Source organism: Neltuma alba, unplaced genomic scaffold (assembly GCF_004799145.2).
Source record: "Neltuma alba isolate B1F8T4 unplaced genomic scaffold, ASM479914v2 tig00004039_pilon, whole genome shotgun sequence".
NCBI lineage: Eukaryota > Viridiplantae > Streptophyta > Magnoliopsida > Fabales > Fabaceae > Neltuma > Neltuma alba.
This window is the reverse complement of record NW_021633537.1, coordinates 33,824-100,537: the sequence shown is the minus strand read 5'-3', so window position 1 is coordinate 100,537 and position 66,714 is coordinate 33,824. Positions and strand designations below refer to the sequence as shown.

General features: G+C 34.4%; 5 protein-coding genes across 7 annotated transcripts; all 5 read left to right on the top strand.

Moving 5' to 3' along the window:
• Positions 1-211: 211 nt before the first annotated feature.
• Positions 212-1,297, top strand: LOC114743493 (uncharacterized protein At5g01610-like; the record flags this gene model as incomplete). The annotated part of the gene is made up of 2 exons (XM_028931703.1): positions 212-266; positions 674-1,297. Coding segments are annotated over 2 exons (438 nt in total), but the record flags the coding sequence as incomplete, so codon positions are not given.
• A 1,670-nt stretch (positions 1,298-2,967) lies between these two features.
• Positions 2,968-4,659, top strand: LOC114743488 (eukaryotic translation initiation factor 5A-2). The gene is made up of 5 exons (XM_028931699.1): positions 2,968-3,204; positions 3,593-3,715; positions 3,805-3,861; positions 3,953-4,027; positions 4,394-4,659. The coding sequence occupies exons 1-5, from the start codon at positions 3,082-3,084 to the stop codon at positions 4,493-4,495; spliced, it is 480 nt and encodes a 159-aa protein (XP_028787532.1). The 5' UTR covers positions 2,968-3,081; the 3' UTR covers positions 4,496-4,659.
• A 1,323-nt stretch (positions 4,660-5,982) lies between these two features.
• Positions 5,983-9,175, top strand: LOC114743495 (uncharacterized). 2 transcript variants are annotated; one of them, XM_028931705.1, is made up of 4 exons: positions 5,983-6,278; positions 7,358-7,480; positions 8,008-8,070; positions 8,704-8,784. In XM_028931705.1, the coding sequence occupies exons 1-3, from the start codon at positions 6,050-6,052 to the stop codon at positions 8,067-8,069; spliced, it is 414 nt and encodes a 137-aa protein (XP_028787538.1). In that variant the 5' UTR covers positions 5,983-6,049; the 3' UTR covers position 8,070; positions 8,704-8,784. The 2 variants fall into 2 exon arrangements, with proteins under 2 accessions (XP_028787538.1, XP_028787537.1); XM_028931704.1 differs by lacking the exon at positions 8,008-8,070 and having other exon boundaries at positions 5,995-6,278; positions 8,704-9,175.
• Positions 9,176-22,402: 13,227 nt separating this feature from the next.
• On the top strand, positions 22,403-28,672 carry LOC114743496 (protein IMPAIRED IN BABA-INDUCED STERILITY 1-like). 2 transcript variants are annotated; one of them, XM_028931706.1, is made up of 9 exons: positions 22,403-23,222; positions 23,841-24,125; positions 24,361-24,678; positions 25,095-25,322; positions 25,653-25,750; positions 26,385-26,472; positions 26,600-27,127; positions 27,664-27,796; positions 28,155-28,672. In XM_028931706.1, the coding sequence occupies exons 1-9, from the start codon at positions 22,872-22,874 to the stop codon at positions 28,178-28,180; spliced, it is 2,055 nt and encodes a 684-aa protein (XP_028787539.1). In that variant the 5' UTR covers positions 22,403-22,871; the 3' UTR covers positions 28,181-28,672. The 2 variants fall into 2 exon arrangements, with proteins under 2 accessions (XP_028787539.1, XP_028787540.1); XM_028931707.1 differs by lacking the exon at positions 22,403-23,222 and adding an exon at positions 23,244-23,691.
• A 15,042-nt stretch (positions 28,673-43,714) lies between these two features.
• LOC114743492 (proteasome subunit beta type-2-B-like) lies at positions 43,715-52,696 on the top strand. The gene is made up of 5 exons (XM_028931701.1): positions 43,715-43,960; positions 44,047-44,173; positions 45,228-45,545; positions 52,023-52,101; positions 52,383-52,696. Exons 1-5 carry the CDS (start codon positions 43,764-43,766, stop codon positions 52,694-52,696), a joined length of 1,035 nt encoding a protein of 344 aa, XP_028787534.1. The 5' UTR covers positions 43,715-43,763.
• The last annotated feature ends 14,018 nt before the right edge of the window (positions 52,697-66,714 follow it).

The window sequence follows — 66,714 nt, the reverse complement described above, 5'->3', positions numbered from 1 at the left end:
ATCATCCATCATAAATCTGGCTTTCTTGAACCTTCATTTAACTAACATGTATTTCCTCTCCATAGCATGACAAGCATTATCTCTTCTGAACGGGACTTGCTTGTTCTTCTTTCTTGCACTGATCACTGATATGCAGTTTCAACCTTATGGTGATGATTTGTTCCTGTTTCTCTTACTGTCGTTCTGAAATATCATGTGGTTGTAATTTCAGTCTCTCTCAAATTCTGTTGAAGACAAAGCAAAATGTTTACTCAACAAACTCAAAGGTATCTCTCTACCTTTAACTTTCACAACATTTCTAACGTCATAGTTTCAGTAGGAGTATTTTAAAACAACGTTCGGTATGTGTAAAGCTGTTTTTAAAAAGAAACTGGAAAATTGCGTTGCCCTACGAAACATTTTACATATTTGACTGCTGCTTCATGTTCCTGCTGCTTTAATTGATTAAAGAGGTATATTCCGGGCCTCAACGAGACATACAAGGCTAGAAGTGGGAAAGAAAAGAAGACAACATATAGCTAAACTGAAAAGTAATTATGGCAGATATATATGCCAAACCATTCAAATCACTTATCCCAATATATAGGACAAAATTAGCCATATGATTATGAAAGATTCACATGGGATGAAACACTAAACTGAGCCATTTTTTGCGGGGTAAATGAAATGAAAGGCAAATCAAAGAAGGAGATAGGAGATATTCTGAGAGAGAACAATATACCAGGAGGAGTGTTTCCCAGCAACATAAAGTGTTACGAGTACGAGGAATCAAAGGGGAAGCTGACAGTGCATCTTCCCTATCCATGTGAGGTGTGTTTCAAGGACTCATCCCTTCTCAGGTACTCCACACGTGTGAAGGCCACCTTGTCGAGGGGCAAACTCACCGTTCTGGAGGGCATGAAGACGAAGCGTCTGGTTTGGGTGAAGGTGTCAAGTGTGAGCGTTGAAAGCTACAAGTCTGACAAAGTTTGCTTCACAGCTTCTGGTGTGAAGATAAGCAGACCCAGAGACGCCTATGACTTGCCTCGTCCAGCCATTCAAGTCCATGACTTTTGACTCCCTTTCAATAATAGTCTCACTCTAATCTCTCTGTTTCCTTTCAATCTTGTCCCTATTACCATATTAATAACCTGCCTAGCATGATCTCTTCGAACTTAACTTATTAGTATTTGCTGATGCCATATATCGTGGGAGGTTTGAGGTTGGTTTTTACATTTTTATGCACTGTTATGCTTAGACAGGAATTTGGTTAGTCCTTTTCAGCTCTTAACTACAATATGTGAGTCCTATTTGAGGATGTTTCTTTTTCTATTACCTTTGTTATGCATGTATATAAAGCCGAATCCATCCGATTTTTTACACAGAGGGTTGGTAATCCTTAACCTTTAGAGGAATCCTCCATCAGTGACTGTAAATTAAATGACCACTTTTTCTCAATCAGTGGGTGGTTCGAGCATGAATCAAACTCTATTGAAATGTTTTGGTTGGCAATAAAATCAACATCATAATAATGATTTTGTTGTCTTCAGATATGGGCAATGATACCAGCATTAACATTTCATTCATTCTTATCTTTTTATCAGCAAGTCTGTATAATGGGTGTTTCACCTTTGTGCATTTCAGAATGATGAATCCTACAATATTTTTTTCTATATCATTTCTCTTTTTTACTTGAGATATGATGCTAACTACTATTTCTGGTCATAAATATAAGAGTTAAATTAGAGATTTAATTTAGTGTAAAATATAAAATCCCATCTCATTTTGTTTTCTATATTTATTTATTTTGCTCTAAAGTAATCCCTGTGATAAATGCACATATTGAAGGGTTTTCATTCTAATACACTTGATTAATAAAGTTATTTTAATGAAGACAACAATATTTATTATAAATAAATAATTTAATTAATTTTTCTAATGTTTGTAAGTTAATTATCTAGCTCTTATATTAAGAATTATCAATTTCAATTGCCAAGCTCCTACAGCTATTATGAGATTCAAAAATCAACTTGAATAGCTAGTTAATTTCATCATCAATGTTAATTTTGATATATATGTCGAATTCCCATTCTCTAAGCCAAAGGAAGACCATCTCATCTCTAAAACCCCACAGCTTAGTTTTCAGATTAGCTACAGCACAATATATATCCCTACAAGTAAGCCCAATCCTTTTTATGATTAATAGGCACAATAAACATTAAGATAAAATTTTATATGACCTAATTTGAGGGTTGATATTGAATCTATATATAAGATTTATTTCATATATTTATTAATTTTTTAAATTAACTTTATTAATATTCTTCTAATAATAGTCAACCAGGAGAGGAAGGGGGCAATTAAAGAAAATATTTAGAGTATTTTAAAAAAACATATCATATTTACTAATTTAACTAATATTCTTAATTTTTTTTAGTGACAAACTAACATTCTTAATTTACACAAATTAGTTAATTGCATTTTACATTAAGGACCACCAGAAGAGTACAATGAAACACTTACCCTTTTTATAATTAATAGGCACAATAAACATTAACTCAACACAACAAGTGGCTTATATTTAGGAATAAATTTTTTTCTTACAAATAATTTATAAATAGGAATGATATGTAATTTATCATATATTTTAGTACTTCATTACCTTCATTAATCTACTGTTAAACGCAATTAATCAAACGAGCAATTAGATTCCTGAAGATAGGGCCAGAGCCAGCCGCTCAGCCAGGACCACGGAATATTTATGACAGAGGCGTAGTCCTTTTTAGGCCCGAGCAGCGGCGTAATCAAGCGGTAGCTTTGCTTTGACGCTGTATCGTGTAAAAGGAATCCAATGGTCAGCGCACCGGTGAATCCTACGGTCAGGAATGACTCTGGTCCCACTGCGAAGATATTCTCTGCCCAACTGGAAACCCTAGTTGGGTTTAGGATATCTCTCAAAGGCACCCCAATCTTACATGTATATATATCTTTGTCCGCCTCTTCCTCGTCCTCTCCGTCCCTCGGGCTCTGCAATTCTGCTTCCCCTTTGTGAGTCGGTCGAGTCTGATACGGTGCGTTTTGCTTAGGGCAACGAATCCCACCATGTCGGACGAGGAACACCACTTTGAGTCCAAGGCCGATGCCGGAGCCTCCAAGACTTATCCTCAACAAGCCGGCACCATCCGTAAGAACGGCTACATCGTCATCAAGAACCGCCCTTGCAAGGTGTCTCTCTTTTACATCGATTCATTTTCCCTTTTGCCCCCTCGCTTTGTTGCCCGTGAAATCCTTCGTGGAATGATTGAGGCATTGTGGAAATTGAAAGTTGACTTTGCTGGGTTGATTTTGATGCGTGCTTGATTTGACTTATGGTCGTCTAACTACTCACAAATCTAGTCCTGATTAATGGGATGGTTTGTTTAATTGTTTTACCCTTATTCTGTTGTTTCCGGAAGTTGGAGGTGCGACTTTTATGATTTATTGACCTTGGCGCGGTTTACGTATGATTTATGGGTTTTAATTTCTTTAATCACTTCATCTAAATGTTGATTGACTTAACCCTTATAGATGCTGTTTTGAAGTTTTGTTTTACTTATGCGTTTCCTTGTTGCAGGTTGTTGAAGTGTCGACCTCCAAGACCGGTAAGCACGGTCATGCTAAGTGCCACTTTGTTGCAATTGATATCTTCACTGCTAAGAAGCTTGAAGATATTGTGCCCTCTTCCCACAACTGTGATGTACGAGCTTAATTTCAATTTTCAATATTTTGACCTCTTTTTAACAGTCTTCCCTAAAGGTGTCTCTGAACCGCAATTTTTCTTTTCAGGTTCCCCATGTGAATCGTACTGATTATCAACTAATTGATATTTCTGAGGATGGATTTGTGAGTTCCTTTATCTAAGGATACCCTTTGTTCATAAATTCATTTTGCTTCCATATTCTGAATGGATGTTTGCTACTGAATAATGTCATAGGTGAGTCTTCTTACCGAAAATGGAAATACCAAGGATGACTTGAGGCTTCCTACCGATGAAAATCTGCTTAATCAGGTTTGTCTTCGGCTCTGTTGCATGTTAGCATATACTATAAAAGAACTTTGAGCATTTTTTAGATTTATTAATTTAAAAATACATACATTTGATATTATTTTGGACCAAGCAACAAGTAAAATTTAAAGCTTCATTATTTGCTGTAACCGAAGATATTACAATGCCTTTTCTGTAGTCAAGTTGTTGGGAAACCCTTTAGTTTCATCATTGGTTTGTGTTGTTTTCTCTAATTGGTTATCCATTATTTGCTGTAACCGAAGATATTACAATGCCTTTTCTGTAGTCAAGTTGTTGGGAAACCCTTTAGTTTCATCATTGGTTTGTGTTGTTTTCTCTAATTGGTTATCCACTCACTTTCCTCTGCAGATAAAGGAAGGATTTGCTGAGGGAAAGGACCTTGTTGTTTCTGTCATGTCGGCTATGGGGGAGGAGCAGATTTGCGCCTTAAAGGATATTGGGCCAAAGTAGTTTCTTCCATTGTATGCTGGTCGTTTGTTATCATTTATTTAATCTCAGATATTTTTGTAAGCTTTTTTAGTCTTCTCGGCGGATGGTTTCTGATGGTTTTATGAATGTGTTCAGATAAACTATGGGTCACTTTTTATGGTTTGTCCAGAAATTTTCATGAGAAATAGGAGCCCATTATTTTAACTTTCCAATTCATGAGAGAGCAGTAAGATTTTGATAAAATTTATGGCTTGGGTTGCGTCGAGGATAAAATATTGGTTTATCGTTGCCCATCACGGATAAAACATGGATGCATCGTCTTTAGTTGTTGAGTTTTGACTTCCATTGCTTTGGAAGTGCTCTTCGCTTCTGATAAAAGACACAATCCTCATGAGGCGTGGCGGCCTGACTATTAAAGGTTTGATTTTGGGCAAGTAAATCAACCATGGGTCTTTATTCCTTTGGTGATCTACCTACAGTTTTGTTTGAGAAGGTTAATACACAGTTATTATAATTAATTAATTAAACTAATTTTTTTAATATTCTTAAATTAGTTATTTATAGTACTAAAATACTAAATGCCGTGAATAAAGAATTCGTGGTGAAGCTGGAAAATCGCCATGAAGCAAAGAAAGCAGTTCCAGAAGTTTGAGTGGACTCCGCAAGGAACTTTTTGTATCTATTTTGAAGAATTATTTGGAGTGGTGGGATCTCTGCTCAGGAACGATGCAATTAAAGTGAGTTGGGTGGTTGTTTTGTGGAGTAAACAAATGCAATCTTGTGGAATTCAGAGTTCTGAATACAAACGAGCATCTCAAAGCAATGGTAGTTGTGAATATATATGCCTCCCCTTAAAACAAAACATAAGTGAAGTATCTCGAAACAGTTCCAATAGTTTTCAGCTAAATATTCCCATTGAACTTTTTTTTGTCAACATTATTCCAATTAAACACGGGGAAGGCCAACCTTTATCCCTGAGAATTAGCCTAATACTGCTACAATTATAAGTCTTTTAACTTCTGGTGAGAATGGCAATCATTAAAAAAAATAAAAATTTCAAAAATTAATTTTGTTCAAGAATATGGGAACAACTGAAAAAGTATCATCAGGGGTATCTAAAATTATCATATATATTCCTTAAAAAATAGTTGCTAATTAATCTTATATATCAGGTAAAAATTAAATTCTAAAGCTTATCATAACTTCCAGAAAAACTGATTTTAACATCAAGAAAGTAAAACGGTAATATTAAAGTATTCATTACAATTTTTTTAAATTATAAAAATATATTATTTTAAATTTTTTTATTTGTAATTATGACAGATTATAAATTCTGAACCATACTTTTCTCAAATTCATCTTTCCCCACCCTTTTTTTTTTAATCTTTTTTAGTTTTTTATGATTCACCCTTTATTTTTATTTTTTTTTACCAGCCCTCTTCATTCTTTTATCCGTTTTCATTCGTGCCTGGTACCCCTCGAATAAAGAAATGTCAAATTCCTTTGCTTTTCTCTCTCTTTACTTGTTTTCAAAGCAAAGCAATCGGTGAGTCCTTCGAACGAAAGAGAGGAGGGATGAGTTCGTCGCCACATCGCTCTCGCGGAGGAGGCGGCGGCGATGATAGGCCCAGGTTCTTCGACTCAAAGGCCAAGAGCCTCTGCTGGGCAAAGGCTGATATTGTGCCCGGCCGTCATCCCGAGAGGTGGCGCAAAGACGCCGCCGGCAACATTGTTTGCAAGCGCTTCGGCAACTGTCACGGCTGCCTCTGCTTCGAGTACGATCACATCCTTCCCTTTTCCAAAGGTTCCCCCCTTCCCTTTTCAACATTATTATCTACGCCCTCACTTCGAGTTTTAAGCCATTAATTTTTCTCTACTTGCCAGTTCCATTTATTCTGGGTTTTTGTTTTTGGATGTTTTCTAATTTTCAAGTAGAAATGTAGCCTCTTAAAGACCATCTGGTATATAATTTTGATTGGTCTTAGGATTGCGGAAAAGCTGAAGCAGCCGCATTCGCGGGATAAAACCAAGTGCCAGTGAGTAAACAAAGGATATAGTAAAATTTTGAATTGACTGGTAATTAAAAGATGGGTTGGGGAGGCTTATATAAAAATAATGCTTTCGGTCAAGTTGCGCATGGCGTCAGCATTTTTACGTGGCAATGAATGGAAATTTTATTATCTTTCTGTAGATTTTATCCTTTCAAAAGTTGATCTTGGCTGAAAAATGAGTGTCCTTTGTAGCTAAGGAGGTGGACTTATTTGAGCAAGCATATACATGTGGATCTACAAGTGATAATACTCAATACTTTTCTTTGTGGCCAATAGAAACGAACAGATGAGGGATCCTTTTAAAGAAAATAATAACTCATCTGAATAAGATTGTTTAGTTCACAATTGCGACGGATGACTATATGCGTTGGCTCTAATGATGCGAATGATCATACCGTTAAAGTAGCGTTAAGAATGATAATGTGCAGAATATGATGGAATCATCAATTTCGGTGACTTCTGCAGGATGTTACTCCATGTTGTTTCTGCCATTTTGTTTCGGAAGGGAATTAATTGATCAATCACATCCTCTGATTGAGGTTGAGTTGATGAGAAATGTAGTTACAAAATAATGTTCAATGACACAAAATAACATTGATGCTATTTGATTTCATTAAAATTGTTCTTTGGGGTTTTGGTGCCATCTGTGGACAGAATGCTTCTTTTAGTTATTCATTGTGAGATAAGACCTGTTTTTGGTTATTCCCTCTTTACTTTTTGTAGAGAGCGATAGATGAGCAGAGCATACAAGCTTGTGTCTCTACTTGGCAGTTTGGTATTGGTATTGGTATTGTGATAATCATTTTATCTGAGATGTAAGGTGCTGTTGCAGGTGGTGAATCCACAGCAGATAATTGTCAAATACTACAAACTAGAGTGAACAGATTCAAGTCGGACAAGGATCAGGTTGATCCAGCTCAGCTGAAGGGCTACTCATGTGACATTACTTTTTCTGGTATAATTTCTTGATCACTGATCTGTCTTTATCTTGAGGGTCATGTGACTTTATCCCTTCACTCATTATGCATTTTCCTTATCATATTCCTCAAGTTTTTCATCCCTTATTTGGTCCTGCTCTCCAATGGAAGACAAAATTTTATTCAGTGTCATTCGAATCTGAATTCGCTTAGCTTCCTTTTCTTCTACCTTCCTTTGAAGTTCCTCTTAGATGGAGGATCCATAGTTTGAAACTTCATAAATAATAGTCTTGATTTATTTCAACTGCAAATTCTCCCATGTTAGGGATTTCATCTGTCAAGCAATATCTGCTATATACTTAGCTGTTAATCTTCCTTGCTCGTGTTTGATGATAAGTTTGCTAAAGGACAATGGATGAATTTTTTACTTATTTGTTGCTCGGCCTTTCTTTAAACAAACCACATAGGTATTTTTTCTAGCTTTTCCGAATGTCATAATTTAATTGAAGAACCTGACGGCTAATACCTACAGCTATACATCTAAGTTCTTTCGTTTTCTGAACAGGTTTCAAGTTCATGTGCCTCATAAAGAGAGGATTAACTTTAGCGTTTCAGCTGCATGCTTGATGTACTCTTGGAACCATTCCCTTCTCTTTTTTGCCCCTCTTTTCTTTTCTTTCTTTACTTTTGGCAAAATTGAGAAATACAGAGTTCTTGTTAGTACCTTTGCACGAAATAATTTAAACATCTAGCTAGTAGCTAAAATGGTATTCCCTTTTTCTTGCTTTATATGATTTCTTTTGTGAAAGAACTTTGTGCAAATCTCAGGCGCTGATAATTCCGAGATAGGATGAATCAAAGATGAACTGACAATTAACCGCACGTACAAGTTTCGGTCCCACTCCCTCTTGACTTTAAACGTGACAATTCTGAATTCTGACCATGATCATGAATTATTGTATTGTTTGGCCAGAGATGCATATACTCATAAATCCAGGAGAGCTAGACTCAAAGCCAATGTGTGAGAAATACATATTATGACTGCTTATAACGAGAATTTCGGATATCAATGACTGGCAATCTGTTCTAGATGAATATTAGGGTGTGATTAGAATGAGAAAGGTCCGTGTTGACCCATAACTGACTTGCATGCATGAGACATATCACGCATTGTTTTATTGTTTATAAAGAAAAACAAGATGGTGCTCAAATGTTTCCCTTGTTCGTCACATAATTTTAACACTTGTGGAACAATTGACAGATAAGGAGCTCGATATAATAGAGATGGCTGTTTATGGGGACGTGATTAGGCCAGGAAATGAGTGTCGTTGCAGAACAGTAGCTGAAATGCTTGGCGTATACAAATCTAAAGACAATACAGCTGCGTGCAAGCTGCCACAGACAGGGGAATGAATCTCCAATGGACAGAAAATCGTAAGTATCAATATCATATAATCCACTGCATGCAATTGTTGATTCAATCTTCCTTTTATCAGGATTTGAGATCCACGTGTCAGATTGTTAAAATTGAATTCTGACCATTATTTGGCCATACATTATATGGTAGCTGAGATTTTCTTGGAAGAAACAAGTCAGGTTCTTTACTCTCCTTGAGAATTGACATATCCAGGCACGCACTTGGATAAGGGCACTGCTTTAAGCTGTTGTCTTCTGCCGTTATGAACTGGACTTTCGCCTAATTTCGGTGTCACTGATGAACTCTTTGGTTTATCACCACTTATTTCTTCAAAACCATGAAACATCCAAGATTTCGATATTTGATATGACACTAGTTAAGTCCAGAGGCACGAGGTGCCACCCTTTTTAAAGGGAGAATCCCTACCTAATGCCACCAACAAATGATATGTCAAAGTTCTGATTGCATTGACAAAATAAACAAAATCAAATCAAATATTCCCTCCAGTCCTAAATATAAGGTTTATTTGAAGGATTGAGTTTGATTTTAAATATAAAGTCTAGTTCTTTCTTATTTCTCATATTAAATTTTATGTGATGTCACTATTGAGGGAGAACCTTCACAAAAAAAAAAAATAAATAAATAAAATTACTAACTTCTAAATGAGATTTGGTATCAGCATTTTGATAGGTTTTGATAATGCTGAACTGATAAATGACAATTTATTTTTGTAAAAATTTATTTGAGATTTAGTAATTTTAAATTTTTTTCCTTCCTACTATTCATTAAGGCACTTTTATGCCCAAGCATTAAAAAAGAGCCATATTGTTTAAAAATCACAGATAATTTGATTTGAGATTGATATACTATCCTCACTCTTTGGTATGAGATGTATTTAACTAATTTAAATTGATTAAAAAATTAGTTAAATTATTTATTTATTAAAAATATGTGTTGTTTTTTTAATAATATCCACATAAATTATTTATATTGACATTATTTTTTTAATGCAAACTTTTTTAATATATACAATCAATAAAAATACTTAAGGGGGAAAAAATAAGTATGAAAGATAAAATAGTTTTTTTAAGAGATAAAATAAATTAAAATATTATATTTTACGTTAAATTTAACTCTTAATTAACTTTTATGAAGCGTATGTAGTATTTACAAAAGATACACGTACTAAATGGCTCTTGGATGCTCCACAAACCCGAAGGGGAGGGTGTGTGTAAACTGACACAGACAAGGTAGGAATAATACTGGCATAAGGCGGTAATCAAATTGTAAAAAAAGAGAATAGAGCGGAGAGTACCTACAACCTCGTTTTTTTTTTTTTTTTATATAAGAGTTAGTTGATTCATTTAAGTAAATTAAAAAAATTTGTTAAATTAGTTATTAGTAATAAATAAACGTTGTCTTCCTAAAAATATCATTACTAACTATATGTATTAGTTAAAACTATCATTTAATTAAATCTTTAACATGTACAACTATTACAAAGATTATTTTAAAAAAGTAGATAAATATAAAAGATAAAATAAATTGAATAGAAAATCAAACTGGTTTTTATATTAAGAACCAGAGATAGTACTACCTCCAGTCCTAATTATAAGAGCCAGTTGACTAATTTGAGGAGATTAAAGAAGTAAGTTGAGTTAGTTATTTGTCCTAAATAAGTGTTGTCTTTCTTAAAATATCCTTGCTAATCAAATGTATTGACTAGAACTATAATTATTAGAAGAACTATCTTAGAAAAAATTGAGTAAATATGAGAGACAATATGGATTGGGGTCTTATATTTAGAACCAAAATAAAAGTCAAACAAGATCTTATATTAAGAACCGGAGGTAGTATATCATATGGGTTTGATATATTAATATTATCATGTTTGCTGGTATTCAGCGTTAAACCAACTTAAGTTGACTTAGGAAGCTTTGTCGTCTTCGTCTAATATCATATCATGTCATAATCCCAATCATGTGGGATTGCCTGCCTTTGACATTTGCCTTACACTTCGAAGCCTCCCAAACACGCACATTGGAGGAAACTTCATTTTAGCTGACATTCAGGAAAACAACCAGACAAGGCACATGAAATTTACTTGATAAAACCAATAAAGGTAAGCTCTCTTTCTCTCTTATGTCTTTTCCCTCTGTGTCTCAATTGAAGGCCGCATGTTGTCCTGCTCCGTCAGATTTAACCTACTAATTAAAAGATATTTAGATAGAAACTAAATCATAATTTTAAAAATATTTTTACGGTACATGAAGTAAATATATAAAAGAATTTATCTCGTTTTACAAAAAAAAAATTTTTAAAAATATTTTTTTCATGTTACCAAACACCTCCTAAATGGTTTATCCCACTCCCACCACTTTGTTCGTTTGGTTTTTGAAGTCTTCTTTCATAAGAAATGTGAATGGAAATCGATCAAATGCACACTTATGGCCAGGGTAAAGAAATTGACAGGTTCCTACATGTATAGTGAGAGTTCCTTGTTCCGAACAAGGCGCTAGATATTGTCAGATGGAGTCAAATGCCAGCAATATTGGGGCCCATTTCTTCAATATATCTATTTTTAAACATTTATTCACCTCATATTTTATTTCTGACCAAGGGTGAGACTAATATTTGGTTATAAGGGAGGTTAACATGTATACATTTCTTAGAAGGACAAAAAACATGTAATATCTACCCTATACTATACTCTCTCTTGTCCTTAATCAATTTGAATAGGTTGAACAGATGAAATAAATTAGTTAATTATAATAAATATAACTTGATTTCTGTTTTTCTCTAATCTTAGATTATATATTAGTTTATAAATTAGGTAAACTGGCTTGAAAAATAAAATAAATTAAAGTCTTATATATAAGGTATAATTGTGTTTGAACTTTGAATAATAACTATTGGTAGAATGAATAGTATTTTCACTATTGGTAAATAGTACAGTTTATTAGAAAATGGATGCTTGATACGGGTTTTTTTCTTTTTTTGACCTGATTGATACGGGTTAAATTGCCGGAAAGTTTGGGGAAAACTTATTTCCAGCAAATTTTAAATATAATAGGGGGAAAGAGATAATAAAAATATTTAACTGTTTTTTTTTGTTAAAAGAATCTTCAAAGTCTTTGTATTTTGGAGCCCCCTTTAATTTTGGAGGATTTAGGGAAAAAAATCTTGATATTAATCTCTTTCGTCTGATTGTTTTGCTTGATTTTTTTTTTTGGGTCTTACCCCATACTTGGGAACACAAAAACATTGTCAAATCCCAATTAAATAGCATATAATGAGAAGTTTTAAGAAAAAATTCCAAAAAAAAATGATTGTTGAATTTTAAAATTCCAAATCAGTATTAGTTACTACACTTGTAAAGAAAATGACTACATTCGAAAAGCAAATGACAACACATTTTTGTAGTAATTCTTGGTTTGGAATTTTAAAATTCAATAGTCATTTTTTTTTAGGATTTTCCCAAGTTTTAATACAGGAAATAACATAAATTTTATGTTCTTTGCATGTTATTAGAATGTTTTAATTGTTATGTTTTTTAGTTGGGATCTCATAATGATTCTTCCTAAATCATTTCACTCTTAGAATTATACTTTATTGCTCATAATTTACTATCTTCGGTCTTAAAATAAAAGCTAGTTGACAAATTTGAATATATTTAAAAAAATTGTTAAGTTAGTTATTTATAATAAATAAGTATTGTCTTCTTTAGAATATCTTTGCTAGTCATTTGTATTAGCTATAACTACTATTTGATAAAATATTTAACATATACAACTACTATAAAGATTACCTTAAAAAAAAAATATGAGAAACAAGATGGATTAGAATCTTAAATTTGAAACTAAATTGAAAATCAAACAAATTTTTGTATTAAAAACCAAAGATAGTATAAAAAAAAAAGGCAGAAATAGATGCAGATTGCATTGGGTAGCGTTTCAACACACGAAGATTAAATATTAATGAGTAGGTAATGTGTTTGCCAAAGTTGGTGCATAGACCATGTCACGGGTGATATTAAATGGTTTAATTGAGAGTGATGAGCTTTTCAAGAATCTAATGAACATATAAAGTACTATGTTACTAAGTTCTCCGCTTCCAAGGTATTAAGTTTCCTAAAATACTATCCAATTTGACTTAGGCAATTCATCATCACAACTTTGTTGAACCAAAAAAGGCATCTTCTAACATTGACTTCGCGGACTCTTGTAGCTTTTATTGACGCATGGCCAGTTTCACATGCGAAAGGGAAATTAATAAATGATAAATAAATAATTTTATAGATAAATAAAATAGTATCCATAGAAATAAAAATAAAGCCTGGTAATGATAAATATAATTGTAGTCACTAATTTTTTATTTGAGAGAATAAATATATTAACTACTCCCTCCACTCTATAATGTAAGTTACTTTTATAAGAATAGTTTAGTCTAAAATATAAGTCATTTGAAAAGTAGAGTAGTTGATATAATTTTTTTTCATTATTTTTCTCTCTTATTCATAATCCAAATTAACATAGGTAAAGTTGAAAAAAAAATTAATTTACAACAGACTTAACAATTGAAGTATTATCTCTAGTCCTTAATATAAAAATTAATTAAAAATCTAATTTGATTCTAAATATAAGACCTTAATTTATTTTGTCTCGTTAATTTGTAATTTACTCTCTAAAATAGTCATGTTGATTATACATATCTAAATGTTTTCATATAAAAATGGTTATAATTAAAAAGATATCTGAAACAGATAATTAATTTAATTAATTTTTTAATATACTCAACTTAGTTAAGTAGTAGTTCTTATATTAAAGAATAAAAGTAGTACTCATCCTGTCCTTAATATAAGACCTATTTAATTAATTTGATCAGATTAATGAAGTTAGATAAGTTAGTTAATTATAAAAAAAATGACACATTTTTTCTATAACACCATAATCATCTTTCTTAATATCCTATTTTCCTTTTCTACTTAATTATGGTTGAGAGAGTATCTATAAAGGTAATTTAAAGAAAATTGATAAATATGAGAAATATGTTTTATATTTAATATCAAAATAAACTTAATAATTGAGTCATATATTAAAAATAAGAGGAGTATTATTTATTGATTCTGGTGAACTAATTAAAACACCTTATACTATGTAGCGAGAGTACGTGAGATTGTGAAGTGTAAAACGGAGTGGAATTCGCAAGCCCCTCGTCACGCGAACCCATCCAAAACATTGATCTGAAAAAGCAGGGCCTGATAAATGTTGGTTGCCTCGGGTTTGAATTTGGCAAAGGGGGTCTAGCTAGAAGGCTACGAGGGTGAGTAAATAATAGGGCCTACTCCATTATTGGATTAAATAAATAAACTTGTGTTAAGTTGGCCAATTATTGAGGCAAGTACAAATGTGAATGGAGGAGGGGACGCCATAATGGATAATGACTTGGCCACTTGGGGAGGGGTTGGCGAATGAATGTTTTGAATAATATTAGCATGTCACTCACCACCATGGCTACTTAGGCTTAGTCGCCATTAGTCAACACACTAACAAACTTTTTTATTTATTTATTTCTACAATTAAGACTTAATAATACAAAGTAGCTTGAACAAGAAATGTTTAGATGTAAATCTTTTTAAAAGTGATTTTACAATATACGAAGTAAATTTGTAAAAAAAAATTGTTTTGATTTATAAAAAAATATTTTTAGAATGCATTTTTAATGATATCCAAACATCTAAGAATCAAATTAAATTAGCTTTCTTAAAACATCTTATGTTTCTAATTTATTTTAAAAGACTAGAACAGCTTAGTAAAAACTTCCACAATAATTTTCCACCTTAGTCCTAATACATCCAACATGTTTTACAGGTAATTAAAAAATATTAAACCTTATTATCTCTATGTTGACATTTAATGACTTTTTAACCATATTGTTTTACTTAATATATATACATACCTGTAAATAAATTACCACTCCGCAAAAAAAAAAAAAGAAGTAGACTTATATTAATGACAAAATATACTTTCCCTTTTCCTCATCTGACTAGAAGCACTAAACATAAATAAAATATGATTAAAAATGAATATCACAAAAGTATCCAAGGGAGCCAAATATAACAGGAGCTATGAGGTGACGTGTGGTTTTAGTACCCCGAAGGGTACCAATAATTAGCTAAGCTGGCCAACACAATTTGTCTTCGTGATGATTTGTAATTATATTCCTTTGTCAAGAGATCTCACTATAGGCAACAAAATTAAAGTCAACATCACCATGGAATTGTATGCAAATGAGAAGCCGCAACAAAAATTGATTGCCAGTTATTAAAAATGAACATTTATATTTCTGTATATCAAATTTCATTCACTGTTATCTGCGTACAACTTTTTTAACTCGGTAATTTGATTACAATGGGGAGAATTAATTCTAATTTCACCGTATATGATGCAAAATATATAATGTCTATTATGTTCTCGATATATTTTATTTTCATTAATTTGCTATGTTGATGTATAATATTATTTTCAATTCATAAAATTGATATGATCTTTAATATAAGAATTAGTATGTTGATTAAAAAAAAAAAAGAGTTAACATTGAGGGTTAGATTTGGTTATAAGTATAATATCTCAATTTATTTTGTCTCCCAAATTTATAATTTTTTTTTGTAAAATACTTTTATTGATTCTAAGAAGTTTTCATTAGGATGGTAGTTACAATACATAAGATTAAAGTGAGTAATTTAGAAAAAATAACACATACTCATATCGTCTTATTTATAAGTTACTCTCAATATGTTTCGCACAGACTAAGGAAACTTTAGATTTTATCAACTTTAATTTAAAATTCAACAACATTCAGCTCAAAAAAAAATTTTAAAATTTTAAAATTTTATAATTTTATCTCTATTTAATATACATTGTTACCTCATATAAAAAAAGTTAACACAATAATAAATGAAGGGTCAAATTATGCATCTCTATAAAAAATTTCTCTTAATGCCCTATATATAGAACTAAAAAATATCTTATTTCTCTGTTTTATAAATAGGACTAAAGAAGTACTACTTTTAGTCCTAATTATAAGACATATAAAAAAAATGTTATAATTATTATAAATAATTAATTTAACTAATTTTTTTATATTTTCAAATTAGTGATTAAACTCTTCAGGATTTGAGGCAGTAGATTTCATTATTACGCTGTGTGATGCACGCTAAATGAAAACATCATTTATCTCTCACTTTTGGGAAAGCAGAGTTTCTGGTGCCGCATGAATGATCACACGCATCATTATTCCTGGAAAGGGTGCTCCGATCATTTGATAATTGACATTTCCCCTTTTTCGTGGAACATGTCAACAATTTTAATTTTTAATTTTATGTTCCAGACATAATGCGCCATATATATGTCATTACCCTGGGAGCTGACTTTTTTCCTAATATTATTAAATTAGAGTACTTCCTCTTTGTAATTATCTGAGGTAATTTAAATTGTTAAGAAAATAACTAAATAATTTTTTTTTGGAACAAAACTGAATTACACTAAGAAAACAAACGAAGCAAAAAGAAAACAAAACTCTAGTTGCCTTTATCAACCTCCTCTTGTAGCCTGGGAAATAACTTTATTTTGTAATATGATATATTAATATAATACTATGAAATAAGTATCAGGCATCAAATTTTAGCACTATGCGAATGAAAAAAAATAACATCATTAACAGAGCTACATTTTTGCCCATGGCACATGTTGGAAACTCGGCAGGAAACATCACCTCACCAACTTTTGACCCACCTCACCCACCATATTTTCTTCATAATATTATTTCATAAGTTTTAAGAGAGACTGAGAAGGTTGATAAATGCTGGTAAAAAAAAAAAAAGAAGGTTGAAAAATTACCCAAAAGTATTTATATTTATTATTATTTTAAAATTGATTTGTTACTCTTATATATTAATATATAATTTAATGATGTATATAAGTATTTTCAAGGGATTATATAACATAGATACTATAATTAAATAAGTTAGTAACCTTTTCAATCTTATCAAATTAGTCAACTGAACCGTATATAATGATCAGAGGTCATATTTCCTATTGTATGTGGAAAAAAAAAATTATATTCACAGTTTTTAATATACCAATTAACCAAATTTTGAAAGTTATATTGAATCATTACTAATCTGAATTAAGTTATGTTAAACTCTATATATAAGTGTATAACTAAGTCCTATTTTCACATACAGAACTTATTTTAAGATGTTGGTTAAGGAGATGACGTGTGAAACCAAAAAGAGCAAGTGTCGTCGGTTTCGCGCGTAAATTGTCATATAATTATAGAAGACAATTAATAACTAGAAAATTATTTGTTGCGTGTTTGTTTAAATTCCAGTGACATTTAATATTGGCTTTTAAATTATGAGATGAGATGGAGAAGGCCATTAATGGGAATCAAAATAGACCATCGATCGCATTTACTCTCCTGTCCCTCGTGAGATTTATTTCATATCTCAATTCAATTTCAGAAGCATTCCCTTGAAGTTTATAACTAAAAAAAGAAGAAGAAAAAGTTGAAATTATTAGGATCATATAAAATGAATTAGAAATTAATGAGGGTTCAACCGGGAAAAGCAAAAGGTTAAAAGCAGCGAATTTATTATGATGGAGCATTAAATCCAGGAAACACAGGAACGTGCCCAATCTGCTTTTGCTTTATAAAAGGAAGGGAGAAGTCGAGAACAGGCCAGCAGCTTGCTTCACGCTTTTGAACAGTGAGAGCGAAAAAACGGGGGAAAAAAAACACAGAGCTAAGTTGAAAAAAAAAAATTAAGTGAAGAGAGAACCTTTTTTCCCCCGTCTCCAGTCTCCACTGCGTAACGTGACTTGGCACTGTTATTTTCTTTCTTTTTTTTGGGTATGCTCCGTCCACTCCTTAATTTAAATAATTAGTTCATAAATACTAAATAATTAGTTAAAATTAGTCATAAATAATAAATAGATTAAAAATAGACTTCTGTTTCTAAATAATTTTTTATAATAAATGCAAAAAAAAAAGAAAAAATGTGTGAAAAAATATAATAAGAAAGAAATATTCAATAGTGACATTGAAAACATACATTAAATGTTAAAAAAACTCAAATTAAAGCTTATAAAGTTGACCATATCCCTTTCTAAATTTGAAACTTATAAATAAAAATGAAAGAATTATGTGTGTGTGGGCATTTAAGAAAGGGAATATCCCAAAAAAAAATCACTTGAATATGAAAATTTCAAATCAGAAATTCATACTAAAATATATTATTATTTATTTTTCATTGTCAGTAAAATATAGAAAACAAGACTGATATGAAATTCTAAAATTTAAATAATACTTTTTGAAATTTTCGCTTTGAGAAGCATGGTGTAGGATAGTGACAAGTGCCTTACTCATATTTAGAAAATACTTATCATCTTCTGGTTGCATTCGTAAAGAAGGAAAAAAAGAAATTTTTTTTTTTTGGGGTTCTTAACACAGGGGGTCTCAGTAGTAAATTTATGGTATGAAATTAACGAGAGTCCTGAAAAAAAAAAAAAAAAAAAAAGAGAGAGGAGGAAACAGGATGTGGGGTAAGAATAAATATTGAAATGAGAGTGGGAGGAAGCCATAATGGAAGGGGACTGCTCATTAATGATGAGATTGGTTTCCTTTTAGTTGCAGTGGTTAGGTATTGGCCTTGTGGTTGAAGAAGGCCCTATATATCTGCAGCCTATTCCATTTACATTATTACTCTCAAATTATTATCTTATCCCCTCCCATTACTCCTCCTTCCTAAACCATAACTGCATCATAATATTTTCACCTTAATTTTGTTTTACACTAATTATAGTTGAAATATCAAAATCATATCCTCCGCCTGAAAGGTTATGGCTCATCTCATCCCTCGTACATCAGATAAAGTCCCACCTCTCCTCTCGCTATGTTTATTTTCTCTAAATCCAATATTTGTTTGCACTGTGTAGCTATACATTTATTTTATATTGATGACTTGGGAAAAAGTGTTTTATTTCTATAGCTCCAGTTTATATTTTCAACGGTTAAAAGCTTGTTTGGATTGTATTATAGAGATAATATTGGGAAAAAAATAGTTAATGATTCATATTATTTTATTTCATTGATACCTCGTTTTCTTTTCTTTTTATTTATTTATTTCAGTTCATCCTGTCACCATGTATTTTAAGGGGCCTTCAAGGTTCAAATTGTTCATATTAGTTTTTCAATAAATTAAATTAATCTTAAAAAATATATAAACTATTAGGGGGGCGGGTTAGACTTTAGAACTCTTGTTGACTTTTTCGAGTCCGTTCAGTTTAGGTTCCCATAACATCAAACTTAAATGATGAGAACAAATTGGTGAAGCAGCCACGAGTCTAGCCAAATAATTCTGACTTCCATAGTTTTCAGCAATTGCAGCTCCAAATTCACTAAATTAATGTGGAAAAATATAAACCGTTGTTTGATCAAAGGAAGAACAAAAATTGTAAGTACTCTTACTCTTGACATCGCTTTTTTTTTTCCCTGTATAAAAAATATATAGAACATCTCTCAATTTTGAGATCTCGTTTACTATTTTCTTAGAAAGTCTTCTCATTTGTTAAAACTCCAAATTGCCAACAAATCCATACTTCTCGCAGAACACTGATTGATGTATAAAATCAAGGGGAAAAATTTAAAAAAAAAAAAGAGTAAGCACAATGATATAAAATATCAGTAAAAGACGAAGAAAGTTTTTTTTTTTGGTAAAAAAAATTCCCTTCCCCCGACGGAAATAAATATAATTGGATAAGGGGAGATCACTTGCAAGAACAAGGAAGCTCGCTAGACATGTTTAATGACATCTAAAATTCTAATTTCAGAGTACACCAACAAAAAAAATTCTAATTTGAGAAATTACGCTAAATAAAACCATGTATAACCAGAAAATTATGGGCAATAGTAAATTATGAGAGCTTAATAAATTGTAGATAAAACAATTACAAATTACGAAGTCTTGGTAGATTAGACAACAAAAACTTGGTTTTCAAATAATTCATTGTTGAGATTTCATAATTTATAGATACTTTGCATACAATTTATAACTATTTTTTTTATATAGTTTGGTAGTACCATTACGTTAAACACATTGTTCTTGGGTTATAAATGATTTATCATTGAGTTATCAAAACTTATGTACATTGTCCAAATCCAAACCAAATTTCCATTATTTACAAATGCCATGTCTGTGATTGGATAGATTATTTTATAATGTTTTTCTTCTTTGAGAATTACTTTGTTTGACAAAGGAAATTACATAAAGGATGATTGAGGTCCACATCTTAGTATGATGTCGCCCAAGGAAAATGAAGTTTGGAGAGTAAGAAAACTGAGAGATTGGCAATTAGGGTCCAAAAAATGGGAGGAAATTTTGGGTCGAAATAATGGTTATCTTGGTCTAAATAATTTCGTGATCCAGTGACCTACAAGAAAAATTTTATCAATAAAAAACTGCAGACTCGATCCTATTTATAATTTCATGTAATTGGTGCATGCCTTTCAAATTAAAAAAATAATATGGAAAATCATTTTGAAGGAAGAAATGTAATTACCCAAAAATTACACAACAAGTAAACAACATACAACCAACAAACAGTTAGTTTAACAGTATAAGACCTTGCTAGATCTCTTCTGGTCTCGAGTTTAAATCCTAGAGGAGACATTTTTTATAGAAAAGAAAGCCACGGGTCTTGAACTGAATTAGTCAATTGTTCAGATACCTGGTAATAGGATTTAGAAAAAACATCAGATACTAAACGATAATATAAAAAAATACTCCCTCCGTTCCTTATTATAAGAGACATTTGATGCTTATGGCATGTTCTTATATATAAGAGACACTTACAAGTTGTCTCTACTTTTTTGTGTTGATTTACTATTTTACCCATATTTATTATCTCCAACTCACACTCTCTCTCCCTTCCACTTCTCTTTCTTTGAATAATTTAATTTTTCTCTCTCATACTCTCTCTCCTTATTAATGAGGGTATTTTTGGAAAAAAATTATACTTTTTACACATTAATTGTTCTTAACTAATTTTAACTGTTTTTTTGATCAACGTATTTCGGTTATTTGTCTCTTATAATAAGGAACGGAGGGAGTAAATAAAGTATTGGTACATGAAATGACAATCGATCCATGCTAGTAGTATTTATCTATTATGAGATTTTTTAATAATTACATTATTTTCTTGGTACCTCAGTAATTTTAACACAATAATAATGAGTTGGAGATAATGTAATGAAAATTGAGTGATGGGAGAAAAAGAGAAGAAGGAGGGTTGGGTCCGAAATAGAATAAAGCAAATAAGGCATTGTTGCCTTGTTGGTATTTTACTCTGCCCTCTGACGTACATGGTCCCAACATCTTAACCTAATAAGCACGCTTTCCTTTATTAGGCCACTCATTCATTTTTGAACTTCCATCCTCATTTCCATTTCTTTGACCATCCCTCAAGCATTCAAGAATGTTGCCAGTATGCAGAAAGCGGAGTCTCACAATTCAAACTTATAAAATTCATTGCCATTTTAAATATTTGAACATTTATCTTTTTAACTCGGAAACTTTCAATATTTATAAATTTTTTCCCTAAAATCTCTTGATGCTAGTAAAAAAAATAATTCGATCAATTCAAAATGATTCATTTATAATCAAATGGGTATAATTTGAATTTTTAACCCTCATATTGCATAACTTATTGTTTTTTTATATGCATAGATACTTATTTGAATTATGATCTCTCTGTGAATGAAGAAGGATCTTAGATTATTATTACTTTTGATTTAAATTATAAGACCTCATTTACAGACTATAAATAAGATTTTATAATTAGGAGCAGAGATAGTAATATTAAACAATATAGTTTCAAAGCTTTTTTTTGAGTACCGTTAAGGGCTTCCCCCAATTTGGTACATGTTTGGAAGCAGAAATTTCCAAATCATAATCTTAAAAATTTAAGCCTAAATAATTAAAAAAGAATAGGAAACATATTATTTTAAAAAAAAAAAAAAACTCAATACTAGCACGTCATTTCTCTTCTCTTTTTCCTTCTCATTGGATCAAATTTTCCACGAACAGTTGACGCGGATACGGTCCCTTTTATTGATATCTCCGTATCACGCGTTTGAACAGAACCATCTTCGAATTTTAAATTCAAACAAAGTGGAAATATTAAAAACACATTCAGACCCATTAGTCAAGATCACAACAACCCAATGCCAAGTGCGTAACGAATATTTAAACATCTCAACTAAAAAATGAGAGGGAGAGCCGGAAAAATTTTCTTAAAAAAAAGAAAAAAAAACCTCTGACGAGATCACGCGGCACACGCGCTTTTCAATTAGTCGTAATTGCCATTCCATTTCCCCTCCCGGCCAATTCCCCCGCTTGCACTGTTTCCTATTCTACTTGGCTTGGCTTAGCAATGGCACACACAGTCACAAACAAACAAAGCTCATAATTAATGGCTTTCAAAACAAATTAGAAATCCAAAGTCCAAACAAAAACAGAGAATAAAAGGTCAGAAATCCAAAATGCCACTATCTTGATTTTGTGTTAAAATTTTCGTTTCTTCTCAAAAAGCCAGCATATAACAATTACACATTTCCATCTTTCCGTTGATTTCGCTCTTCTGTTTCCGGTTCAAACAAATCCCATTCAGCTTCATCTCCCGCAATTGCCGCTACAGAGGACGAAAACAAGCCAGAAAGCGAAAGAAAGCACTATAGAACATTCCAAATTTCCAATGCTTGCTCAATACGTAGTATAAAAACTCATTTCCTTCTACTGTTGTAATCTTGCTCTGCAATTTTCAAACCAGCTGACTTGAGTCTGGAAGCGGCAGTCCCAGAATCTGAACGGATCTGGGCGGAACTCAGGTTCGTGCCTGGAAGTCGTCGCTGATCATATGCCTCTGCACTGCGGTGGCTGGTGACGCTGATTAATGGGTTGTGTGAATGCGAAGCAGGCGGTGTCGGTGACGCCTGCTATTGACCACTCCGGCGTGTTTCGTGGCAATGCTGGTACGGGTAATTCGGGAAGGAATTTAGGTGAGTCAGACAAGAAGAAGAAGAGCGAGTCAGTGGGGCTGAGTAGAAGCGAGGTGGGTGAGTCGGGAAGGGCGAGTTCAAATGGAGGTTGTGAGTCGTATAGTTTCAGATTGGGGAATCTGCAAAAGTATGTAGAAGGAGAGCAAGTAGCTGCGGGTTGGCCGGGTTGGCTTACCGCCGTCGCCGGTGAAGCCATTCAGGGTTGGGTGCCCCTCCGAGCTGATGCGTTTGAGAAACTTGAGAAGGTTGATTTGTTAATCCTATTCGCAATTCTGAGTTCGCTTCTGTTCTTTTTGTGGGTAGCGTTCTCAGATAAAATTTTATCCATAGAGTTTTTGTCTAGTAGTTGATTCGGAATATCCCCTTGTGGACTGTACGAAATAATTTTCAAGGATTCAATTTCTCAAGCTTGTCTGTATAATACTTCTCTTGTTATTTTCCAATACATCCACTTTTCTGTCCTGGTAAAGTAGAGAAAGAAGCTTCTGTGTTATGTATAAGAGGAATCACATTTACTGGTGTCGGAAAGTTAGGAGATTCGGCGGCGTCGTTATTGCACCTGTTATCGAAAAGGGAAAAATGATCATATGTCTACAAGAAATTGTTGTTTTGTGTAGATTTTTATGGATATAGATATACAATTAGTAAAGATGACTCCTCAGAATCAGTGTTAACTGAAAGAGTTATAGCCGACGGCTGATGAGGCTTTCTATGGTAAACTCCAGCAAAACTAAAGGATTTGCTTCCGTCATCTAAAGTTTGCTTCGATTTCTATTCAGACAATTGCATACTGTGTAACTGCTGGTTCTGCTACTTTTACTCATTTTTCTGACATTCATTGCATTTGCAAATTGCATGAATAGATCGGTCAAGGAACATACAGCAGTGTCTTCCGAGCGCGAGAACTTGAGACGGGGAAGATAGTAGCTCTGAAGAAGGTGCGGTTTGACAACTTTGAGCCGGAAAGCGTTCGGTTCATGGCTCGAGAAATTATGATTCTTAGAAGGCTTGATCATCCAAACATTATAAAATTGGAGGGCTTGATTACTTCAAAATTGTCCTGTAGCATATACCTTGTATTCGAGTATATGGAACATGACATTACGGGGCTCTTATCTTCCCCTGATATCAAGTTTAGTGAACCGCAGGTATGCCAACTTTCCGATATTATTCACCTGGAAATTCTATGGATGTGTCCGGAGACAAAAGGACTTCCTTATGTGTTTCTTTATTTATCATACATCATGTGAAGGATCAAGTGATCGTGACGTATTTACCATAAGCACATGGCCAACAAAATAAAAACGAAAATTATAAATGGAAAATTATGATTCAATCCTTTTGTTGCCTTATCTTATTGAACATGTCGTTTTGTCGGTACAGATTAAGTGCTACATGAAGCAGTTGTTATCTGGACTTGACCATTGTCATTCACGGGGTGTAATGCACCGTGACATCAAGGGATCTAATCTTCTAGTGAATAATGAAGGGATCCTAAAGGTGGCTGATTTTGGACTGGCGAACTTCTCAAATGCTGGGCACAGACAGCCCCTTACTAGCCGTGTAGTTACATTGTGGTACCGTCCTCCTGAACTTTTACTAGGTTCAACTGACTATGGTCCTTCTGTGGATCTCTGGAGCATCGGATGTGTGTTTGCTGAACTACTTGTTGGGAAGCCTATCCTTCAGGGGAGAACAGAGGTAGTGACATTTTCAATATGTCTGGGTTATTTACTCTCTTTTATTACTATATGTGATGATTCTGATCAGACTCCCCCTTCCACCCAACGACGAATCTTAGTGTTATTGTCCGGGAAGTTGTTGCAGTTCATACTTAACCCATCGCATATCAATACTCTTGCTTTGGTTGTGATGGTGTGCCTCTAATTTCACTTATGACATGGAATTGGATACAGAGGAAAAAAGAGTTATGCTAAAGATGGTAATAATTATTTGCTTTATCTTGTATTAAAAAAAGTAACAAATCCCAGGATCCCTTCTTTGAAGTTATTTAGATGAATCAGCTGATGGTCAATGATAAATAAAAAAAATTCCATGTTATGTTTTATTTTTTTCTGTCATTGCCATGCTCGATTCACTCTTATTTTTACATGTAGGTTGAACAATTGCACAAAATCTTTAAGCTTTGTGGCTCTCCACCTGAAGAATACTGGAAAAAGTCTAGACTCCCTCATGCAACGTTGTTTAGGCCACAGCAACCGTATAATAGTTGTCTCAGAGAGACTTTTAAAGATTTGCCTTCAACTAGTGTGAACTTGCTACAGACTCTTCTTTCCATCGAACCATACAAACGTGGAACTGCCTCTTCTGCTCTCTCATCACAGGTAGCTTAACCTGCAACTTCGTTGGCAGTTCTCGAAATGCGTTCGTTTGACATAATAGTTGGCATGGGAAACAAATACTGTCTTCAAATCATATGCACTGCAGAGCACAAGTTCTCTCTCTCTCTCTCTAATTTCTTACCTACCATTTTATTTTTGATCGTACATTCTGAGCATTGTGTTTTCATGCATCCTAGAATGCTATAATGTCAAATTCTTTCTCACATTGATTATGGAACAAATTCCTTCATCACGCTTACAAGCTCTGACTTTATGAAGCATTGACCCTGAATTTGGAGTATTCTAGCCTGATAAAATTATCATATTATTCAGTATTTCAAAACAAAGCCGTATGCTTGTGAACCATCAAGCTTGCCGGTATACCCACCTAGCAAGGAGATTGATGTGAAACAGCGGGAGGAGTCAAGGAGGTGAGATCTCATCCTCTTCGTATGTTCTATAAATAGTTATGGGAAACGAGAGGTTTATTTGGGTATGTATCAGCATGTGCTTTTAGCACTTGATGACCTCCTAGATGGTACGGTCAATCCAAGAGAGTATCTGCATGTACAGTCATTTGATATAGTACCTGGCATGACTCTATAAACTGCTGTATCAGAATAGCTACGAAGAAGTCTCCATTTAGTCTAGTTCTTGACGTTAGAATCGCTGGTATAATGGGTAGATTAGATTAGATCATTTCTTTTGTCTTATGTCATATGAATGTAAATATTTGAGCAGTAAATATCTTATGCAATCATTGAATTAAATCCGCTACTGCAAATATAAATTTATGCATTTGGTAGATGATGATGAAAAAGCTATGTTCTTCTCAAAATAACACAAAGTAACGGACAGTTTCAGTTCCGAGGCTGGAGCATTCGATAGTTTTACTTCTCTCTCCCTCTCCCTCTTGGAAGGGGTTTGTTTTGGGGAGATTTACCATCTAAGATTGTGAAGTTGACATGTAGTAGAACTTTCCTAGTTTTTATTCTATGCAGTTTCAATTACATTAGCATAGTCTGCTTGTCAGCTCTTATTTAAACAACTGCAATGAACTTGTAGGAAAAAGATTGGTGGAAGAGCGCGTGGACCTGAAACGAGAAAACCATCAAGGAAGCCACTAGGATTCAACAAATTAGTCCCAACAGAGGTCTATTCTACTCTCTCTCTTGCTTCATTGTGTTTCATCTCATATACGTGCACTATAATCCATGTGAAGGGTCTGGTTGCCCCTGGGAAAGTAAATTCTCATCGAATGTTTTAATGTCCTCTTACAGGATTTAGCAAGTCAAACCCAGAAGTTCCAAAGGGTAAATGGCAGGTCAGTCCACATCCTCAAGGAAGGGAGCACCAATGTAAGTAAGGAGGAAATAAAGCCATCTAGTGGCGAACCAGATGATGCTTCCCATACGAAAAATGCATCTCAAGGAGATATTCCCTTTTCTGGGCCTTTGCAAGTTTCCACATCAAGTGGCTTTGCATGGGCAAAAAGACGTAAAGATGACATTTCAATAAGATCCCACTGCCGATCTATTTCAAGGGGGCATATTGTCAATCCATTGGAGTCTGCTGTACCAAATTCGGTGAATAACTTTGATTCCAGAAACATGGAAAATAAGGATTGTCTGGGACGCTCCAACTCTCGGAATCATGATCCATTTGAAATCCCCAAGCTTGCCATGCAAAATCAATGGAGCAAGTTTGATCGCCCAGATTCTTTTGATGCTTCTGACGAATACCACTCGCAGGAGCTATCTATGGCACTTTACCATAGAGAGGATTCAGTATCCAAGAGAAGTAACCTGGTAAGTTAAGCAGAAGCCGGATCACATTGATATATGAAATTCGTGTGCCTCTTTTCTGCAGATTATTCTGTCCCCCATTTAAAGATAGGGTATCTTGTGTTTCCATGAAAAATTTTCGAAGTGATATGTTAAGGTATAATTTTTGAAATTTAAAACCAAAAGAAAGCCTAAATTTATTGAAATAAATTTATTGTTTGAGACACGTGAATGACTTGATTTCTTGCTAACATGAGAATAAGTAAATGATCTCCTTCTTGGATAGTTAAGTGGCTAGTTAATGTCTTGACTGTTAACTGGACAACGGAAGAAGGCAATAGTAAAGAAAATGAATTTATTTGAGGATTGTTGATCATATTTTCTTTTGAAACCAAATTTTAACTTGTTTATTTAGCATTGTAAATGGATGAAAATGAGCATTTATTGACGTTAGAAATTTTACTTACAATCGGTACGTGGTCAACTCGTTAGATGTGAATCCGAACTGAAATTTATACACGTCCTTACATATAAATTCTTATTCACCGCCTGCCTTGTAGAGTTATCAGGACCAAGGAGAGAAGGTTGAGTTTTCAGGACCGCTGCTATCTCAAATGCATACTGTTGATGAGCTCTTGGAAAAACATGAACGCCACATCCGCCGAACAGTCCGAAAAACCTGGTTTCAAAGAGGTGGGACAGCTAAATGAAGTAGCAATAGCCTTCACTTCCTCCACCCCCACAATGATTAAAAGAACAAAAAATTGCACAATTGGTTGGTTTTCAAAAATTATAATAGATATATCTACATTTGTTTTGTACTTATTGTTCCTAAATATCTTGTGAAAAACTACGAATCAAAAGCTAGTTGTCTGAAAACTCCACATGGATTGGACTAAGGCTATAAATTCTTAGATGGTGCCACAACGTGAAACACCAACTTTAATGAATCTTCGTTGGCTTATTTTACAACCTACTGATATGTTATGTGTATCTAAGAATTCTTCTTAATAATGCTACATTTCTTCCTGACGTTATCTGTGGATTGCAGGTAAGAAGCAAGGGAAGCAAGTATAATGTTAATCACTTTTACTGAGGAAGGAAGTGGGCCAATTGCTTTGAGGAAGGAAAAGGAGAACACACATCCCTCCCCAACCCAGAAAAAGACTCTCCTCTTCCCGTTGCACATCATATCAGATGGCACAAGAAATCTCTTTCCTGTAAGAGAAGACCATCTCTCCATTCTCCAATCACATGGCTATGCGCAACAAATAAACTGCAGAATTGACGAAGAGGCGGTTATCCGGCGGCATAATTAGCGCCTTGAGCCTTCAATTCGTCATTTGTACAACCTGAAACCGGGGGTCAAAATGGAAGAGAAAGGTTTTTGGCTATGGAAATATTATTCTTCTGATTTTTGGTCCGTTTTCCTGTATGATCGAAACCGCGTTCCTGACTTGCCTCTATTGACTTCACCATCTACTTGCAACTTTCATCCGGCAATGTATATATGGATCTGCCGTGACTGGATTGAGCTTTTGGAAGAAATCAATCTACTATTTAACCCAACGGCCACGGTATTCTTAAGAAATTTTGTTTTCGACAGTTTTATTGCCGTTGGTGAGGAGGTTAGAGTAAATCTATTTTTTTTCTTTTTCTTTTTCTTTGAGAACAATTATATGAGAGCATATGAAACTCTGCTGCTTTTTCTTGCTTCCTAATGCAACAGCCCTCACCTAAAAGTAATGATAGATAATATATGAGATCAATCATGTTATAATTTAGAAATTATACTCTTATAATGTTTTCATTAATAATTCTGAGGAAAAAAATTTAAAAAAAAACATATAAATGTATCATGAAATAAAATATCATGAATATGATCATCTCCGTGTGCAAAAAATAATATTGATAGTATTTCTATCAATAAGTTAGTCCATTGTATGTGTAATTATTCTGGTTTCTAGTTTTTGCATTTAATAGGAGCATAGAATTTTTGTCGTTTTGGTCTAAAACTAAACAAGTGCCTCCTAAAATAACGTTGTAACAATTTTAAATATAAATTATTTATCCAGTGCTTAATATAAGAGTTATTTAACTAAATTGAATAAATTAAATAAACTAGGTAGATTATTTAATTATAACTAATATGATCCAATCTTTCCAAAATACTTTTGCATAACCTTAGATTATATACCACTTTATAACTTAAGCAAATTAACTTGGAAAAAAAAATATCAAAGATAAAATTGGTTTGAGGTTTTTTATTTAAGACAAATACCAGCCTCCTAATGAACTCTTATAATTAGAATCAGATGAGTAAAATATAAAAATAAATTAAAATATACATAAAAATTTCAAGTTATCATAGTTTTAAAATATAATAAATTTTTAAAGTATTAACGTTGACTTTGCTTTATATGTGAATTCACTTGTTATGTTTATTCTTGTTACGCCTTTATGCAAATTGCATGAAATTCAATGAAAGTTGTATTGTTGTATTTGTAAAAAATAAATTATAAATAGTACAATTTATGTTTACTTTTATGACCAAAAAATTACTATTTTTTATTAGAAAACTTGCATTGAATGAGTTACATGTTGCAAAAGAAACTAATGGAGATGCGGGGAAATGAACCCATACATGTAAACGAGTATATCTCCGTATTGAATGAGTTTTATATTTAAATACGTGCAAAATATTTTAATCTCTCTTATATTTTATTGACAAGATCAAACTAAGAAAATAATTACTACTACCTCCGATCCTAATTTTAAGAGTTAGTTGACTAATTTGAAAAGATTAAAGAAATAAATTAAGTTAGTTATTTGTAATAAATAGGTATTGTTTTTCCTAAAATATTCTTATTAATCAAATTTATTAGCTAGAATTTTTATTATTAGAATGACTATCTTGAAAAAAATACAAAAATATAAAAGACAAAGTGGATTAGAGTATTATAATTAGAACCAAAATAAAAATCAAATAAGATTTTATATTAAGAATAGGAGGTAGTATTTCTTAGCTAGCAAAACAAAACTCAAACTTTTCGTATGTGTCCTTATGAGAAAGACTGGCCATTTATGTGGTTAGATGACGCCTGATGCATGATGCATATAATCAAGAAGGTTAGAAAATATGAATGGAGATGGCAGAGCAAGCCAATCCGACTGGTGCGTTGAGATGGGAGATGTCGGTGTGTAAGGGATGGAGTTGAGTCTCCCTTTATGGCGTTCTTATGCCTCTTAGAACGAGGAGAAATACTGACACATTCCTAGAATATCAGTTAATCTGAATTCTGGCCAATAGAAATTTTCCAACTCAAATAATTTTGATCAACGTGTGAATCTAATCATTCCCATTAATTTGCTGGTTTTCCAAAAATAAAAGTTCTCGAATCTGGTGATTTCCATTATTGCCCGTCTTCTCTCTCTCTCTCAATGCCTCTCTCAGCTCTCTCCCCTGCCCCTTCATCTGTCCGTTTTCTTATGTACAGGGGGCAACCGCCGCAGCATCTCTCGTTAGCGGCTGTGGCGGCGGCGGCATCTCCCGCCTTCGACAGTGGCGGTGACGATGTAGATCTGAGCCCATTCATAGAAATTCGTTTTGCTCCTTGTTTATTTTTCAACACTGAACTTGAGCCTTCATTTCCGATGTCTTCAGGGATCCCACCTTCTGTTTCTGATATCAAACTCCAGCGAAGTCCCGACCATTTCAGACGATGGCGATGTAAAGTCCATTCCTTTTATTGACATGCCTTGAACAGTGTAGCCTGGGCTTGAGGGTGGAAAATGAGGTAGGGAATGCCAGTAGCAATAGCAAGAAGGAGGATGAAGAGGAAGATGAGAGCAAGGCGGCGGCGGACGCAAGGTCCGCTTGGAGTTTGTAGGTGAGGTTGTTTTGGCATGCATGAGCGTGCCGGTGAACTCATGAGGCCACTGAGAAACAAGATTTTCAGAAACCAAGGAAGGATAGGGAGGGTGAGTGTCGCCGCCGGTGGGGGATGCTGCTGGACATCTGAGAAATAAACGAGGACATGAAGGGAGAGGGGGAAGTACAGGTTTAAGGGGCATTTAAGGTTACCCCGTTTATAATATTTAGTTTTTTTGTTTTTTTGTTTCTTTTGGGGTTGAATATTGTTATGAGTACTGTGCCTTTTCATCCAAAAAACAAAACAAAAAGTTAAGTGGCCAAGGTTCAAAGAGTTCATATTTGTTATTCAATAAAATAAATTAGTCTTATAAACACAGACACTCCCCTTGTTGACTTTTCCGAATCTGTTCGGTTTGGGTTCCCAGTTCCTACAGCATCAAACTTCAAAGATGAGAACAAGCTGATGAAGTAGCCGCAAGTCTAGCCAAATAATTTTGACTTTCATGATTTTCACCAATTGTAGTTGCAGCTACAAAACCCACTAAAATAATGTGGGAAAAATATAACGTTGTTTGATTAACTCCGTGGCTCCATTTGGTGTCAACTCCTTATTTATTGCAGTTTTCATTCCAACTTTGTAGGGCTTTGCGGAGTCAGAAGTGATGTCCCCCATCTCAAAATGTGTGAAGATTGCTCAGAAAATTTGTAGCTGCCAGCGTCCTCGACGATGGAAGACGGTGAACACGAGCTCACCCTTCGCCCTCCTCTCATGGTCATGGGGCCCATAAGCTCAAACAGAAATTAAAAATTAAAAATAAAAATAAAACTAAAGCTGAAGGGAAGGAAGTAAAAAGAAATTAAATGGAAAGAAATAAAATAATATAAAATAGAATAACTTAACACATGTTTAATATTTAAAATTATTTTAAAGTTACACTTAACTATTTTTATTATTTACATTAAAATATTCTACTCAATTCTCAAAATTAAGTTTTTAATTAGCTCTTATAAATTATTTAAAATTATGATAACTACCCTTTAGTTATACCCAAAATATTCTTTAAATATATGAAACATGGAGACTTATTATTAAAAACAAACAAGTCGTTTGACCCCTTCAAGTATTAAAAATAGGTGAGTTTAATTAGTTTTTTTTGCAATACACAATTTTTCTGGCCAAAGCAATCCACAACTCATTCAATGTTACTTTGAAAATAAATAGTATTTTTTGCCATAAAAGTAAATAATAAATTATACTATTTATATCTTTTGTATAATTCACCACAATGTAGTTTTCATTGGATCTCACGCAATGTGCATAAACGGGTAGCAAGAATAATTGTAACAAATCAATTCACATTTGACGCAGAGCCACTATTAATATGTTAAATAATTTATTATAGCTGTAAACTATGACAACTTGAATCTTTTTATTTATACTTTTATTTATTTTTATATTATACTCCAGTTCTATTTGTAAAACCTTATTAGTGGTTCGTATATGTCCTAAATATAAAATTTAAATTAATTTTATATCTGATATTTATTATTTTTTAACGTTAATTTACTTAACTTATAGAGGTATATAATTTAATATTATACAAGGTTATTTTAAAAAAATTGAATCACATTTGTTATGATTAAGTAATCTATTCGACTTACTTATATTTGATTGGATGAAAATTAGTTACATAGTTTTTATATTTAAGATTGGATTAATAACATATATTTGAAGTTGTTAAAGTGGTATTTTAGGAAGTATTGTCGCAATGGATTTAAGGATTAGTTGGAAAAATCATAGAAGAGGTAAATTTTAGGAGTCAATTTATTTTTATTACTTATATTTATTATTTTTTAATTGTTACCCATTATTGTGCAGTTGTTGACACTTGTGATAAGTTATAGGGAATAGGTAGTGGCCTAGTAACTACAAAGGCTGGATATGTGTACCATTTCAAAGAAGCATTTAGCTATTTTTGATGAGTGGTTAAAATACATCAATCATTGCTTAAGGAAAAAACATATCAATGTTATTATATACTAAGCAACACTACCCAATCAATCAAGTTTGAGACAAAACTTATACATTTAGTTGTTGAAATTATCCTAATAGGATTGGATGAAAATGAGATGTCAAGTCTTTATGGATATGCACCTCACAGGAAAAAAAAAAGAATGGTATTAGAAGAGGATTATTTAATATCGATAAAGTGATGTGAAATTTATTAGATGCAAATTGAAAAAAAATATGAGTTAATTTAACTGTTTCAATAAGTGGTTAAAGGTATATCAATTTCCATTAGAAAAAAAACAGATCAACTTTATAATATATTAAGTAATAGTAATTTATATGATCGAGTTTGCGATAAAATTTATATATTCAGTTGCTAAAAACCATCCTAATAAAATGGGATAATAATGGGCTATAAAGGTTTTATGTGATATACAATTTGCAAAAGAAACAAAATAATATCAATAAAGAATTATCTGATATTAGTAAAATGGTTTGAAATTCGCTAAATGCAAGTTTAAAAAATATTAGTTAATTTTTTATACATAAATTTATATTAAATCTCAAATAGCTCTGCTATCAAGTTGTACAATTCACACATAATCCACAGGATCAAAATTTGACTCTGATACCGATTTGTAAAATTTTCTTATTATTTTTTGGTATAACAAAATTTGCTCAATTAAATTTCAATTAGCCTCTAAATTTTACTTTAATAAAAATTTTCAAATTCTCAACTTATTATCATAACTACATTTCTCTATCTCAATTATATTTTTATTATTGAATAACTCTATTTGATTATTTTATAATTTGGTATCATAATCAGGTTTCAATCCTAAAATGGAATATTATGCCAAACCATTTATACAGAGATATAGTGCCTATTTGGGAGAGTTTATTTTGGGTTATAAGCGGCTTATTTTGAGGAAAGCTCAATTGGAAAATTTGATGTTGTTTGGCATAGTGTCTTCGCAACTGAGCTTGAGAGCCAAAAGTTAAGCAAACGTACGATTAAAAATAAGCTGAAAGAGGGAGCTTATCTGAAGGAGCTTATGAACCGTTATTTTCCCTTGATTTTTTCTCTCTGATGAAGAAAAAATCTCTTTGATACTAGGACCCAAAGACTCAGCTTGCACATCTTTGTCTTCTTTGTACTCTGATGATACAGCCAATGGTGAAGAGTAGCTATCGTCCTCTTCGCCTTTGAACTCCCATGGTTGCTTCAAACGAAAAAGAAAATGAGAGAAGGGGGGAGAGGGGGAGAGAATGTCGTGGACGGAATTTTTTTCTTTGTTATGATTTACAATAGTTTTTTTATAACTTTTCTAATATTTTAAAATTTAATTAATTTATTTTATTTGAAATTTTTATATTAAATTAATTTAAATTTATTGTATTATGTAATTTTTTTTATCATGTTTCACTTTATATTTAAAATATTTCTTATGATTTTTCTAAAATTTTCAATTTTAATCTACTCTATAAATTTCACTTCTTCATTATATTATATCAATTCATTTTTTTTATCTTTCACTTTATATTTAAAATATTTTTTATGATTTATGTAAAATTTTAAAATTTAAGTCACTCATTAAATTTGACTTCTTCATATTAAATTATTTTAATTTTATTGTATTGTGTGAAATTATTTTTTTATCATGTTTCATTATTTATTAAAACTCATACCTATTTTCGTCATTTTACAATTAAACTTACTTTTACTCAACCATAATCCAAACAATCTTTTACTAATATTACTTTTGTAAACTAGCTTTTCTGACCTCTAATTCAAACATAATTCAACTTATCTAATTTAGCTTTTATCTAACTTCACTTCTCTATAAGCTACTCTTTCAATAAGCTACTTTTCTAATCGCTGATCCAAACAGACCCACAGCCAGTTTAGTCAAACCATCCTTGGAGAATGGAATGAGGATGAGATTACTCATTTTTTTATTAATTAATTCTCTTTTCTAACTAATTTAATGAATGAGGAAGGGTAACTCATTTTTCACTAAATCATTTTTTATTAATTAGTTCTCTTTTCTAGCTAATTTAATTAATTTTGTAACAAGAGAATATTTTTTCAGAATCCAGGCCCTTGCAAGATTACCAATGCATACCAGAGCAGAAATATATTTACAAAGGAGTATATAATATATGGGAATGGGGTGACTTTGCTTTACTGATATTGGTTAGAAGGTTAGTTAATATTTTATAAATAAAAGTCCTTCAAATTTTCGCTTTATTAGTATAATTTATATGATGATATATAAAGTCTTTGTATTGTAGGAATAAAAGAGATATGATAATTAACGATGCTGTACGAGGCGGTTATGAAAGACCGATTTACTGGAGAAGCACACAGGCACCACCACTTTAGCCCTTGCGCTCCTTGATTATATCATCGTAGCAGTTCATTCGAGAATTAATTGGAAAAATGATGAAGGAAAAACTGAAGTTAAATTTGAGGATTACAAAATTTAATTTCATTATTTATATTATTTTTTTTAACTGTTAACAACTATTGTGCAGTTGTTGACATTGGCTATAAGCTATGGAGGCTCAAAACCAATTTCCTAGGTACATCAGCCGGACATATGTAGCACTGCCAATAGATAGAAACACGAGAGTTGACGATGCTGCACGAGACGGTTATGAGAGACTGATTTACTGGGGGAGAAGTAGGGGTTCAATGATAATATGGACAGGTGATATCATCAAATATTACAAGAATATTATACAAACGAAGATTATCAATACAGAGAAGAAGAAAGTGAACAATAACGGGAAGATCCTCCTGATATGATAGAAAATCCTCGTGATTTGATGGAAACTGACTGAGGGGAGGAGAACGAAGAAGAATGAGGAGGACGAATGTGCTTCTTCTTTTTTAATTTTTTTATTTTCAAAACTTATTCTAATTGGTGTGAATACGAATTATAATGGATTACACAGGATCAAGATTTGACTCTGATACCGATTTGTAAAATCCTCTTATTTTCTTCTGGCATAAAGAAATTTGCTCAATTAAATTTTCAATTAGCCTCCAAATTTTTGGTATAAAGAAAGTTGTAGAATTGCATTAATTTGCAATCCATTTGGAGCAGAATATATTCCTAATCTAAAGGATACTGTGACTATATTTTTTGTGACATTACCACATATTGTGGGATGCAGAGTATCTATCAATGAACGTATCAGATGATATGTGGCATGAGATTCAGCTTGACGATTATACTGAATTTTGCTACTACATGCGCAATCTCATGTAGTAAAGAGGTCATGGGGTGGTTGTCTGGAGAAGCACACAGGCACCACCACTTTAGCCCTTGCGCTTCTTGATTATATTATCGTAGCTGTTCATTCGAGAATTAATTGGAAAAATGATGAAGGAAAAACTGAAGTTAAATTTGAGGATTACAAAATTTAATTTCATTATTTATATTATTTTTTTTAACTGTTAACAGCTATTGTGCAGTTGTTGACATTGGCTATAAGCTATGGAGGCTCAAAACCAATTTCCTAAGTATATCAGCCGGACATATGTAGCACTGCCAATAGAAAGAAATACGAGAGTTGACGATGCTGCACGAGACGGTTGTGAGAGACTGATTTACTGGGGGAGAAGTAGGGGTTCAATGATAATATGGACAGGTGATATCATCAAATATTACAAGAATATTATACAAACGAAGATTATCAATACAGAGAAGAAGAAAGTGAACAATAACGGGAAGATCCTCCTGATATGATAGAAAATCCTCGTGATTTGATGGAAACTGACTGAGGGGAGGAGAACGAAGAAGAATGAGGAGGACGAATGTGCTTCTTCTTTTTTAATTTTTTTTATTTTCAAAACTTATTCTAATTGGTGTGAATACGAATTATAATGGATTACACAGGATCAAGATTTGACTCTGATACCGATTTGTAAAATCCTCTTATTTTCTTCTGGCATAAAGAAATTTGCTCAATTAAATTTTCAATTAGCCTCCAAATTTTTGGTATAAAGAAAGTTGTAGAATTGCATTAATTTGCAATCCATTTGGAGCAGAATATATTCCTAATCTAAAGGATACTGTGACTATATTTTTTGTGACATTACCACATATTGTGGGATGCAGAGTATCTATCAATGAACGTATCAGATGATATGTGGCATGAGATTCAGCTTGACGATTATACTGAATTTTGCTACTACATGCGCAATCTCATGTAGTAAAGAGGTCATGGGGTGGTTGTCTGGAGAAGCACACAGGCACCACCACTTTAGCCCTTGCGCTTCTTGATTATATTATCGTAGCTGTTCATTCGAGAATTAATTGGAAAAATGATGAAGGAAAAACTGAAGTTAAATTTGAGGATTACAAAATTTAATTTCATTATTTATATTATTTTTTTTAACTGTTAACAGCTATTGTGCAGTTGTTGACATTGGCTATAAGCTATGGAGGCTCAAAACCAATTTCCTAAGTATATCAGCCGGACATATGTAGCACTGCCAATAGAAAGAAATACGAGAGTTGACGATGCTGCACGAGACGGTTGTGAGAGACTGATTTACTGGGGGAGAAGTAGGGGTTCAATGATAATATGGACAGGTGATATCATCAAATATTACAAGAATATTATACAAACGAAGATTATCAATACAGAGAAGAAGAAAGTGAACAATAACGGGAAGATCCTCCTGATATGATAGAAAATCCTCGTGATTTGATGGAAACTGACTGAGGGGAGGAGAATTAAGAAGAATGAGGAGGACGAATGTGCTTCTTCTTTTTTAATTTTTTTTATTTTTAAAACTTATTCTAATTAGTGTGAATACGAATTATAATAAATCATACAGGATCAAGATTTGACTCTGATACCGATTTATAAAATTCTTTTGTTAGTTTTTGGTATGGAAAAATTTACTCGATTAAATCTTCAAGTAGCTTCCAAATTTTTACTTTAATAAAAAATTTTCAAATTTCAATTTATTCTCATAACTTTATTTCTCTATCTCAATTATATTTTTATCATTGAATAACTCTATCTTGCTTTACAATTTAGTATCACAATCAGGTTTCAATCCTGAAATGGGATATTATGCCAAACCACTTATACGGAGATATAGTCAGTTAATCAAACCATCCTTAGGGGATAGAATGAGGATGGGATAACTTATTTTTCAATGAATCATTTTTTATTAATTAATTCTCTTTTTTAACTAATTTAATGAATGAGGATGGGTAATTCATTTTCCACTAAATCATTTTTTATTAATTAGTTCTCTTTTCTAGCTAATTTAATTAACTCTGTAACAAGAGAATATTTTTTTAGAATCCAAGCCCATGCAGGATTGCCAATGCATACTAGAGCAGAAATATATTTACAAAAAAGTATATAACATATGGGAATAACGGTGACTTTGCTTTATCGATATTTGTTAGAAGGTTAGTTAATATTTTATAAATAAAAGTCCTTCAAATTTTAGTTCTATTAGTATAATTTATATGATGATATATAAAGTCTTTGTATTATAGATATAAGAGACATGACAGTTGATGATATTGTACCAGGCGGTTATGAGAGACCGATTTACTTGGGGAGAAGATAATATGGACAGATGATATCATGAAATATTACAAGACTATTATGTAGACAAAGATTATCAGTATAGAAAAAAAGAAAGTGAACATGAACAGGGAGATCCTCCTAATATGATAGAGAATCCTCTTGATTTGATGGAAATTAACTGAGGAGAGAAGAATGAAGAAGAAGAAGGAGGAGTAATGTTCTTTTTTTTTTTTCTTTTTCAAACTTATTCTAATTAGTATGAATGCAAACTATAATGGATTAGGATGGAAATTATGATGGGGATGAGACTTTAAAATTACTATATATTGTATGAAGTAATTTTTACGAGATCTTGCATTAATTTTTTTCTCAACCACTCGGAAATTATTAAAAAAGAAAACTATCACAACCAAATATTAGCACATACAACAATTTGGATTAAAGAAAAGAAGAATTAGGAACGTACCTGGGGATGGTAGTTTGATACCCAGTGGTCAACGGAGGAGTGAGAAGGTGCAGGGTGTGGTGACTTTTTAGTCAGGGTGTGTTTGATAGTTGGATCTAGGACAGATGCAAGAGAAGTGGTGCAACGGCAATGAAGTAGAGATATGCAATGTTGTAATTTTTGTTCTTAAGATTTAAATATTTAGAATAATTATTTTATGATAAATGTAATTTTATCTTATAATTAACTGAGTAAAGAGATTTTATTCAAACATGATTTATGAAAAAATTAATTAAAAATAAAAGAAATTATTAAGAAAAATAATGAAAGCAACCAAAAAAAGAAAAAGGGTGAAAATTAAAAAAAAGGGTTTGAAGTCATCATTTTCTCCATTTTAAAATAGGGTTTTTAACTCTAATTTATCCCAAGTTTTTAGGGGTGAGAAAGTAGCCTCCTTCCCTACTGTTTTTCATTTTTTTTGCACATATTTTTGGTAAGCACAATGACTTTTTTTTTTTTCCAATTAAACTCATTTTATGAAGATTATTTTACTCAATTCGATCTATCTAATAATAGTAATTCTGTGTCATTCAGAAAAAAATTTTTAATCTAAAGTTTGAAGCAATTGTTGAGTTTTGATGATTGATTATTGTAGTATTTTTGAACTAATTTTGTAGATCATTTTTATTGGTTTATTTTTATTTGTTGCTAGACTTACTATTTTAAAATAATTATTTTATCTTAAAAGCTCATTATTTGTAAGAAATGTAATCTTTATATTATGAAATTTCTGATTAAATTATTTTTTTATGTATATTTGAGGTACTATCAACTTTTTTTATCATTTAATTTTGAGGTTTAAACTTGAAATAAGATTTTAGGATTTAAAATATAATAATTTTATATTTAAGAATTTTGAAATTTTTTTTATTAAAGTAAATAATTTGGGGGATGTAAATGAGTATAATTTGATTGTTCCTAACAAGTTAGAGCTAAAATATTCTTTCAATTCTTATTATAAGATCTAATTAACTAATTTGAGTAAAATAAAGATATTAATTAAATTAGTTAATATCACTTATTTTTTTTTCACAACATCCTAAACATCTTTCTCAATTTCTTCTCCCCCTTCTCAATATTAAGTATAGGAGGAGTACTTAATTTTGGATTATGATATTTGAAGTTTAGAATAAAAATTGGAAACCTTAACTGATATATAAGCCTAATTTCAATGATGACAGCCAAGGAGGTTACTTCATTGACCATTCACACTCGAGCTCCCGCTTTGAAGAGCGAGACTTGTAGAAGCTCTCCGCGTCTGCATTGTTGTATCAAGCTTGCTTGTCCGTTTCTGAAACAAACAAACTCGAGAGGGGAGGGACTGGGGCTTGGAGCCGAAGAGACAAGGCTTAAATCCCCATCATTCGAACTTGGCCTAACCCTCATTCTATGGATCCAGCAACGCAGCCCATTGGTCTAATGATTTCTAAAACTAAGGCTTGACGCCTTGACTTATGAAACGGGAGACTAATGCGTATTTTTCAAACTTTGGAATAACGAACATAAAGAAAGTTATCCTGTTTCTATTTGTTTGACCCCATTTCTCACAAATTGACATTGCTAACGATTGAAACAAACCCTAAATTCCAAAAGTATAAGATTGAGGAGCCTATCTGACGAACAAAAAGACCAAGTGGATGGCCTCTCAACCACTGTCTTTGGACTTTTAAGAGTCACATCTTCATTTCTGGGAAAGCAAAATGGGTTTTGTTATATTTCAGACAGCTTATCTTCTTCCCTAGTAAGAAACGTGTACTTTCGATGAAAAAGGGTTACGAACTTAACATACAAAAACTCTAGTAGGTTACACTTCTTATAAGGTATGAATATGACTATTAATTTTTCAAATTTCATATGACACGTCTTTAAAATTATATTTAAAAAATACAAAGAATTATGATGAATTCTAATGTGGATAAAAGTTATTGCTCGATCGATAATGCTCGTGGTTGTAATTTTTAGCAACAGACAAAACACTGGGAAGAAGAAAACTCAGGTGAGGAGAAATAGGATTATGAAGAAATGAAAGGTGGGAAAGGTATGGTAGTAGACAGAAGAGAAGGGGTTATGAGTTGGAATGGAACAAAGCTTTTGTGGCGATATGATGTGGCATTTGAAATGATGAGGTTGGTTGTATCATGAAGCACAAGCATCCACCACATTACTTTACAATTTAGATGCCCACATAAGATGGAGCAGTTATTTGATCCTGATGCTGTCATTATCACAAGTTAATCAGCCCGCATCCTAAAGCATCCATCCACAATCCGTGCATGCACCCAGCTTTGATTATCCATGTCTGCCAGGGACCACTTCCCCTTAATTCATACATCAATATTCAGAAAATGACTCCGATTATCATCACACTTCTATTATTTTTTCGCAAAAACCAAAGTACTCGCTCTACTTTTAAATATATGAGCTAGTTATAAGTTTATTTTAATCATAAATATAAAATCTCAGTCTAGTATATATGTCTCCTAAATTTATAATTTTTTTTTCAAATTATCCATACTGATTGCATATACATATTATGGGGTTTATATCAAATTCAATATGAATGATTAAAAAGGACATTTTAGAAAATCATCAATAATACACAATTTTACAAATAACTATCTAAATTAATTTTACTAATTTTTATAAATTAGTGATTTAGCCCCCATATTAAGGACAAAAGGAGAATAATACTTTAAATTTTAGTATGAAAATGTAATCTGCAGCAAGTTGAACTATAAGAAAACCTGAACATTGTAATGAGCAAAAATTCTCTCATTGCTCTCATCTCGTGCTCTTTTTTAAGGTGTATTAGAATACACTAACAACTTTGCTCTTTAGTCTCGTCAAGTTAAACATCTTCTTGTGACATTTTTCTTCCCATTTAAGAAGACTTGGACGTCACCTATTGGATGTATTTGGTTTTTCCTTGAAAACAATCAAACCTGTGTTTTGCAACTCAAAAGTTGCTTCTTCCATCAAAATCAGCAGAAAACCAAATATACACTAAGGCAACTAAGAGAAAATTCATAATATTCACAAGTCTCAGTCCAACCATTTTCTGGATTCTGTACGACAAACATATGGTGCCCACCCACATCTATATATATAGATATAGACACGTGCCTATGCATGCCCCACGTTGTGTACAATACAAAAAATTAAAAAATACGAAAGGACACGAAAATGTACACATAATAATTGAGAATGCATAGGAGGGGGTGGAGGCCAAATCATTGTTTCAATATGCTTCTCTTGCATAAAACCTGAACAACAAGAGCCTTTCCTCATTGGTTGTTTCTCAGAATCTCTCTCTCTCTCTCTCTCTCTCTCTCTCTCGTCCTCTTACTCTCATCATCTTCACCACTTCTTCCCACAATATTCTTCCTCAGTCTCAAATTTCAGATAAATATTTCAAAATTTAAACAAGGAAAATGTAACTTGTACCTTTGCCTATAGAGAGAGAGAGAGAGATATATATATATATATATATTAACTTCGCAGCACAAAGTAATTTTCAAGTTACTATGACGAAGGGACAGGCTCTTCCCTACTTCTCTGCTGCACTTGGAAAGGTTAAGAAGGGAGCTTCCGATGGTGATGGGCTGCTATTACGCACTCGAAATGTTGTATAGTCGCTACCAACGCGGAATGCTACTGGAAGAAGCAATTCGTTTGGTTGATGATTGCATGGTGGAACTGAAATCCAGGCGGGTTGTGACGTCACCATACTATGGTGTCAAGATCCTTGATGAGAATGGAGCAAGAGTATGCAAACCAGTTAGCATTGTGCTATTCGGGTTGGGGGAAAGAATTTAAAAAGTGATTTTTCCACCATGGTTATGCTGGAAAAAAGAAGCAGGTGAATAATGAAACAATCATTGCTAATACCAGAGCTCTTCTCAGCAACCTTGATACGGTTCAAAAACATCTTGGGGGTGTTCCGATTCAAGGAGTGCGCCAACATATCCCCTCGACATCAAGTGGCAACCACCGGATCAAGGGTGGGTCAAACTAAATGTTGACAGAGCTTTCTCGACCCTCACGGGCTCATGCGCTTGTGGAGGACTCATCCGTAATCCTGCCGGTGATTTTCTACGCGGGTTCATCTTTAAGCTTAATGAGGGAGACGCGATGTCCGCTGAGTTATGGGCATGCTTACATGGACTCAAAGTTGCATGGGATGCTGGGTACCGTAATGTTGTGCTTGAATCTGATGCGTCCATTGCAGTAGAATTAATTAATGCTACTCCGGAGGAATGCCGCGCTGATTATGCTGTTCTTTGTGAAATCGGAGGTCTTCCAAATAGGCAATGGAACGTGAGAATTGATCATGCAAACAGGGAGTGCAATCGATCGAAAAGGGGTCTTGATGCTATTTCTGGCTTTCATATTGTCACTGTTACTCCTACTGAGTTGTCTTCTATTTTGGCTTCTGATCGCGATAATGTTGCTGGCGATCTAGTAGAATCTTGAGGAGGATTCTCTATGTTATCCCAAAAAAAAAAAAAAGAAAGAGAAAAATGAATTATTTGTAACCTGGCCCGACTGCGCGGATTGGCAGCATCCACCGTTGGATCAACCCGAACCGAACTTGTTGCTACCCAACCTGTTGTGCACGAAGGCTCCTTCGCCCCGGAGAACAAAGGAGGCCTCGGAGGGAAATAAAAGGAGCGAAGGAGATCAAAGGCAGCGGATCAAGAAAATGGAGACCATAAGTGATTTCAGAAGGATGACCAAGATGACGGAGTGCGTATTCGGACTTGTAGGAGATGGCTTCGTGATTGTGGCGGCGGATGCGGCGACGGGGTTAGGATGCGTTAGTCCCAATACCACCGCGGACAAGATCACGGTCCTCGATTCTCACAAGCTCATCGCCGCTATTGGTTATCCTGGGGACAGGTTCCACCTTCTCTCTCGTTTGATGTTAGGGTTTCTTCGTTTTTTGAGTGATTTTTGTTTTGTGATATTCACTCGTATTGATGCAGGTATCCGTTCATGGATTCCATAAAGGAGAAGTTGGCTCAGTCTCAGGGGGATGGGATCCCTTGGACCACTCTCGCCACCGCCAGATTCATCCGTGGCGAGCTCGACGCTGCTTTGCGCAAAGGCGAGGTGAGGATTCCCTTTTTCCAATCCCTGCTTATTATTCTTCGTGTGACTGTTTTGATTAATTTTAGGTTCTTGGGTTCGGGTTTCAGCTTTTAGCCTTAAAATTTATGGGTTTCAATTTTGTGTTGACACCAACTGCCTGTTTAAATTCCCCCATTATTTTTGACAAGTGAATTCTGGAGTTTTGGTATTGCATGTATGTGTAGGGTACAGCGCCTGGCACCCACGCTGGGTGGAAGATGATCTTGAAATTTTAGAATTCCTTGTGATGTTCCCTTACTCAATGGAAGAATTGCTTCAGTAGTGACGTGGTATGGTAGTCTCTGTATCGTTCATTGTTAATAAAGCAAGCTTTCATGTATGAGATATCTTTACTTGCTCGGTCAGAGTGTTGTATTCCTTTATGAATGCCTGGAAATATTTTTCTGAGCTGTTGCAGTGAAGTCCGTTTGATGCTAGTCCTTTATGAATAATTGCATCTGTGCCACCTGAAGTAAACACAATTCCTATATAAACTTAACGATTATGGCTGTGGTTTTGTGCTCTTTTTTCTATGTCCTACCACCGGGATAAGGGGCTTCGGGGATTGTTTGATCTGTGGACCATTAGGATGTGATTTCCCTCAATGAGCAGATAGCTGAATGAATAATGATGTCCGAGCAGGTCCTCCTTCAGGGGCCGGCATTAGGGCTCCATTGCTTCTTAATGATTTAATCTGTGGTTGTTTCTGTACAAGGAAGCCCCTTTCTATTTTTATTTTCTTTGCTGTGGCATAAAATTTTTTTATTTATTTCAATGGCATGAGGAGCAACGGCACTATCTGTTTCATTACCAATCCCAATCCCTAGAAAAGTGAGACAAAAAATTTATTCTTGAAGCTCCTCTAGCTAAAGTTGTTTTTATGTACAATTTAGAAGCGATATGGTACGCCTGTGATAGGTTGTTATTGATCACTATGGGAGATCAGCTAAGTTTGGAAGCTTGCTTAAATTTGTTCTCTGCAATGTATCGCCTGAACAATGGATGATGAGTTAATTCCTGCGTGAATTTTGGTTAGGTTGAGAGAGTGAGCATGCTGGTTGCGGGCTATGACGAAGGGACAGGCCCTTCCTTTTACCATATTGACTGCACTGCTTCACTTAAAACGGCTAAGAAGGGAGTTTTTGATGGTGATGGCCGCTATTATGGACTCCGAATGTTGGTCGATCGCTACAAAAGCGGAATGTCACTGGAAGAAGCAATTCGTTTGGTGGATGATTGCATGGCGGAACTGAAATCCAGGCGGATTGTGAAGTCAGAAAACTATGGTGTCAAGATCATTGATAAGGATGGAGTAAGAGTGCACAAACCAGTTGATGATTCTGCTATTCTTCGGGTTAGAAGAAATAATTTTTCCTCCTTGCGTTAGGTGGAAAAATTGATTGTAAAAAAGATTGTGTTCCGGTGGTTTTCCCTGAGCCATGATCTCTCTCCAGAGCCATGGTTTCCCAAAACTAATATGTGTGATTTCATGACTGATACTTTCATCGAAATATCTTTTTTCTCTAGATATTGCAAGTGGGATATCTAAAAATGACAATAATTAAGGGCATTTTTGTTTTTGTTCTTTGTTTTTTTTGTGCTCAAAACAATTTTATAAAATTGTTTCTTAGGACAAGTTGTGAAAACAACAAATAAAAGAATTTGTTTAGATAATAATTTTAAAAAATCATGTTTGAGAAAAGAGTCACAGAAAATCACACTTGACAGGTGATAGATGTTGCTGGATAGCAGCTGAGAAGAGAAGAAGATTTTTCAAAATTTTTAATGGAATATTTTCCCCCAATTTTCTGTGTAATATATTTTATCTTATTTTATTATATATTTACATGAAATAATTATTTTTAAAATTTAAAATTAATAAAAAAGGGCGATTCTGTAATTATGCGTCGTTTCTGGAATTAGGGGTTGTTAACAGCGACCCGATGCCTATGCCAGAAAAATTCCGGGGCGTTGCTAAATTTCTCCCTCTGGTACTATTAAGCCATGCAGCGCCAGCGACGCCGGGAGTGCACATCTTTGTAATTGTAAGCGGACATTGGTATAACAGTTGCATTCATGGGTTTGCTCATCTTTTGGTGATTTGAGGCGACTGTAAAATTGAGTTTTGGGATGCCTTATGAGGCTATGAGCAGTGGAGAGATTGGATAATAATTTTTTTAAAAAAATCATCCTTTGAAAAAAGAGGCAGAAAAAATCACCCATAGCAAGTGATAGATTTTGCCAGATGGTAGGTAAGAAGAGAAGAAGATTTTTTAAGATTTTTCAAAACAAAAAATAAAAAACACAAACAAAAATGAGATAACATGTAAAAGTTGTTTTGGTTTTTTATTTTTTAAAAATGTGTTATTGTTTTTTGTGTTTTTTTAAAATAATCAACTAAAAACAAATTATCAAACAAGTTTTTTTTTTGTTTTAAAAATAAAAAATTGCTTTCGAAACAAGAAACAAAACAAGCCTGTAAGTTTATTTCCCATATCTAATATGTTAAATTTTTCAATCACACTTAGAGAAATTTTTAGTTATTCTCAGCGTGTCAAGTCATCAAAATATCTGTTTTCCCTATAAATTATGCTCATTTCAGGGGTGTAGGTAAAATTTATTAAAATATTATCAATAGTAAAATTATTGTAATTCGTTGTGAATAATTAAATATAAATATAAAATTAGATAATGATAAGGAAAAATTTTATATTATTTATTGTAATTTTTATTCATTTATTTTTCTTGAATTATTGAGTTTTTAATAATATTATTATTCTATAAGTTTGAAAAGTATTTTTTTTATTTAATAATATTACATTCTCTTATTGAGGGTAATGTGAATAAAACAAAATGGCTCAATTTTGCAACCTAAATTTATCTAACCAAACATAAAGTTTTTCACCACATCATTTTTTATTCCATTCCTTACCAAACATGTTCTCACTTGAAAATTCTTCATTCCATTCCTTTCTATTCCAACCAATTCTTCTTACCAATCAGACTTTTGGATTATTGGATTTGAATGTCATATATATGCATTTCCTGTATTTTAATTTGAAATATACTAGAATAGATGAAAAACTCAAAAAAATATTAACATTAAACTCCAATTTAAAAATGTATCTTTAATTTATTGTATACCTTTGTATTATTATTTATTTTTTTATTGATATGCACATACTTCTTACAACAATTTTAGATCTTGATTTGGACCCGCCACAAATTAAACTAGCACCAGATATCCGTGCGTTGCATAAGGAGCAAAAATTAGGAATATTAAGACAAAACATGGTACAAAACAACTAATTCACTATCACATCCTCGGAAACTTAAACTAATTTATTGAACATCCATCATAAATTAAAAAAAAAAACACTACAAAAATTGTACTCAGCTACTAAATAGCTAATGTTCATAATTAGATACAAAAATTAGCGATTGCAGAAATGGTGTAATTTAATGATTCAAACATGATTTACAGATCAAATTTACCAATCAAATACTGCATATGATTCCTTTCAGAACTCTTAATAACCCTCACAATGACTCTCCGGTTCCTTCATTGATCTTTTAGAAGAGAAACTCTTGACATGATGGGAGTTAGTTAGAACATCAAGTGCAATTGCAATAGACTATATGAGTTTCTACGGCAGCATATATCATCAATTTCTATGAGTGCAATTGGAAAAGTATATATTGCCTCCGGTCCTTAATATAAGACCTCTTTTGATTTTTATTTTGATCTTAAATATAAGAACTCAATCCATTTTGTCTCTCATATTTATCTATTTTTTTTTCTAAGATAGTCTTTCTAATAGTGGTAGTTCTAATCAATAAATTAGATTAGCAAGGATATTTTAGAAAAGACAACACATATTTATAACAAACAACCAACTTAACTTATTTTCTTAATCTACTCAAATTAATCAACTAGCTCTTATATTTAGAGCCGGAGGTAGTATCATTTATATGAGGTGTTTTGTCCATGAGATATACCGCAGCATTGCATCGGAAGAAGAATACATAGACAAAGTATCACCGAATGCATTAAGTATCTGGATCATCACATTCTTGTCTTCATTTGGAAGATAATATTGAGAAAACATCACTGATACAAGAAACCATCAACCTAATCTCACACCACATATAATTGCCATCATATTACGGAATACTTTGTATCACTTTGCTTTACTGCTTGTAATTACTGCCATTTCGTTTGTCAGATAAACTGTCAGCAATATATGATATTGCTGCTTTGAAGAAACATTAACAAAAATACGGGAAATAATGACAACGGTAAAGAAAATGTTAAAAGTTAATAATGTCCACGAGTAACTAACCTTCTAATGCATACCCATTTGATGACCTTTCTTTACTGTCCTATCCGATTTGCAATAACATGATAGAAACGCATGAAGTTGCATCTTTGAAGGAAAGTAAATTTAACAAAAATTTGCAAAACTAAAGACAACTGAGAAGGATCTCTAAAAACATCAGCAAGTATACTTACGACTACACAGACCATGGATCATATTTCCCATCATACTTATCCAAGTTTTTCATTATCGAGGAATGACAAAGAGGCCAAAGCATTAAAAAACTCGAGGATGTGACTGCATAACTGATAAGATCCAAATTAAATTACTCAGAAGAAAAAAAAAAAGATCCAAATTAGATGAACAAAAAGTTTGTTCAGTAACTAAGAAAATTCCAAAACTCTGCTTTGGCTTCAACTAGGGCAACTTCGCTCTATAATAGACTTCTTAATGTTTCCTCTACTGGAAAAAAAAATGATCAGATTCCCTTACCTTTGACTATGTGCATACAGACGAAACAACAGGATGCAAGCGAAGTTTCATAATCAAGATCAAATGCATGCAAATTTTCACCTTCTCTATTAGCAGGTCCAATCCCTCAGTAAAATCCAGATTATATGACAAGTGAAATAGCGTTAGACGGATATTATATTAACATTACAATCAACTATAAAGGATCAAAATTAAAACATGCACCTTTTCCATTTCATATGGTATAGCATAACAAATCATATTTATAATTTAAAATTAGAATTAAAAATATTAATCTAGTAATAAAGCATGCAATATATCCTATTTGCATCACTGATAAGATTCCAATCGTTTAAAAATATTGTAACTACTGAAAAAAAATTAACAATCATAGTATACAAATAATAAATAATAACCAACGGCATTTAATCATAAGAACTCTCTTCGTCGATCGAGAATGTAGTACATCATATTGCTTTCTTGTATCAGGGCAACTTTTTCCAATAGAGGCAAGCCAAGAAGACTACTCAATAAAAGTTTTCAAAGGTTAAAAAAAACTTTAAATATAAGGCAGAAAATATAATCCATGTTATTTGACATATTCTAGCCTTCATGCATATTTTGACCAACTTTTTTAACACAACACTCAATGTACGGCAGCTTATATAAATATGCAAATAATAGCTTGCTCTATTCTGATATAACCTATAAATAGCTTCAAAAACAACTCATACGTTACCATGTCCAGAGACTCAAACCCCCATCCCCATATGTCAGTTCTGAGAACTTGTTTGGTAGGAAGCATTGAAACTAAAGGCTAGGGATTGGGATTACAATTGAAAAAAATTATTCAAATAGTATTTAATTCGAGTAATTGTTTGTTATAAGGAATTAGGCAAACCCATAGAGATGGGAATAGGGAATGCTACTTTTCCCCATGGTATTCCCTAATCGCACACGCATGGTTTTGGCTAATTCCATATAAGAAGCAATCTCTCATATTAATTAAACACTCTTTTAATAGATTTTCTCAATCCCAATCCTTATCTTTATGCCTAATTTTCAATACTTCCTACCAAATAGGACCTTAGGTTACCAAGCATCCTAGATAACGGAAGAATCAAACAAAAACATTAAATAAATTACAGTTTGCAGACTCATATCATGATGATACCCGGCGTTGACAGAGCATACATTGCGGGTGTGGATTTAAATATAAGTAACTGAATACTCAATTTAATTACTTCGTCAACCCAATCCATAATCGGGCAAAAAAAAAAAAAACAATAAATGCAATGCGCAACGTAGATGAATTCTTCAACCTCTTAAGGCGCTGGGAAAGTTATGGAGTCAAGTTCCTTCGCATTTCAGGGGCCATCTAAATGTGTTTGTCTCATTAGACACATCTTAGAGTGTAACAAGAGTTCACACTATAGAGGTCGGATGCATACATGTCGGGTCACATGAGGCAAACCATTAATATTGAAGCTAATTATATTGGCCGAATGTACTAATATTGATAGATATATCGTGTTAGTAATAGATATAGCCAAAATTAATTACTCATTGGTTACCTTGATCTGATATTCATATTATTGTTTCCTTACTATCATGAATTCAATATTCAATTTATCAATATTATTGCTACCTCCTAATCGGCTAAATAATCGATTGTTAATTATTAACATCTATTTTTTATAGCGTAAAATTATCCCACATTCCAATACCATTAACAATTGATTATTAGAATTCAAATGTTCATATATTCCAAAAATAACAAGGTCATTTCAAATTTAAGTTTATTAATTTTATTAAAAAATATCATAATTCTTTAAACATTGAATATTGAACATTAGTTAATAAATAGTTATCAGGACACTTGATTATTATGATTCATATATTCCAAAAATAAAAAGTCATTTCAATTTTATGTTTATTAATTTTCTGAAAACATATATCGCAATTACTTAGGCTTTGTTTGGTTCAATGGAGGGGAGGGGAGGGGAGGTTAATTAAGGGGAAGGAAGGGAAGGGGAGGGGAGGTCATGGGTTTTGTTTGGTTGGAGGACAGGGGAGGGGAGGGGAGATTTCTTGTTTGGTTCACAAGGGGAGGGGAAGGAAGGGGATCATAAATTGATAAATATGCCCTTATCTTTATATTTAGACTGATTTATTCTTTTATTATAATATTTATATCAAAATTATTATTTCCTAATTTATCAATTTCAAAAAAACCAATTACCTCACTTATATGTGATAAAAAAATTATGAAATAAAAGTATAATATATATGAGAAAAGTGAACGGGAGAAAAAAAGACAAGACCTTAACTATATAATAATACCCTCCACATATTAGGAAATAAAAAATATATATGATATTAACAGTGTCATTTTATAATTATAATATATATTAATATATATAAGTAATTAATATATTAACATATATGCATATTATATTTGTGTGTGTATAACTGAGTGACCGCAAAAAGGAATGCGAAGGTAATCATGTGAAACCAAAAAAATACCAAGAGGGCACCACTGAAATATTCAAAAAATAACTTGGGCATATTTGTCAAGATTCTCATAATATTTCTCTTCCCTTCAAAAACCTCCAATTTGGAAGGGGAGGAGGGGGAGGGGAGGGAAACACAAAAGGACAAATTTTTTTAGCTCCCCTCCCCTTCCCTCCTCCCAACCAAACACATCCTCCCCTCCCCCCCCCTCCCTCTTCCCTCCCCTCCCCTCCCCTCAAAAAAACCCTAACCAAACAAAGCCTTACACACTGAATATTAAATATTAGTTAACAAATAGTTGACTCAACTTTCACACCCATGTTTTTGGAGAAAAACATAAGTGTGAGAAAGATCACAAAATTCATTCTAATTATAAGCACATAAAAACAAATTTGATTCATAATTCATATTCATAATCTACATAATAAGAGATTTACAAATTTTTACATATAAAGATTATTGAGGAATAATAAAAAAGTATTATCTTGCTAACTATTTGTAGTGAGCATGTTATCCACTTGTCCTAGCTGGAGCCGGAATGCACCATTTTCCTGAAGCCATTCAGATTAGCCACTTCCTTCATCCATGGATGGCCAACACTTCGAGGTGATCACCTCCAGGAAATTTTAGAAAATTTTAGTTAGCGTCGATAAATATAAACAGCATAGCAACTATAAGTATGTAAGCGTTGTTGGAATCATTCTGGTTGTTCTTTTATGGACGAAAGTTCTGTCATAGATTAAACCGCATAAAAGTGCAAAAATAAAGCAACAGTCGCATGAAATGGACGTTCATAATCTTTGTGGCTAATACTAGATTCATCATACCTCTCTATCCTTCCATCGATGGCCGACTGAATGACTTCAGAATACTGCATACCTCTGCAGGCAGCAACTACTGGTCAGTGGTAATAAGCCACCACCAACTAAGACCAAAATCATACAACTTACGCACTAACCAAGCGTCAGGGTCGCATAGACAAGTAACGTCATTAGCAGCTCTGGGAATGGCTCCCAAGACTTGCATATCACTGTCTCCTGTCCAAACAGAAAGCGTTCATGCACTCCTTGACCTTCGAACTGTGAAACCAGTCATCGAAAAATACCTCTGCTTATCAAGACACCACAAAATCCTCTCCTGCACTGTGGCATCCTTCAGCCTTGCTGATCTTGGAGAACAGGAAATATTGATATATGGCTGATCTTGAAGGAGCCACTATGCAAAAACCCATGAATTGCATGAACCAAAGGGGAATACACGAACGATACATATTATACCTTAAAGTTGGTGTTAGAGAAAGCACATTAAGTACAAGGAGTAGACTATTCCTGAAAAATCCTTATCAGAGAAGATACTTGTTACCTGAACCAAAATAAAGGTAGGAATGTCTCCTCATCCGAGGAAACCATCTTCAGTAGCTGAGGATGCTCATTAATAAGTATTACTCACTATGTGCTTCATACCAGGTTGGCAACGAAGGGAAGTGAGGGCACACAATGTCCTACCCAAGCATATTTGGAGGTCAGGAGTTGGCGGGATAATTCAAATATTTCATATCAGGTAAATAAAAAAGAATGGCTCAACACACTGACCACGAAGCCAACATAAGCCAACATATAATTACGGCTTGCACGAAGCCGAATGCAACTTCTAAATTGGTTACCCAAGCCATGAGTCCATTATGAACAGTAAATTGAGTTAGGAGCCACCTAGGAGCCGGCATGGGGGATCGGCTTAACTGGAAGAGATTGAATAGTTTTATTGATGATTATGAATATCATGTCTAGTGATGATGGTAATCCTTCTTAATTAGTCTATATCCAGTTACAGTTTGCCTAATGCATTTGCATAAAATCTGACGTTGCGTATGCCATGTATTTAAGGTACTAGATATCTTTTTAAAAAATTTATGGCCTATGAGCTATTGCACGCAGTTTGAGAATTCCTGTAGATTTTATATATATATGTATGTATTATTAAACACGTATTGTTCATAAAATATCAGATATTGATAATCAATTGATTGATATTGATTTCTATCTGCACTTTTTGTTGGTCCACTAATTAAACTTTGGTATTTTGGTTGCTGGACTTCGTTCCCTTCACTTCTTCTGCAGTTTCTATACTTCGATCTCGTTATTGATTTTTATCCGCAGATTCATAATTTGTTTACGATCTAGCATTAGAAAAGTCATTAGGAAAAAAACGGGGGAAAGCAAGGAAAGAATGATTAAACTAAAATCATGCACATTTAGATCATCTCATCTCAATCTACACAAAACTCAACCTAATCGGCATTTAGTTCGATTCAAAGAACGATTAACGCAGAAATTTACAATTTCTGAGCTTCAGAACGATGCTAATTCCTGCCGAGTCCATTCACATTGATAAATATTCCAACCAGTTCTTGCTAATGTGGCAAGAACTACTTCGTTTGCTCACCTTCCTTTGTTGTTGTACCCTTTTTCATGTAATCCGACGCTTCGTGTTATGAATATCTTTCTTTCTCTCTTTTCCTGAAATCTATTCTGCTCAATATCGATTCTCTCTCTCTTTTTTTTAATACGATCAAAAACTAATCCAAATAAGGCTTTCTATTTTTCAACCCCCCCGGGGAATACCTGATCCTCTCCATTTTCCCAACCAAATAAGGCTCCATTTTCCTATGTCCTCCAACCAAACGAATCCTACATAAAGAGATAATAATAAATATGTGTGTGTATGATTAAATCAGAAGAATCCCCAGCTTTTTTTCTTTCTTTTTATTTTGCCAACCTTCTTCTTTTCTATCATTACCGACAGTCAAAGTCACAACCCTTGACCTTAAGCCTTGAGGTGAAAAAAAAAAATCATAACCCCCTTGCAATTATGTGATTTTTTTAATAATATAAAAGCATTTAAATTTTGTTACTTGTAAACAAAAGTGTTCTGCGAAGAGGAAACACGGAAAAAGGTTTTAACACTGCTGCGAGAAGCAATTTTTGGGGTCATTTTTCTTGTTTGCAATCATAATACGTTGAGGGGAAAATTGATTTTATGACCTTTAATTTTAGTCTGATACAATTCGATCAACCTTGTTAAAATTTGATTCCTAATAATTTTAACCACTGATTTCTTTTCACAAGCCAAAACTATGGAGATTGAGCTATAACAACGAGGGAGGGAAAAAATTTACTTTTCTTCAATTTAAGGAAACAATAATAATAACTCAGATAAAAAATATTTCTTCAATTACATGCCCACAAAACTAACGGCTACCAAAACCCTCCTTAAACCCTAGTTTCCTCTTGGGAAGATGCCATGGTAAATCAGTGACTAATTGATTCTCACAGAAATTGATACGAGGCAACAACGATGGAATCCCTTCCATTGAAAAGAAACCACCGCTGCGTTCCTGCTATGCCCCAGTTCTACACTGGCGGACCTTTTGCCGTCTCCTCCCACAGTTCCTTCATCGCCTGTGTGTGCGGTGAATCCATCAAGATCGTTGACTTGGCTAATGCAATCATAAGGTCAACCATTTAGGGTGATACTGAGGCTGTTACAGCCTTGGCCCTTAGCCCAAATGATGAGTTACTTTTCTCCTCGAGTCATAGCCATCAAATTAGGGTTTGGGATTTATCTACCCTCAAATGCATTCGTTCTTGGAAGGTAATTGCTAGTGCTTTTGAATCGGGCAGCTCGTATTCCAGACTTATTCATTTTATCTCATGTGCAGGGTTGACATTTGACAGGGTCATGATGGTCCCATTACGTCAATGGCATCCCACCCATCTGGGGGATTGCTTGCTACAGGAGGAGCTGACCATAAGGTCCTTGTTTGGGATATTAACGGTGGATGCTGCACTCATTACTTTACATGTCATGAAGGAGTTGTTTCTAGCATCATGTTTCATCCTGATCCTGAGAAACATCTGGTAAGTCCAAAGCTCTCAGATATTTCAGGATGTCTTGAAAGAATTTAGTATCAACCCGGTCTATAAACTGCAATATGGATTTTATGAACATTGAAAATGGTATATCATGAGCCCTTTCAAGCACTTGTGAAAAGTTGGCACCAATTGGAAGAGGCGGACCCCTGCCATTTTTCCCATAGTTTTGTTATTTGGTTATTGTAGAGATATGATATGATATTATGTAAATATTATGTAATTATGATTAGGATTTGATATGATATGATATTATCATAATGAGCCATTAATGCAAAGGCTCCTCCCACTTGTATATATATGTGCATATTCTAAGCAATGAAATACAAGAGAATTATTTTCCATATTATTCTATAATCTACATGGTATCAGAGCGTGGGGTTTTTTTTTTCTGGGTGGTAATTTTCGGTTGCTACAGTACCAAAATTACCATGTGAGCTTGTGACCCCCCTTCCCGACGCTTCCTTTAGTGTCACCGCCCTGCCCAACCTTCTTCCCTCCTCTGGACGACCAACCACTGAAGTTCGACGACCATCTGACCAACGCGTGACTCTCACGCGCCTCCTGCAAGTTCATCGAAATTTCACGCGCTGGCACGTGATGGTGCGTGAGACACCCTTTTCATCGGCGACTTCGACGATCGACAACGACACCTGATTTTCGGCGAGATTGTGGTACTTCCTTGGTGTGGGTACGGCGTGGTGCACTGTTCATAGATTTTTCGGCGTTCTGCACTGTTCACTCCGGTGTCTATACTGTTCATTAGCTTTCTGGCGTTCTGTTTTGTTTCTGGCCCGTCTCCGGCACTCTATTTGTGCAATTCGGTTCTGTTTGCAGCTCCCTATGTAGCTGTTGGTCTTTTCATTGCTTTGGTATTCATTAGGTGATCCAGGTATCGTGCTTTGTGTCCTTGTGTGACACTCTTTCACATTCCTTTTGGTTAGTGCACTTCATCTATGGTTGAAATTAAATCTGTCTCGGAGCTTGTCCCAACTGTTACTAAAATTACTGATCACAAGTTGACTTGGGTAAATTATTTGGATTGGAGTAAAACCATTTGCCTCTATCTGCGAAGCATTAAGAAGCAAGACTATCTGACCGATGATCCTCCAACAACTGATTCAAAAAAGGCTTGGTTGCGGGATGATGCACGGCTATTTTTCCAGATCCGTAATTCCATTGATAGTGAGATGATTCCTTCTATTAATCACTATGAATTGGTTAAGGAACTAATGGATTATTTAGATTTTTTGTATTCAGGAAAAGGAAATATCTCTCGTGTTTACGAGGTCTGCAAAGTTTTCTATCATTCTGAAAAATAGGATTGCCTACTTTATGGACTTTAAGAGGATGTATGAAGAGCTGAATGTGTTAATGCCTCTTATTTTTGATTTGAAGGTTCAGCATAAGCAACGGGAGCAAATGGCTATTATGAGCTTTCTTATTGGTCTCCCACCTGAGTACGACACAGTTTGCTCTCAAATCTTATCCGGATCTGAGATTTCTAATCTTCAAGATGTGTTTTCCAGAGTAATGAGAGCTGAGAATCTCTTGCCACCAGTTGCTAGTATTCCTACAAGTGCCTTGCTCAATAGTCCCAGTGATAACCGCGGGGGGCCTACCTGTGGTGGTTCGAAGCAAGGGGGAGCCCCTTCTGACTCCAGTAGGGTAGTGTGTTATTACTACAAAGAACTAGGGCATACAAAACGCACATGTCGAAAACTTCAGAATAAACAACAACAAAATAACTCTACCCACGTGGCTACCCAAGCCAGTGACACAGTCACAATTTCTGCCACTGAGTATGCCCAGTTAAAATCTGCTACACCGTCTGTGAGTGCCGTGGCTACAACAGGTAATAATGCTACTGCCCTTGCTTCTTCTTCCTCAAAGTGGATGATAGATTCCGGGGCTACTGATCATATGACAGGTAATCGCCATCTCTTCTCCTCTTATAATGCTTTTACTAATCCGTCAAGTGTTTCCATCGCTGATGGTTCCCAGTCTCAAGTTCTCGGTTCTGGCACTGTTAATCCCACACCCTCTATCTGTTTGTCATCTGTGCTAAATGTCCCTAAACTTGCTTTTAATCTCCTATCTCCCAGTAAACTCACCCGTCAACTAAACTGTTGGGTCTCACTTTTTCCTTCTCATTGCTTGATACAGGATCTTTTGATGAGGCGGATTATTGGTAGAGGTTATGAATCTAACGGGCACTATATACTAGATGATCGGGTGTCTCATGCGGTGGCTTGCACTAGCAGTCATTCTCCCTTTGAAGTTCATTGTCGATTGGGTCATTTGTCTTTATCTTCTCTTAAGAGAGTTTATCCTCAATTTCAGCATTTGTCGTCTTTAGATTATGAGTCATGTCAGTTTGCCAAGCATCATCGTCTTCTCTTAGTGTCTCGTGTCAATAAACGGGTTTCATCCCCTTTTGAGTTAGTCCATTCTGATGTTTGGGGTCCTTGTTCTATAGAGTCCAAAGCAGGATTTAAATACTTTGTTACATTTGTTGATGATTATTCCTGAACAACTTGGTTATATTTAATGAAACATCGTTCTGAATTGTTTTCCCATTTTTGTGCCTTTTGTGCTGAGATTAAAACTCAGTTTAATGTTTCTATTCGCACCTTACGAAGTGATAATGCTAAAGAATATCTCTCTGCTTCATTCCAATCTTACATGCTTCAAAATGGTATACTTCATCAGTCGTCTTGTGTCGATACACCAGCTTAAAATGGTGTTGTAGAAAGAAAAAATTGCCACCTACTTGAAGTAGCACGTGCACTTTTGTTTCAAATGCAGGTTCCTAAACCATTTTGGGCTGACACGGTCTCCACTACATACTTTCTTATTAATCGAATGCCTTCCTCTGTTCTTGATGGTAACTCTCCCTTTTCTACCCTCTTTCCTTCTAAGCCTTTGTTCTCTATTGCTCCTAAGATATTTGGGTGTGTCTGTTTTGTGCGGGATGTACGCCCATCTATTTTAAAGTTAGACCCCAAGTCTCTTAAATGTGTCTTTCTTGGATACTCCCTAGTCCAAAAAGGTTATCGTTATTTCTCACCTACTCTCAATCGGTATTTAGTATCTGCAGATGTCACCTTTCAGGAGTCCACACCATATTTCTTGTGTTCTTCCCCACTTGCTCCACCTGCGAAGGAGGATGACATTCTGATGTACTCTATCACTTCACTATCACCGTCGTCGCAAGCACCCGCTCCCGCACCCGTTCAACCATTTGATCGTGTGTATACACGACAGTCAAAGGAGATTACTACCGCTACGCCAGCTTCTATTCCTCCCTTGTCCGCTTTGCCATCAGATCTTGAGTTGAGCAACACTGAACCTCGTTCTGACCCTAATCCTGAGACACCTCTTGTTCTAGACCCGGATACCTCTCTTGATCTACCCATTGCCCTTCGCAAAGGTAAACGTACTTGTGCCCATCTTATTTCATCTTTTGTTTCCTGTGACCACTTGTCTCCTGTGTCCAGTTCCTTTGTTGCCTCCCTAGATACTATCTCTGTGCCCAGAACTATTCGTGAAGCCTTGGCCCACTCGGGTTGGCGTGCTGCAATGGAAGAGGAGATGGCGGCCCTTGATTGGGCTGGTACATGGACCCTGGTAGATTTACCGGCGGGCAAAAAGGTCATTGGATGTAAATGGGTGTTAACTCCGAAAACTAAGGCTGACGACACACTTGACTGCCTTAAGGCTCGCCTTGTGGCTAAAGGTTATGCACAGACCTATGGCATTGACTATTTCGAAACCTTTTCTCCTGTTGCTAAGCTCTCATCTGTTCGTCTGTTCATCTCTCTGGCTGCTACTTATGATTGGGATCTACATCAGTTAGACATTAAAAATGTCTTCTTGCATGGTGATCTCTATAAAGAGGTCTATATAGAGCAACCACCTGGGTTCGTTGCTCAGGGGGAGCGTGGGAAAGTATGTCGCCTTAAGAGGTCCTTGTATGGTTTGAAGCAAAGTCCTCGTGCATGGTTTGACTGGTTCAGTACTGTTGTATAGAAATTTGGCATGAGCCAAAGCAAGTGCGACCATTCTGTATTTTATCAGAGAACAGCGGCTGGCATGATTCTCTTGGTGGTATATGTAGATGACATTATGATCACAGGTAGTAATGGTTCGAGCATCTCGTCCCTCAAGTCCTTTCTTAATTCCCACTTTCAGACGAAGGATTTGGGCTCTCTGACATACTTTCTAGGTATTGAAGTTATGAGAAGCAAGAAGGGCATACTACTGACACAGCGCAAATATGTCCTTGACCTACTAAAGGAAACTGGAAAGTTGGGAGCAGCACCGGCTAATTTCCATATGGTTCACAACCCACTCCTTGACGCTGATGGGAGAATACCGCCTGATGACTCTCTTGATGATGAGAAATGGATGCTTGAGGCTCAAAAGAGCAAACCATTTGAGAATCCTGAAAGGTACAGGAGAATGATTGGCAAGTTAAACTATCTCACTGTAACTCCTCCGGATATTACTTATTCAGTCAATGTACTAAGCCAGTTCATGGCATCCCCGACTGTCAGACAGTAGGAAGCCTTGGAGCACGTGTTACATTATTTGAAGGGATGTCCAGGTCGTGGGATATTATATAAAAATCATGGTCATACAGACATTGAGTTCTTCTATGATGTGGATCATGGTGGATCAAAGGCCATGAGACGGTCTACTACAGGATACTGTGTCTTTGTGGGCGAGAATCTAGTATCCTGGAAAAGCAAGAAACAAAATGTGGTGTCCCGATCGAGCGCAGAGGCAGAATACCGGGCTATGGCACAGTCTGTATGTGAGATAATCTGGATATATCAGTTACTGAAGGAGGTTGACCTCAAAACTACTTTGCCAGCAAAGTTGTGGTGTGACAATAAGGCTACCCTACATATAGCTTCTAATTCTGTGTTCCATGAACGTACCAAACATATTGAGATTGATTGTCACTTTATCAGAGACAAGCTTAAAGAGAACTTCATCTCTACTGGATATGTGCGCTCTAGTGATCAATTTGGCGAACTTTTGACTAAGGCTCTAAATGGGACTCGTGTTGACTATTTGTGTGACAAGTTGGGTATGATTAACATCTATGCTCCAACTTGAGGGGGAGTGTAGAGATATGATATGATATTATGTAAATATTATGTAATTATGATTAGAATTTTATATGATATGATATTATCATAATGAGCCATTAATGCAAAGGCTCCTCCTACTTGTATATATATGTGCATATTCTGAGTAATGAAATACAAGAGGATTATTTTCCATATTATTCTATAATCTACAGTTATAACTTTCATCATTACAACTCATGATTTCTACAGCGATAGAAGATGGTAGTTACTAATGACAATCAAGTAATGCAAATTCATAGAGTCAATTCCCTTCCAAGTGTTTAAATCAAACCTTTTCCCCTGCCAATATGGCGTCCTCCGCCTTAAATCGATCATATTAATGATGAGCTTGATCTCCATAGCTTTTTTCTGGGAGTGATGATGGCGGTGATCATGCAACTGTATGGGTTTGGGATATTTCCACGGCCAAGAGGAAGAAATGCATAGAAACACTAAACAACCATAGCTCCACTGTGACTTCTTTGGCAATATTTGAAGATGGATGGATATTGCTTAGTGCTGGAAGAGACAAGGTAGGCCCCTTGTGGCCCAACCTGTAACAAATAAATATGGGCTATTATACCATCATTCGATATCTTAATTATTCAAGCATAACAATATTGATCATAATAGTCAAATGCACCATCGAAGTCGTACACTCACATATATCAAGGTTTTGAACTCTTACAAAGGTAATAGGAATCAACTTCATGATTTCTAAGTTGTCAACGTAGGAGTTGATCAGAAATTATTCAAATCCTTTGTATGCTTATGTTGCCTGGTATGTTTTCCCTTTTATTGATCCTAGGGAAGCTATTTCTTAAACACCCAAAAAAAAACACAAAAACAAAACAAAACGCGCGCGCGTGCACACACACACACACACTCTTTCTGCTCTTTTTCTCCAAATATATGATTGATATGATTTGCCCCAGTCTGTGTCCTGTGATAAGTGCTTCTACCGTTTCTAGAATTTACCCCATTAGTACTGGTGGTCCTGCCAACTTTACGGGACAAGATTTCTGTTACTTAGCTTTGATCATTCATCTGTTTTGTGTTAACTTACAAGTGTTTTATATCAAGTTCTTTTCCTTTTGGTTTCTGTTCTGGTACTCTCTCTCTCTCTATATATATATATATTAGTTGTTTCTTCAATCCTTTCTTTCACTATCAACTTGCAATATATTGCTGCCCTAACTGATCAGCAGAATGTTCTCAGGTTGTAACATTGTGGGACCTTCATGATTATAGCAACAAGAAGACTGTTGTCACAAATGAGGCGGTTGAAGCTGTATGTGCAATCGGTCATGGGAGCTCTTTTGCATCATCTTTGGATTTATACCGTCAACAGAGTACAAAGCAACAAAATGGCTCACTAGCAATCTAATTCATTACAGTCGGTGAACGTGGAATTGTGCGAATTTGGAGTTCTGACAGGTAATATAACTTTGTCAGTGCTTTAAGTATAATGGTGTTTAATGCAGAGCCTTCAAATGATTACATCTAAAAAATGCATTTAAAAAAGATGGAATGGCTGGCTGTTTCATGGTATCTTTTTTTTTTTTTGGTTGACAGTGCAAGTTGCTTGTTTGAGCAAAAAACTTCAGATGTTTCAGTCAGTAATGATGAGGATGGCTCACAAAGGGGTTTCACTACTGCTACTTTGCTTACCTCAGATCAAGGATTACTTTGTGTGACTACGGATCAGCAGTTTCTTTTTTACTCTCTGGAATGCAGTAGTGGAAATTTGCAATTAAACCTAACCAAAAGACTCGTAGGGTATGAGGAGATTGGGGATATGAAATTTTTGGGGGATGATGAGAAATTCCTTACTCTTGCTACCAATCTTGAACAGGTACTGAATTTTGCATTTGCTATCTAGAAATTTGCGGACTGACTGCAATTAAGTATAGCTGTATTTTGTGTTTAAGAAAATAGTACAACTGCATTTGTCTATCAACCTAGCTATAGAATTGCATTGATTGTCAATCTGGAGTAGAATACATTACTGATCTAAAGGATATTGCTGCTACAGGCACAATCTCATATAGCAGGGAGGCCGGGGTGGTTGTGTGGAGAAGCACACAGGCACCACCATTTTAGCCCTTGCGCTCCTTGATTATATTATCGTAGCTGTTGATTCAAGAATTAATTGGAAAAATGATGAAGGAAAAACTGAAGGTAAATTTAAGGATTACAAAATTTAATTTCATTATTTATACTATTTTTTTAACTGTTAACAACTATTATGCAGTTGCTGACACTAGCTACAAGCTATGGAGGCTCAAACCTAATTCCTAGGTACATCAGCCGGACACATGAAGCACTGCCAACAAGCTTTTAATTGTTTTCAGAAGGAGTTACATCAAGGGAGTATATCTTCACTCACGCAAGCTGTAGAAAGATTCTCTGACATACTATGCCAAACCGCTGATCCAGGCATACCATCAGCCAATCAAACAATACTTGCGGGATGGAGTGAGGATGGGGTAACTTATTAGTTATTTTTCACTGAATGATTTTTTTATAATTAGTTCTCTTTTCTAGCTAATTAAGTTCTCTAACGAGTATATTTTTTTAGACTCCAGGTCTATATGGGATTACCAATGCAGAGACGAGCATAAATGTATTCACAAAAGAATATATAACATCTGGGAGTGGGAACAGCTTTGCTTTATCAATATTGGCTACAAGGTTAATTGATATTTTATAAATAAAATTTGTTTAAATTTTAGCTCTTATATAATGATACATAAAGTCCTTGTCTTATAGGTATAGAAGAGACATGAAAGTTGACGATGCAGTGGAGGTTGCCCGACAGGCAATGCATCAGGTGGTCATGAAAGACCCATTTATTGGGGGAGAAATAACAATTTGTCTTGTGAGTCGATGGGATTCAATGATAGCATGGATAGGTGACGTCATAAAATATTACAAGGCTGATAGGATAGAGATCTACAGAGAAGATCCTCCTAATATGATAGAGGATGAGGCTGCTTCTGATGTCATGGAGACTGACTGAGGAGAGGAGGAGTAGGAATGTGATTCTTTCTTTTAAATTTTCAAAACTTCTTCTAGTTGGCATTCATGCGAATTATAATTAAGGTATTAATGGTTTTCAAAATGGAATCAACTCATAATCAAACCGGATTAAAATAATATAATTTAATTAGAATATACAAAATATTCATATTTAATTCTAAAAAATCTTATTTAAATAAAAAATTACAATATGCCACCAGTTGATGAATTGAGTTATCTAGGAATATTAACAAGCACATATTATTAATTAAATATTCTTCTAAAATAATAAAAGTAAAATTTAAAGCTTTAAATATAGAATATAAAAGCATAATTATAAAAGAGATTTGCATAAGTATTCATCACTAAAATAATAAAAGTAACTAAATTATAATACCCCTAAGCACAAAAATTTATGATCTTTAAATTTAAAATGGCTTGGCTGGTAAAAAAATAAATGGGAGTTGGTACGTGAGAGGTAGAAACGAGTATGGGTGTGACTAAAAAATTGGAAATGATCTTGTTGGAAAGTGAGACAATGACCTATGATTCTTAATAAAAAGAAATGAAATCAAGGGTGTGAGTAAAAAATTGGAAATGACCTTGTTGGAAAGTGTGGGACAATTACCTATGACTCTTTTACCACCTAAGTTGTTCTGGCTTAATCAAGATCTCAAGTTCAAGACTTGGGCACGCACCATTGCAGGTGGTAGAGCTAGCCACATGAAAGGGTCCCTACAGGGCTCGAATACGCATTAGTCTGGGCTTGATGAGTTCCTCATGAATAAGGGCTGATCTAGGATAGGAGGTGCGGTCACTTTAAAAAAAATGAAATGAAATGAAATCATGACCTTTCATATATGATGAACGGTTATGATACAATCTCCCCTCTCTCTCTCTCTCTCTCTCTTGGTTGAATTAAAACACTTTGATTTGAGACGCCGAACTGTGCCATGGATTTGGATCTAGTTTCAGAGTGGAAAGGAGAAATTCGTAGAGGGACTCTGGCGTTCAACTGAGAAAAAAATCAAAAAATTACTCAAGTTGCTGATGAGGTAACTTGATATAGATCTCGTAATAGAGAATATCTGACTGGTTCTTTTTTTTCCTTTTTTCTTTTTTCCCTTCTCAGTTTTTCAATTTTTTCTATCCTCGTCTTCTTCATTGCTCTTATTTCTTCCTTTCTATTCCCGTTCTTCACTTCTGGGGATGAGACTTTAAAATTACTGTGTTGTATGAAGTGATTTTCATGAGATCTTGCATCAATTTTATGTGAATCACTCATAAATTATTAAAAAAGAAAACTATCATAACCACATATTAGAACAGACATCAATTTATGAAGAATTAGGGATGTACCTGGGGATGGCGGTTTGATACCCTGTGGTCAACGGAGGAGGGAGAAGTATGGGGTGTGGCTATTTCTTAGTCGGGTGTGTTCAGTACTTACATCTGGGACAGATGTAGAAGTAGAGATAAAGGAGGCACCTTTACCTCTCACCTATGGTGGCAGGTCCATGGTTGCTGATGGAGGAAGACGTAATCCCAAATTGACCGTGAGGGGGAGCTGACTTTGTGAGATGAGACGCTGATGGAGGAAGCAAGCTCTTAGGTCGGCAAAAGCCAGGGATGGGAACTGAAAAAGTCAAGGGTTTCTAATCCCATCCAAGTCCTCTGGTCAAAAATAATCCCATCCAAGTCTGAAGTAAATCTTGTGCGGATCTCGAATCAGTACCTCGACGTGATGTAGGCCGATGGAGGCCGACGCTGAGGTAGATCCAAAAGAGGTAAAACAATCAGGGGTAATGCCAGAGGAAAGTCAGGGAGGTTTTTTTGGACCTCACATGATTGTGAAACGAGATTTTAGCCAGAGAGAGAATCAGGGGGAATCAAAGGATTTAATTCAGATAAGGAGGGGCTAAGAAGGGGAGGAACCAAGGATACAATCAATGGGAGAATCAAACACATGCAGCGAATATCAAGGAAAGGACCATGGTGAAGATAAACAAATAAAGAGGGGAATAAGGAGGTGGAGAAGCAAAGATTCGGAGTAGAGGTCAATAATGATGAGAAAGAATAGACCGTAGTTGGAACACAACACAACGCCCCGCCAAAAAAGAAAACACAGGGAAAAGAAAACCTAATTGGGGTGAAAATGCGGGCCAGAGAAAAGAAAATACAGGCCAGGAGTCAACTAGTGGATCACAACAAATATGGTCCACAAGCTCTTTTGCTGCACTAATGATTGGGCAGTCCAATTTTGAACAGGCCACCAATCATGACCCAATGAAGGGAGGAAATGAGCTGGAGGGGATGATAGACTGGAGCAGTGGGTCGGGTAAAGAGACACATGATTATAGAGGAGTGACTATACGGACCCAAGAGGACATAATGATAGGCCAAGATGGGCATGAGAAAAATGAGGAAGATACTCAGATGGATGTGATGAGGGTCCCCCCTCTCGCAGAAAGTGAGTGTTCCCCATGAATTGCTTACTATGGAACACTCGCGGGACTGGGTCTGCTCTTTCCCTAACCTCATCCGTGAGCTTAGGATGAAACACAACCTGGACCTTGTAGCCATTTTTGAAAGACGTAATGCAGGAGAGAAGGCTCACAAAGTCACTTCAACTCTCGACTTTTGTAATATGGAACTGGTTGATGTTGAAGGTTACAGAGGAGGAATTTGGTGTTCATAGTCAAACAAATTTTGAATGGTTGAAGTAGTGCTAACTAATAAACAATTTATCCACTTAAAGCTTCAAGACGATGAGTTAAAATTTTGGGAGATGACTCTCATTTATACTAGTCTGAATGTGGTGCACAAGCGCGAACTCTAGTCAACTTTGAGTGAAGTAGGGAGAAACACCTAGAACCCGTGGTACGTTGGGGGTGATTTTAACGCGATCACATCTAGGGATGAACGAAGATCAAGTGCGTTAACCTAAGAGCCCGATAGAGAGTTTTGCAGGTTCATTCTCAACTCAGGACTTAATGACATTGGGTATGTAGGGCCACAATTCACGTGGCGAAGGACAAGGGTTGAAAGCTGAATTGACAGAATGCTCGGGTCGTTCGATTGGATGGAGCTGTTCCCGAATGCTCTAGTCACTCACCTACCTTTCTATA

Excerpts from the sequence above, each read along its gene's own strand:
- LOC114743488 (XM_028931699.1), top strand. The coding sequence starts at position 3,082 with ATGTCGGACGAGGAACACCACTTTGAGTCCAAGGCCGATGCCGGAGCC. Across the intron at positions 3,205-3,592 it reads TCAAGAACCGCCCTTGCAAG|GTTGTTGAAGTGTCGACCTC; the intron begins GTGTCTCTCTTT and ends TCCTTGTTGCAG. Across the intron at positions 4,028-4,393 it reads ATGAAAATCTGCTTAATCAG|ATAAAGGAAGGATTTGCTGA; the intron begins GTTTGTCTTCGG and ends TTTCCTCTGCAG.
- LOC114743495 (XM_028931704.1), top strand. The coding sequence starts at position 6,050 with ATGAGTTCGTCGCCACATCGCTCTCGCGGAGGAGGCGGCGGCGATGAT. Across the intron at positions 6,279-7,357 it reads CATCCTTCCCTTTTCCAAAG|GTGGTGAATCCACAGCAGAT; the intron begins GTTCCCCCCTTC and ends GTGCTGTTGCAG. Across the intron at positions 7,481-8,703 it reads ATGTGACATTACTTTTTCTG|ATAAGGAGCTCGATATAATA; the intron begins GTATAATTTCTT and ends AACAATTGACAG.
- LOC114743496 (XM_028931706.1), top strand. The coding sequence starts at position 22,872 with ATGGGTTGTGTGAATGCGAAGCAGGCGGTGTCGGTGACGCCTGCTATT. Across the intron at positions 24,126-24,360 it reads TCAAGTTTAGTGAACCGCAG|ATTAAGTGCTACATGAAGCA; the intron begins GTATGCCAACTT and ends TTGTCGGTACAG. Across the intron at positions 24,679-25,094 it reads TCCTTCAGGGGAGAACAGAG|GTTGAACAATTGCACAAAAT; the intron begins GTAGTGACATTT and ends TTTTACATGTAG.
- LOC114743492 (XM_028931701.1), top strand. The coding sequence starts at position 43,764 with ATGGAGACCATAAGTGATTTCAGAAGGATGACCAAGATGACGGAGTGC. Across the intron at positions 43,961-44,046 it reads ATTGGTTATCCTGGGGACAG|GTATCCGTTCATGGATTCCA; the intron begins GTTCCACCTTCT and ends GTATTGATGCAG. Across the intron at positions 45,546-52,022 it reads ATGATTCTGCTATTCTTCGG|CTGGAGCCGGAATGCACCAT; the intron begins GTTAGAAGAAAT and ends CACTTGTCCTAG.